General features: G+C 39.3%; 3 protein-coding genes across 6 annotated transcripts in view; 2 read left to right on the top strand and 1 right to left on the bottom strand.

The window, feature by feature from the left end:
• slc6a15 (solute carrier family 6 member 15) overlaps positions 1 to 2708 on the bottom strand; it is an 18095-nt gene extending 15387 nt beyond the window's left edge. Inside the window, exons 1-2 of the mRNA XM_082541697.1 lie at positions 2538 to 2708; positions 602 to 1083 (exon numbers count right to left, since the gene is read on the bottom strand). Coding sequence (XP_082397823.1) covers positions 602 to 902 — 301 coding nt within the window. The 5' untranslated portion in view covers positions 903 to 1083; positions 2538 to 2708. The remainder of the gene's footprint in view (positions 1 to 601; positions 1084 to 2537) is intronic.
• Positions 2709 to 17749: 15041 nt separating this feature from the next.
• lrriq1 (leucine-rich repeats and IQ motif containing 1) lies at positions 17750 to 57139 on the top strand. Of its 4 annotated transcripts, none has more exons than XM_082541334.1 (28): positions 17750 to 17902; positions 18040 to 18131; positions 18944 to 19040; positions 19147 to 19229; positions 19328 to 19442; positions 21061 to 21236; positions 22794 to 22868; positions 23206 to 24858; positions 25013 to 25165; positions 25282 to 25432; positions 26249 to 26442; positions 27183 to 27310; positions 27602 to 27675; positions 28136 to 28229; positions 31303 to 31482; positions 35254 to 35640; positions 36167 to 36350; positions 38118 to 38243; positions 38454 to 38543; positions 39776 to 39867; positions 41237 to 41308; positions 41411 to 41499; positions 42356 to 42457; positions 47909 to 48017; positions 48430 to 48490; positions 49048 to 49168; positions 51764 to 51893; positions 57054 to 57139. In XM_082541334.1, exons 2-28 carry the CDS (start codon positions 18054 to 18056, stop codon positions 57061 to 57063), a joined length of 4824 nt encoding a protein of 1607 aa, XP_082397460.1. In that variant the 5' UTR covers positions 17750 to 17902; positions 18040 to 18053; the 3' UTR covers positions 57064 to 57139. The 4 variants fall into 4 exon arrangements, 3 of the variants coding, with proteins under 3 accessions (XP_082397460.1, XP_082397459.1, XP_082397461.1); XM_082541333.1 differs by having other exon boundaries at positions 35251 to 35640; XM_082541335.1 differs by lacking the exons at positions 17750 to 17902; positions 18040 to 18131; positions 18944 to 19040; positions 19147 to 19229 and having other exon boundaries at positions 19362 to 19442; positions 21036 to 21236; positions 35251 to 35640.
• On the top strand, positions 57089 to 61882 carry alx1 (ALX homeobox 1; the record flags this gene model as incomplete). The annotated part of the gene is made up of 4 exons (XM_082541336.1): positions 57089 to 57278; positions 57629 to 57933; positions 58291 to 58419; positions 60756 to 61882. 4 exons carry the CDS (start codon positions 57089 to 57091, stop codon positions 61089 to 61091), a joined length of 960 nt encoding a protein of 319 aa, XP_082397462.1. The 3' UTR covers positions 61092 to 61882.
• Between the last annotated feature and the right edge of the window lie 10207 nt (positions 61883 to 72089).

Here is a 72089-nt window from a genome sequence, read left to right as displayed (position 1 = left end):
AATCCGAAGCATCACGCTCTTCTTAGAATTATTTCCTGTATGTTGAAAGCAGTGTCAGAGGTTCTGTGTTTGGTTATTTGCTCTTGTATGTTCTATGAAATCACAGACGTAACAAGGCAGTCGCATTAACATTCTGTCTGCGGTGAAGCTCACAGCCGAGTCTAGTTTTGATGGACACATCACGGGACTCTGCACCCACATGGTAAACACAGAGTACAACACGTTCACTGTAAAATGGTAATTTCATGAAGTCATGACGCCATTTAAAGCCCATTCGGAGTGTCTGCAAAGAAACAAAAGTGGAAGGTGATACTTCTGGTTTCTCAGCAAGGATGAACAAAAAAACAACCAAATCAAACACATCTTCTTTAACTATTTTTTATCCTCTGTAAAAACATGCACATGTAGATGCTAGACTTGGCTTCTACCCAAGAATATCACATCCCGGATCTACGAACACTTTTAATTACCACGGAAAACACGGAACTCCTTTTGTCCCCTTGTGTCTTGGCCTTTGTTCCTTTTGTTATCATGCTTAACATGGTGCTACCCATCAGTTATACGCTCTTACTATGTGTGTGTGATGCTAGCTGAGACTCACCCCCCCCATTCTTCTGACACAGGTAGGGGAATCTCCAGACGTTGCCCAGGCCTACAGAGAAGCCAACCTGGGCCAGGATGTACTGGAGCTTGCTGTTCCAGGCCGGTCGTTCCTCCTCCTCGGCATCTGACCCTCCTTCCTCCACATCGCACTCTTTCCCTTCGCCTTCATGGTTGTTGACGATCAGCGAGCTCTTCTTGAAGGAATCATCACAGGCGTCCTCGTTGGAAAGCAGATCTCTGACAGACTCCGTGACATCGTCGTCAAGCTCTCTCTTGACGGCCTTGCTGTTTTTGGGCATTTGATAAAGCAAACAAGGGCGAAAGGGTGGAACGTCTTCTTGGCTGGAGGGCTGGTGGGACAGAGCCGGCGTGTGAAAAGAACTCTGCGCAACGGCACAAGTTTGAAAGTATTCTGGGTTCAACGGCCAGCGGGCTTTGACAAAGTTTGTAGAGGTTTATTTCCTCATTATCACCATATATCTGCGGGGGAGAGATAGGAACACAGCAAAGGGTAAACAGCCAATGAAAGTGAAAACCTGTCTTTATTTTTTACATAGTTTCAGGTACTTATTTCCTTCCTAAAATGCGAAAATAACTTTGACAAGCGATGACCAGAAATGAACTTACTAAACTAACTAAACCCAAAGGTAAACCTTTATTTGGTTTACCTTTGGGTGATTTGATTTCAGTTTGACTCCATTTATATATTTCACATGAAATAAACTACTTTTTTAACCTTACTCCTTATCCCTCAGCATCTTACTCGAATTTACACTGTAGAGAGAATTACTTCTCCATCTGAGGGATGCTGATTTATTCCTCACATGGATATCACATGACTGGAAAGGGCACCGAAATCAGTGAATGGGATTTTATTCTCAGTGCTTGTTCTGGACCAAAAAAATGGGCCTGGAGCATTTAGCTGGTTGAGCACGCTGCCTAGGACAGTGACACACTGGGATACAGAGGCTATCCCGTTTCAAGCCCCCTGAATAATTGAACAGGCAAAGCGATTTGCATACAAACCCAAACATTCCCTCCTTTTACCTGATGGGGAAAGCCCTCAAATATAAAAGCATATGAGCTTCCCAAATTACACTTTTCTCTCCTATAAAAGAGCTTCATCACGGTGCATTAACATTTAATGACGCTTAGTACCGGCAGCACTGGAAGAGAATCAAGGGTGTGCCGACCACCTAAAGGCTGATTAAGGTGCGCAGCATCCTTGACTCCTAAATGTGAGCATCCTTTCAGGGAGGCTTCACATCAAGCTCAAATCCATCCTCGAACATTTTCATTTAAACTGTCAGAGGCGCAAAAAATATCCCCAGCACGACGAGGGGCGTTGCGACCACGAAGCACTGCGTGTCTCCCGCCTTTCACCACACAGAGGATTAAGAGATTAATAGATTTCTTTCAGTGCTTCCAGATTAGCCTGGTTTGAATGAGGCAAAGGCCATCGTTTCATAATGCAGTGAGCACAACGCGGCGTCCAAAAACGAGCAACGATGCTGCGCAAGCCTCGCCTCTGTTCATATTAATCGTTTAATAGCAGAGCACTTATTACAAATATTAAACATATGAGTGCGTCTAGAAGGAGAATGACTCATTCTGTGGTATCTTTTTTTGTATGCACATGGCTCGGCCTGTTGGGTTAACATGACACACCAAAGCGGATGAAGCAATAGATTAAAAAATAGAAGAAAATGTATTATCAACCCAACCGGTGTCACTTGTGCCATGTGGCGTTGTCCTCGTTAATTCATTTCCTCCCTCCCGCTCACAGCCGTCATGTCATCGCTGAGGAGTGTTTCATCATTCATCGGTCATCCACATCAGGGTACCTCAATCCACCCTATACTCTCAATGTATCACGCCTTGCCTTTACCATCAGCCTGTTTATCCCTGCTGGAGATGCCGAGGATGGTACTCACCTTCGCGGAATAGCAATCTTCTGAAATGACTCGTCTCAAGGAATGAAATTGTGAGAGCACATGCACGGGGAAGACATTATCACCAGTTTGTATCTCAGCCGGTGTGTAGAGCGGCGCTTCGGTCTCCTGCGCTTCACTTGTCTGGCTCACACAGTAGAGCGCCGCTCAGAAAGGAAAGGAGGGGGGCGGAATGGGTGGGGGGGTTTCTCCGCCTCCAACTCACTCGTGACCGTCAGTAGGCAACTCTTTATTTACTTAATATTTAACTTTATATAGCTTATATCACATATCTATGTCACACTACACGCCACGCATGCTTACACCGTTCCTATTTAGTTGAAATAAGCATATTTGTACCCTCTTCCTCCCCCCGTTTGCCACTTGGTACACTCCACTACTACTAATCCGGCAGAAAGGGGCTGGCTTAAGGACAAAAAAGCAATGTGCCTCTGTTTATAAACGCGGATTTTCTCTGACTGGATATGTATTTGGATCGTACATGTATTTTTTTATTTTTTGCAATTTATTTAAAAAAAATACAGACTGAATTTAGGGGGCATGGCGTGCAGATAGCAAGGTTTCTGGTTCAAGGTCGTCGTTTTGAGCGACATCCACCATTCGACCTCCCAGAGCGGTGCGATGAAATTTACATACATCCTCGACGAGAGAGAAATCAGACAGAAATATTGTTTTGTCATGCTTTTTATTTAAGATATATTTAGATAATACCATTATGTCAGCAAACTAAATGAATGAAAACAATGAATATTATATTACAGGGAGTAACACCTGCCGTCATGGGTCCAGTTAGGTCTACAGTAAATGTATGCCAAGGTGTAATATGGATCAGAGATTCATTATATATTTAAATTGGAATCTTGAGATCAAACTAAACTGTATGTCGTCCATGAAGTGAATTGAGCTTCATACCTAAAAGCATGACGACTAAAAACAGGTATAAAGGCAGTCATCTGGATACTCACATTTATTTTCCTATTACACGGAGGTGGCATAAAATGTCATTTTCTGAAATGTGGTCTCAAAGATTTTCACTTTGACTGTTTGCAGAATATTTCAGACCAAGTATTAACTTGTCAGAATGTAGGAGAAGTTTGAGCGACTAAGAGGAAATATGTGGTTTAAGGTTGCATAACCTGAAATTCGGGCGTTATCTCGGAGATGATAGGTTTACCGTTGCCTTCGTTTTTTTCCCTTTCTTTTTTCTCTATAAAGTTGTTCTATTCTCTGAGAAGAAAATCATGCACTTGGAAACACCACCCACGTTTATGTCCTGTGTTGCCCTGGTGGCTAGTGTGAAATCCACCCACAGTATTTCAGGTGCATCATCACAGAACTCAGTAGTTGTCACCCCAGTTGATCTGCTGATGTAGGCTACTGCAAATCAGAGGATTATAGAAAGGTGATTAAAGGACTGGGAGATTTTGTTTTTGATTTTTTTTCTAGAGGAAATTGATCTTTTAAAAAGTTTTTCCACTGGTTGATTTTTTCAGAGTGGTTATGTAGATCTACATTTCACAAAAAATACATTAAAAAATACATAAGTACAGAATACAAAGAACTAGCACCTGAGGCTAATTAACAGAGCTGATAAGTCTGGGTTAACCTTCTGGGGATTGGGTGCAGTGGATTTGTGGTGTTATGTGTTATGGTAAATGTCACTGATTCAGCTTTTTCTAGTTAGGTAAGTCATAAAGTGAAAAGAAGCACTTCTTTTCACTTTATGACTTTATGACAGCAACAGCAGAGGATTACACTGGTTCTTGATGACTACTGTATAAACATTATTCAATGGAATAGCAAAGTAGCTTCAGGGGGTGGAAACAGTTGGCTGCTCAGTCTACAGATCCAAAGATAATGATGATGATTTGTGTGCTGAGTAAAAGGAAGACCTCTAAATTGAATTCAGTTCAATTCAATTCAATTTTATTTATACAGCGCCAAATCAGAACAACAATCGCCTCGAGGCGCTTTATATTGTACGGTCGACCCCACAATAATACATACAGAGAAAAACCCAACAATCAAATGATCCCCTATGAGCAAGCACTTTGGCGACAGTGAGAAGTGAGATTCAGGATCACCTGGTCCAGCCCTAACTATATGCTTTAGCAAAAAGGAAAGTTTTAAGTCTAATCTTGAAAGTAGAGATAGTGTCTGTCTCCTGAATCCAAACTGGAAGCTGGTTCCACAGAAGAGGGGCCTGAAAACTGAAGGCTCTGCCTCCCATTCTACTTTTAAATACTCTAGGAACAACAAGTAGGCCTGCAGAGCGAGAGCGAAGTGCTCTAGTAGGGTGATATGGTACTACAAGGTCATTAAGATAAGATGGAGCCTGATTATTTAAGACCTTGTATGTGAGGAGCAGGATTTTAAATTCAATTCTGGATTTAACAGGGAGCCAATGAAGGGAAGCCAAAACAGGAGAAATCTGCTCTCTCTTTCTAGTCCCTGTCAGCACTCTTGCTGCAGCATTTTGGATTAGCTGAAGGCTTTTCAGTGAGTTTTTTGGACATCCTGATAATAATGAATTACAGTAGTCCAGCCTGGAAGTAATAAATGCATGAACTAGTTTTTCAGCGTCACTCTGAGACAGGATATTTCTAATTTTAGAGATACTGTGCAAATGGAAGAAAGCAGTCCCACATATGTGTTTAATATGTGCATTTAAGGACATATCATGGTCAAAAATGACTCCAAGGTTCTTCACAGTGTTACTGGAAGCCAAGGTAATGCCATCCACAGTAAGAATCTGGTTAGATACCATATTTCTAAGATTTTCAGAGCAGAGTAAAATAACCTCAGTTTTATCTGAATTTAGAAGCAGAAGGTTAGCGGCCATCCAGGTCTTTATGTCTTTAAGACATTCCTGAAGTTTAATTAATTGGTGTGTGTTACCTGGCTTCATGGACAGATAGAGCTGGTGTCATCTGCATAGCAGTAAAAATGTATACTATGTCTTCTAATGATATGGGAAGCATGTATAATGTAAACAAAATTGGTCCTAGCACTGAACCCTGTGGAACTCCAAAATTAACCTTAGTGTGTGAAGAAGACTCTCCATTTACATGAACAAATTGGAGTCTATTAGATAGATGTGATACAGCCCACTGCAGTGCAGTACCTGTAATACCTACAGCATGTTCTAATTGCTCTAAAAGGATATTATACTCAACAGTATCGAACGCTGCACTGAGGTCTAGCAGGATAAGCACAGAGATGAGTCCACTGTCAGAGGCCATAAGAAGATCATTTGTAACCTTCACTAAAGCTGTTTCTGTGCTGTGATGAACTCTGAAACCTGACTGAAACTCTTCAAATAAACCATTCCTCTGCAGATGATCTGTTAGCTGTTTGACAACTACTCTTTCAAGGATTTTTGATATGAAAGGAAGGTTAGAGATTGGCCTATAATTAACTAAGACCGCTGGGTCTAGTGATGCATTTTTAAGTAAAGGTTTAACCACAGCCAGCTTGAATGCCTATGGTAAATAAGTGATTGTTAGAAACAGGTTTATCATATTAAGATTGAAGCATTTATTAATGGCAGGACATCTTTGAGCAGACTTGTAAGAATGGGGTCTAAAAGACACGTTGATGGTTTGGAGGAAGTTTTGTGGTCTGGTTACCTATAGGCTGGCCATGATCAGCAGCCATCAACTTTACGACTCATGATAATCACATAGCTGTGTATCTTCTGCAGATCCTTTTCATTTCTCCTTTAATTTCCTTGTATTCAAGATCATTGCGTCTTTAAGAAGTTATGAACATAGGCCAACAACCAGTAACTAGTCACTGTGAGACCACTTATTTTGTCACTGGCCAATCTGGTCATTGGTTCCTCCTCCACAATATGATCTATGGAAGCAAGTGGAAGCAACATGCTACAGATAAAAACCCCCAAACAAAAACAAACAAACAAACAAAAAACTTTAGTTCCAATAATAAACCTTAATGAACATTGCGTTATTATTAATATTTTTTGGTCAAAATTAAAGGACCTCCATAGTGACAATAAAATGTAGTTAAGGTTATGTAAAGGTTTTTAAGAGTTAAAAGCATGCTAATGTTCAATGTTTTGTTGACCCATAAAAAGTGTTTAAACAATTCCAGTCTGGCCCTGCATGCTCCTGCTTGATGAAGAGTGTAACTCAGCGTGGAGTCACACGTCACACTGCGTCTGTGGCTGTGAGTGTGACTCCACATGTTGCAAAATGAGCTGATCCTCATGTGGTAATGCAATAAAGATCTCTTTGTAGTAACAGTAAGGGTGGTTAACAAAAAAACAACAACTATGCAGTGAGGGATATAATATATTTTTAGGGGGAAATACTTTGTCTCTCTTTGCAAAAAAAGCGACTAGCAAAATGATATCAGTAAAGTGTAAACCTTTAATAAAGTGTTTTGGGATATGAAATCAGAAATTGAGGGTGAAATTACATAAAATGGTCCTCACACTTATCTCTTATCGTTTCACTGCAATCAATTAGCTGTGCTGATCAGACCCTGTGCTACAGTAATTTAACCACTGACTGACAGCTGACTGGAGCCAGTAGAAGGAAAATGGAGGCGAGAGAAGACCATAAACAGTGAATGGTGGCAGAAAAACAGCTAATCTGTAAGATGCAAAAACCAAAATCATTAAGAACCACAACACAGGAAACTGATATAACAAGTACAGCAGAGTGGAAAGAAAACGCTTGTGGACAAAATACACAAAGGGCAGGTCTCCCATGGAAAACAGCTGCAGCTGATGACAGACAAATCCTTCAAGCTGTGAAAAAGAACCCCAAAACAAATGTCAGTGACGTCAGTACCAGTCTCGAGAAAGCAGGTGTTATTATGTAGAAGACTCGAACAGCAGAATTACAGAGACGATGCTGCAGGATGCAGACATTATGAGCTGCAGGGATTCAAATGTAGGATTGAAATTTGGGCAAAAATAGAAAAGACAAGCCAAGTCAGAAAGTAATATAAGAGCAAAATGAGCTTTTACCAAAGTGTTGGAAAGCCCACATTCATAAGATACTAAATGTTCAGTTATGATTTGTTGCAATTAATTATTAAACTCGTACTGCACTGGGACTTAGCCATTTTGTCTTTTTTGTCTTTATGTATTGGCCAAATTAAATAAGACTTGAATTAATTCTCTGCATTTATTTGCAGTTCTTTTATGTGTGTCCCAGATATCGGTTGTTTGTTTGTAACAAGGTATAAAACATGTGGTTAAGTACGAGGTGTTCCCCATCCCGTGATGCTGTTTTGTTTTTGTGATGGTAAACACAGAACTGGTCACAGATGGCAGCTTACACTGGTTACCTGCTGAATACTTCATGAACTGCCTCTGACTTTGGTAACATTATGCCATTTGGTTGTCATGAGTTTTCCCCTCCCGGACCTCTGATGGAAAGTTATGGCGGATTGGTTTTCACTGTGTCACAGATACGTAGGTTGTCAGCCAATGGGAATCACACAGAGGTGGCATAAATAAATGAACTGGGGACTTGATGGTGGACATGAATTTCCAGGTTTCTTAGTTTGAGGAAACAAATCTTGCAGACAGGTCACTTTTACAATGTTTAAATGTATTTTATTTTGAATAGTGTTATTTAATTCCCTGATTTTTCTTTAAATGAGTAATTAATTAATAACGAGCAATCAAAGGACTGAACAAGTAAAGCATGATTTCTTAAATGAAAACTGTGAAATAAAGTAAGTTCATAAGTGGACTAGCTTTCAATTTAATATAAAATAAAGAGCATTCTAGACCCATTATCCAGTCCTATGATATATATTTTTATTTTTATTGTTACATAGAATAGTTATTTCTACCTTAAATGTGTGCTGTTGTCTCAAAAAGATCTGATTTTGCCTTGGGAAGGAACAGAACATGTACTTGATGTGCTCTCTGCGAGCTGCTTTGAAAAGCCTGTGTTCTGTGATTGGCAGCTCGATCCTAATTTGATAAAACAAAAGAAAACAGCCAGTGATGAGACTTCACTGTATCAGCCTTGGTAAGCCCCCTCCCCCTCCCCACCACCACTACCACCACCTGAACATTGAGGTCACAAGGTCATGAGAAGTTGTGATGATTGGAGAATAGAAACGAAAAATAAGGTACTGATGATAAATACAATCTGCTTCCACTATGTTGTGTCTTCTTGAGTCAAAGTGTTCCAGGTGGTTACTCGAGGATATTAAAAAATAATAAAAAAAAACCCTCCATGGATTTGTTTTCAAAATGTCCCATTTTTGTTTTTCCAGGGGGAAAAAAAGGACTAAAGAGTTTTGGATACATTGTGGATAAAAAGTTTTTGACCCCTTCCTGATTTCTTACTTTTTTGGATATTTGTCACACTCACATGTTTCTAGATGATCAAACAAATTCTAATCTTAGACAAAGACAACTTGAGTAAATACAAAATGCAGTTTTTAAATTATGATTTCACTGATTTCATTGAGTAACCAGGAAAGCTGAGTTTCATGTCACTAGTCACATCCAGTCCTGATTAATCAAGAAATCAATTTAGTCCTAAGTCCAGTATATGCTTTAGCAAAAGTAAAGTTTTAAGCCTCAACCTAAAAAGTAGAGAGGGCGTCTGTCTCCTGAATCCAAACTGGAAGCTTGGTCCACAGCAGAGGGGCCTGAAAGCTGAAGGGTCTGCCTTCGATTCTGCTTGTAAATACTCTGGGAACCACAAGTGAGCCTGCAGGCTGAGTGAAGTGCTCTAATGGGGTGATATGGTACTATAAGGTTATTAAGATAAGATGGGGCCTGATTATTCATGTGAGGAGCAGGATTTTAAATTTCATTCTGGATTTAATAGGGAGCCAATGAAGAGAAGCCGATATAGGAGAATTATGCTCTCTCTTTCTAGTCCCTGTCAGGACTCTTGCTGCAGTGTTTCAAATCACTTAAATAGATCAGTCTGACAAAGTGAAGCAAGCTAAAAGATCAACACATCATGAAATTATCTAAAGAAACTCAAGAACAGATGAGAAACAAAGTCACTGACATCTGTCATCAGTCTGGGTTTCAAACGCTTGAGGCTTTGGGACCAGAGATGGGCAGTAATGCATTACTTGTAATGTGTTACTGTAATCTGATTACTTTTAAAGTAACAAGTAAAGTAAGGAATTACTATTGCAAAAACAGTAATTAGATTACTGTTACTTTCCTGTAGGAACGCTGCGTTACTGCGTTACTAAAACCATGATTCTTTTTGCGAGAATGTCTCATGACAGTGACGTAAGCGAGTGCGACGTTCATGACAACAGCTGTGTGCAGATCAACAATGGATAATATATCGATTGTGGGAGAGAGTGTGAGCGTGCAGCGTTTAAAGCGTGGAAGTACTGACCTTACTTTGAGTTTGATTCCATAAAAAGTGACAAAAACATTAGCGTCCGCTGTGCGTGGGAAGAAAACTTCTTTTTACAGCGAAAAAAACCCCTAAACTTCCGAGCAAGCACCGAGTGTGCAACGACGTAATGGGAAACTCACAGAGAAACTCGCGGATTCTTCAACTGACCGCTGCGGCACACCTGCACCAGGGTAAACCTCCGCCTACCCTACTCCTGCTTTACAGGTGAAAATAGAGCAACAGGACCGCTGAGTCTTTGACTTTATTTATTTTCTGCTGTGTTTTACTTGCATCTATTTGAAAGAGTGAGTGTAAACACAAAAAATATTTTATTTTATGTGCTGGAATGTGCAGAAAATAGGTTAAAATGTTAAACTAATTTATTCAAGTCAGAGAATGTTGCATATAATTTAATTTTTACTTGATGCATAAAGTTAAAAGATTAAAACTGATAAAACAAGTTAAAAAAGAGACTTTTCCATTTGATTACATTTTGTATGATGGATTATGCAGAAAAAGTAGAATTGGGCTGAAAGATCTATCACTTTATCACCTATTCAGGTTGTAAATCGTGTTTTTAAAAAGTAACTAAGTAATTAATTACTTTTGAAAATAAGTAATCAGTAAAGTAATGGGATTACTTTTTGGGGACGTAATCAGTAATTAGTTACTGATTACTTTTTTCAAGTAACTTGACCAACACTGTTTGGGACTCCAGTGAACAATGCTAGCTGCCATTATGGAGAAAGCTTGGAACAGTGGTGAACATTCCCAAGAATGATCAGCCTACCAATATTACTCCAAGACCACACTGACAACTAATCCAGGAGATCACATAAGATTCCAGGGCAACATCTAAAGACTACAGGCCTCATTTGTTTCAAGGATCATGATTCAATTATGAGAAAGTGACTGGGTAAGAATGGCATCCATCCATCCAATGTGAAAACCCCTGTGGCTTCAGCAGGAGGGCTTGAAGACAAAGCTTTCCAAATGTGCCTGTTTCCAGCCAGAGTTTCATTACTTGGGCCATGCCATTTCTTATCAGGGTGTCTCCACAGGTCCCAGCAATGTTAAGGTAGTAGCTAACTGGCAGCCTCCTAAAACAGTTTCAGGAATATGGTCCTCTCTTGGCTTTGCGAAGTTTGCTGTCTCTCTGCATAGACTGGTGGCACAGTCTTGGGGCAGAGCATGGTGTCATTGGGAACTGGACTGAAGAGTGTCACCAAAGCTTTAAGCCATTAAAAACTAAGCTCACAATAGCACCAGTGCTTTCCTTTTACAGATTTCTGTGTGCCTTTTATTTTAGAGGTGGATGCAAGTAATTTCGGCCTGGGCCTTCCCAGTAGGGAGGAGGTAAAGTGAGACTAACAGGCTATGCTAGCCGAGGTTTGAGGCTAAATTATAGTTCAATGAAGTTGGAGTTTTTGGCACATAAGTGGACCGTGACTGAAAAATTCTTGTTGGGCTACAAGTGTAATTTTTATACTGACAAGAACATCACCAACACCACTATGCCCTCCAGCAGGCCGATTCTGTGATAAAATGAAATCCTGGTGTTTTAGCTTAGGTTTGTTTGTTTAATTGTTTAAGTTCATTGCCCCAAAGGTGCTGAGGTGGTGCTCCAACTTTTGCTGCCTCATGTACTAATTAGGAGGTGCTGACTCAAGTTCATCAGGACCACGACCATAAAGGTCTGGAAAGGACTAGACGTTCATGGTGCTACTGGCCAGGTATGTCTGCTGAGGCAGCTCACTGGTGTCAGGCATGGGAACATTGTCAAGTTGCAAAAAACACACAACCAGTTGCTCAAAGCTATATGGGACAGTTGTTGTCTTTTTGCCCAAATGAAAATTTTGCAGCAGGACGATGATCTGAAAGACACCAGATAATCCACCTATGTTCAGCCAAAATGAGTGTCCTAGTCAAAGATCAGACTTAAATCTAACTGAAATGCTTTGGCACAACCTTAAACAGGCTGTTAATTCAAAACAAACAAACAAACAAAAACCCTCCAGTATAACTGAATTAAAACAAGTGGGCAAAGAAGAGTTGACCAAAATCTCTCCACAGTGATGTGAAATATTCATTGCCAGTTATTGCAGTTCTTGGCACAACCGTTTTTTTTGAGGTTTAGGGGGCACTTAACTTTTTCACACTGGGCCATCCATGTAGGTTTAGATAGCTTTTCCCTTAACAGATGAAAATGCATTTTGGGTTTAGTTGCAGTACCTTTGTCTCATATTCAAATTTGTTTGATGACCTGAAATATTTGAGTGTGACAAAAAATAAAAAAACTAAGGAGCAGGTGGGGAAAGTTTTTCACACCAGGCTACATATAGCAGAGCAACAGTTTGTTGTTCTTTCTTTTTGCACCTCACCTGGATATCAATTGCGATTAGCTGCTTTGTTTATGGGTTTAACACATTTAACACAAAAAATAGAACCTGCTTGTAGAAAAATGGTACCACTAGCGTTACTACTTGTTCATATGCCATTCTTTTTTGCCTTTATGTTTGTTTATTTGTTTATTTATAAGGAACCCCATTAGCTTCCACAGCAGTGGTTGCTAGTCTTCCTGGGGCCCAAACCATCAAATACCACCGAATAAAATATTACACAATGAGTTGGATGCAAAATATCCACATAATTTGGTTCTTACATCCACAATAAGGTTTGACAATTCTGAAAATATAAGCATGTAAATATTAAAAATGATAAAAAACACTCAAACAAAATACACAATTTCCATTACAAGTGACATTACCCTCTTACAATATTTACAAATAAATTAAAAACTGCCCAAATAGGCTTTTAAGTGATTTTTAAAATTATGAATAGAAGCCAATTCTCTAATTGCATAAGGCAACTTATTCCACTGAAAAGATGCTCTAAATATAACAGAGTTTTTCAAAAAGTTACTTTTAACTCGAGGAGTTACTTAATTGTGGTTAGTTGAGAATCGTGTAGCATGATTATGTATTTCATCTGTGAAGGAAACTGTTTCCAGGGCCTAATCCGTGGATCGACTTCCTTCGAGGCGTGGACGTCTATCAGCAGAGAATGTCCCTTAGTCTGTAACACAGTCAAATATATTCTCAAGTAATATTCAAGCATGCCATTCAGCGTGTTAGTACGAGCTCGGGAGCAGCTTGGGAGAACAAGAAAACAGAGACTGCTTCAGGTTGTCTTCCCAAATTGACTCAACTTTATTCACAAGTACAACAGTTTATATAGAGGGTAAAATTCATGAGACAGCAGATTTATCAGTTTAAACCAGTACAGACCAAGATAAGGCAGCGTCTTCCTGCCCTTGGGTGAAGAAGCATCCTTTGTGTAGTGTATCAGTTCAGCTACAATTGTGATTATCTCAGCGACATATTTTCAAGGCACAAAACAAAGAGTTCTTAGATTAGTTCTTACACACACACACACGTAGGAAAATATTTAGTATACACATCCAGAAATGCATACACTATTATATATTGTACATATATTTATTAGTTTCAGGTTGGCCATTCTTGTATTTTGCTCGTTTGTGTTGTTGTGTTTGCACATCTCTGTTGCTTGTGGGGCTCGCACACAAGAATTTCACTCGCATGTGCTGTGCCAGTGTGCCTGCACATGTGATGTGACAATAAAAAGTGATTTGATTTGATTTGATTTGATTTGAAATCTGAAACAAACCATTTGGCCTCAACAGGCGTCTCCTAAAAGATTAAGAAACTAATGTAGCTGAGGGAGTGATCTCTGTGGTATTTCAACCTTGTACCAGCCTGTGATTCTCACACATCAATTCTTGGGTCAAAGAGAAAAATAACTAAAACAAAGGGGCCTTATTGAATGACAGAGTTTTCCTGCATAATGTCACTATAAAACAATATCCAGTAAATGCTCCCATGGTACTAAAATACCTAACAATCTGGATACTGCAACTGAGCATAAAAAAGTGTGGTGTGTTTACCAGTATTGCTTTCTTTAAAAATACAAGAAAGCCATAGTATAATTTAGCTTGTACAGCTAGCTTGTTTGTAGCCTTTCTTCATTTCATTTTTAATAACATAAACATTTGATGATTTTTTCCATTCAACTTTCCAATAAAGCTTATACTGGGAAATAACAAAATAGTTAAAATCATGTCGGTCATGTAGGTTTCTGGATGCAGAATTAATTACATTTTTTTATTATGGAAAACTGGCATTCACTTAAATAAAAACGACAAATTTTTCATGTGATACGCTGCCCAGATAAATCATGCCTTATACCCCACATTCAAGTCTTAGGAATTTAAGGTTTGGCTCTAACTTCCTATAGCAGATGAAACTGCATTTGAAAAAACCCTGCTCATTTAAGAATTACACATGAAACAACTAAACACAGACACACACACACGGATACACGAGGCGTGTTGGCTGGATTTGATGCTCTTTCAAAGTGAGGATTAACAGCTCTTTTCTCTTTCCTTGGAACTGTCCTGTGCTCAAGGCCAAGAACAAGTCATGGGACTTACAGAACATATCAGACCTGAGCCAAGTGCTCTCATCATGTTTTTTTTTCTTTTTTAAAAATCCCTCCAAGGCACATGTGGTTGCCGATTTTGTAATATCAAAGTCAGTGACGTGCTGTAATTTAGTCCATTTGGTAATTCAAATAGGTGCAAAGGATAAAAAATGATTCCAATAGTAGGTAGAGATCTTTTAATCTCAAGACATACAAAACTCAAATTCTCCAAAGTGGATTGAAAAACTATCCAAACAGTAGATGTTTACAACTTATTTAATAAATGAATACCTTGAAGATTAAAATGAAGACTAGTAGTCGATAAAAAGGTAGGCAAGTTACTTTTAGTGTATATAACTGAAAATGAAAGCACTCATGCCTTTGCTTCTATATTTTTGTACATTTCAAAATTGTAACAAGTTTTCTGTTTGGACAAGATGTAAGTGACCAATAATCACAGCTTTTTGTCTCATGCCCTCTTCCTCTATTCTGAATTTCTTGTATGCAGAAAAGTACTATTTTCTGGAAGAACTATAGCAGTTAGTGTCCTTTACAGTTTGCCACTGTTCATTCTGTCTCTACACAGTGGATTTTTGTACACTACATGCTGTAGGCTGATACAGAATAGTTTAGCTCGGGACATTCTCAGTAGATACAGAATTTTCAACTCTTTTGTGGAATTAACAAAAGAGCTATATTTCATTTTGCTCCATGGCTGTCAGCATGACCATTGATACAGGCTGTTCTTCGAAGTGTGAATGTTAAACTTACGCGGGGAACATGTTTGGAGTTTTTTGGAAAGCCTGGAATTTACAGTTCAAACAAGAGAGATGAGTTGTTTAAGTATTAAATGAAAAAAGCACAACTATTACTTTAAGTCACTTGTAATGGACTAAGCTAATCCCAAATTAACCCTCACCAAACCCTCTTAGGTGGACTTATGATTGCATCAATAATCCCACAGTCATTTGAAGCTGATTTAGATGTACTAAAACTCACAATGGCAGCATAATGTTAACTTTGAAAGAGAATCCAAATCTGCCTTGAAGTCTAACTAGTTCACTTGTGTTGTCAGTCTACTGAGAAGAAGAAAAGCTTGGTTAGGAGGATGCTGGGATGACCTGGTTGAACTTCTCAAATCTGAGCCACTCTTGTGTAGAAACAGCTTTGAAAATGTACCGCAGGTAATGATTGCACAAGCAAGACGTGATATGACAGTAGATACTTGCAAGAACGCAACACAAGGCGTTAAGCTTGCAGAGGTATTTGTGCAGGATTAGCTTGCTTAACATTTTCCCCATCACATGCACATAGTATATTACCATCAGGTCGAGTTCCTTTATCATCTCACTGAAGCAGTAACCTGAATGTTCAAGTCTGCAAAATAGATAAAATGTATGTTTTCAGGCATGACGTCTAATTCTTCAGATCAATTGCATTAATCACTAATAAATACACACGGATATTGCAAATTGTACCTTTGTGATGTGCACTAAGTTAAGTTAAAGGTTAGTTGGGATACTGGCAACTTTTTTCCTCCAATCCCTCTTTCGTCAAATCCCTCAGATGGAAATGATAGGCTCGATTTGCTCAATGGCTGCCAAGATAATGGCTACAGACGAGTAACAGAAAACCCTTGACAGTGTAAACACATGGGTGCTATCTAAACCTCTGCTGCGTTTGGGCCGGAGCCGCTATTGACTGGTGTAATCTGCTGCATAAATCTACAGCTTGGCCCTGTCTGGCTGCTGTCTGGGTTCCGTGCACTTGGACAAAAGCGCCGGACACCTTGCCCACTGACAAAGGGCCTAGCCCTAATTGGAGTAGACAAGGCTTGCTGATGGAGCCTTTTTAAGCAATTGAACTTGGTCAATGAATCTTAGGGGACCTAATACAACATAAGGGACAGGCAGTTTGACTCCAACAACGGCAGTAGCACCAAACTGTCCTGTAGCTCCCCGTCAGCCTAAGCACTGAAGTTGGGCTATGACCCATAATGACTTTTTATCAAAGTACAAAACGGTGAAGGTGTTGATCTTGTGCCACAGTAGGGCTGTAGATGGGCCGTGTTTCATTGTTATTGTGTAATTCAGCTTTGCTTTTTAAAGGACCTGGCGCCATTCCACTGTTTTGTTTTCATGTATTAGAATAGAGAACAGGCCTCACTGTGTCTCCTGACCAAACAGTTTTGGATGAAGGACAAGCTGTTCTTCGTTTGAAAGTTATCAGGAAGGAGACTGGGTTCCTTTTAGAAAGCTATCAGGAATGTGTATGGGAAACCTGTGTGGGCCACTGGAATCTCCTCAAAGAGAAGACTATAGGACAAGTGCAAAGCCCTCACCACGGGAGAGAGGAACTGGTCTTTGTGATCAGAAATGCCATGGAAAAAGTGCGCATTGTTAGCAGCCCAACAGATTTTGTCCCTCTGGTCGTGTGATTCACCTACAAGGTCTCGGGCTCACTGACCCCCCCCCCCCCCTGCTGGCTGTTAGAATGCCCACACAAGTCAGTGACACTACATTTTCTTCACACTAAGTAGCCAAATAGCTTTGCTGACCTCAGATTCATAATTTTGCTTCTGTAACTTCTGTGCAACTTTTTTCAATAACTGTGCAACAATATGAATTATTGTTTCAATGTTTTCTAGTTGGACTTCACCAGACAGATCTACAATTGTTATGCTATAAGTGTATTGAAAATTAAAGCATTTTTATTCAGATCATTTTTCTGTAATTTGATAGAATTTGATATTAAAAGATGAAACTTTTGGTATATTGTCTCTCTAGTTATTGTCACGCATTATAAGGGGCTTCTTCTAGAGCTGTGTACCTTTGTGATGTGCACTAAGCCATTGCCTGTGATCGCCATCTTGTGGTAGTTTTTTCCTCTGTTCTGGTCGCCTGTTGATCAACGGGAAATTTAAACTGATGATGTAAAAAATTAAATAAATGCCTGCTTATTTACTCTTTTTTCTTTGTCTCGTGCGTTAGGAAGTTTCCAAGGATCAAAATAATTCAAGAATAGAATTATTAAATTGCAGCCAACGTTTGAGGCATTTTGAAATCATTTCATTTTTATAGCAAGCAACACGTGATTTTCTTTTTTCTTCTTCCTTTTTTAAGGACACAATGTATGTGCCACACATAAAAATGCCTAAATTAGCGCCCTCTTCATTCTTCATGTAAACACCATTAGAAAAGGACTCCTTTTCTAATCGTGTTTACATGAAAAATGAAGATAAAAATACTGACGTCAATACAACAAATGCAGTCTAAAAAAATTAAAAACAAAACGTAAGCCGCCTTTTTCCATTTAAAATATGAATTAGTTTTTCTTTTGCGTTTTGTTCGGTAAGTCCCTTTCGAGACTTCGTAGTTCACAGCGTTGTTTCCATAGAGACAGAACTTCGTCTAGACGCAAGAGGATCTTTCAGCCAAGTTCTTCTAAGCTTCTAAGCGAGTATAGCACTAGTGCTGTATCCAGGTAGGACATTTTAAATAATTACGTATAACTTAACGGTAAATATGAGTACTTTGGATAAACGTGTTACAGTAAATGGTTTCAGCAACTGAAACTTAGCAGACCGTCTAATCATGCCTTCATTTTCACTGCTCTGACAGATAAGTAAATCGTCATGCTGGAGCTGGATGAGCCATTCACCTCTGACGAAACTGAAGAAGAACAGGAAAATGTTTCATGTCATGAAGAAGAGGTAAGGGTGTGGGCCTCGTTCTAAAAATACAGCACATGCATGTATGTTTCCGCTATTCTCCAAAATATTCTCTTCATTTACTATTTTTTGTCCAATTCTGCATACATTCTATCACCCGGAGAGCTGGAAATTAACAGCTATTTGTCAGGGTAGACACCTTAATTTATATCTCTACCACAAAAGCATCAGGATGATTCGTTTGAGAGCCACACATGAGCTTAGAGTGACGCTGAACAGGACAGCGAAGCTAAACGGATAATGGATAGAAGATAAATTATGCACAACATAAGCTGACCCTCCGTAAATCCACTTACTGCCTTATGACTTATACATCCCAACTATTGCTTTTTCATATAGTGGGTATGGATGGGATTTAAGAAATTCTTCCAAATAAAAATAAATGGTACCAAATTGTCCAGTTCATTGGACTAATATCTCTTTAAGTGTAGTAATGCCATTTATGAATGCTGCTTAGAAAACAAAATGATAATTGCAACACAGTGACCCCAAAACCTTTGAGCTTTTGTATGTGTGGGTCACATACAGTGCAGACCCTTTTTTCCTTACTTTGTTTTTCTACTTTTGCATTCTCCCTGAACGTCTGCTGGCCTACTTTAAAATTAATCAGAAATCAATAAGGAAACCGATTGACCCATAAGCAGAATAGACAATGGATTTAGTATCAGTAAGAGTTATTGCTTCACTTTTGTCCCCACAATGCTTGCTAATATTGTTAATATTGCTTGCTTATATTAACATTTTCCTTTTGTGGCGAAAGCAGAAATAATAATTAACCTATTTTCTGACCGCAGGCTTCAGATAATTTCCCACCAGCTCTTCTAAGCTACTTTGAAACATCAAAAACTAGAGCGGCAGTTTGTGAGAAACTTATCCTTGAGGAACTTGAAGGTAAGTAATAACTTACAGCATTTAACTAATGTGTACGGTGATAAAGCTGAGATTATCTCCTCACCATTCTGGATTTTGTCTGCACTGTCTTTGAATTCCATGTCAGACTTCACACCATCAGATTCCACTGATAATATGATGAGGCTATCAAATGAAGTCAGCAAAGATATGGTGAAAGTGAATGAACAGGTAAATTGGTCTTAACGGTCTAATCTTGGTTGTTTTATTACATCTAAAATATGTCACGTGGCCTAATTTTTAAAAATGATTTCTTTTTACTGATACAGGTGGGTGGTGAAACAGAAAATGAGGAAAAAAAGGCTGATGGGTCCCTTCTTCAAACACGAATAGTGACACAAAATCCTTTGACTCACAATATGTCCATGTGGCCTAATAATGAAGGTAGATAACATGTACATGTGTATTGTTTGGGACAAAGACACCATTGTTGTAGTTTTGCTTCTGTACATCACCACAATTGATTGTAGATCAAACAACCAGCATGTGCTTGAAGTACACAGGCCAATAGCTAAACTGGACTCAAACGTTTTTACAGTGTTTTATTATGAAGTCAACAGGTGAATTTGTGGCAAAGTGTTACTAATGATGCGGCCGTGGGTCAGTGGGGGTGAAGGGGGAATTGGCAGGTTGCGACGGGGATGGAGCGGGTGCATCTGGGAAGAAAGGAGAACAAGGTTAAGAAGGCGCCAGACGCAGGGTATTTAGCGGAGGTGGTAATGACTGACAATGCTTACTGATAGTCAGGGTGAGCTTGGCTTTGAGGGAGAGGCGAAGAGAATCCAGGTGAGTACTGAAAAAGGCTGGCTGACCTGAGTGCCGAGGTGGTGAGTGGTGGCTGGAGGGCAGGCAGGTGAGGTTCTTTGTATTTTTCCAGAATGCGAAGATAATCCAAGGAGAGCTGAGGTTGAAGGCAATGGCAAAGAAGGTCCAGGAAAACTGTAGCACAGGAAACCAAAGTAGGCAACAAAACAAGTGGCAAGAGCATGGGGCAAAACCTTAGCACCGATACCAACGTGAGGTCATTGACAAACTGGCAGCAAAGGAGAGTCTGAGTGGAGCTTAAATCCTCAGCCTGATTACCCAGAATCAGCCTCAGGTGTGCAGGACTGCAGGAGAGATGATGGCTCCGCCCAGGGGTGGAGACCAAGGGACTCAGGTGCCTGGTGGAACTTTCCAGTCAAACCTCCAGATCCTGACACAGACTTTCTTTTTTGCTTCAGTCCCCTATTTCCCCCAGGTTCAAATTTAATGGGATAATTGATTGACAAGCAGTGGCCATGTGAGGCCTGATCATTTTTTTTAAATTTTAAATGAAGGAGATATAATATCTCAAGTCAATTCAATTCAAGTCAATTCAATTCAATGTGTTTAATTTTTGTTTTTATAGCTTTATACTGTAATTTCAATTATTTATAATATCAGGCCAAAAGAGATGTTAGTGGAAGTGAGTGAAAAAAGTGAAGAAAAAAAAACTATCAGAGAGACAGCCGAAACTTTAGAAATGGCCAGAAAAGTGAACAACTTTGAGGTTACTGAAGTTCTGATGTTGCATAATACAGCCATAATACACTCGAAATAAAGGTAAAAGGTAACATAGTTTGCCACAAGACGTCACTACTTTCATAGAATTTGCTGTCACTCACGACTTCAGTAACATGAAAAGGTAGATAATCCTGTCTTGTGAATAGACTTTTAAATTTGCAACTGAAAGCATAAAGCTAATGGTGATCAAGCTTCCTGGAGGTATATTTTAGTTAAATCATATATAATGTAGATGGACTCAAAATCACTGCCACGTCACTGATGTAAATTTAGAAAAAAGATTAGATTTGGATCATTCTTTATGCAGGAAATTTGGTTGTTATTTGTTATTAGTGCATAACAATCAATGGAGAGGCAAGGCATGTCTTACTTTGAGCCTGATTTGAACTACATATGCATGGCTTTCCTTTCTTGCTTACTGAACTATTGAAGCCTTACATTTTTGTATTTGTCTTAGATGGAGCTGGAACAGATCGATGTTGGGAGACTGAGAAATATTTGGCCCGGGACTTTAGCAAACATGACATAGCACCAGAGAAACACTGTGATGAGGAGATGCATAAAAACGAGGAAAGGCAAAAAAGAGAAATTAACTTCCAGGAGGAGCTGAGGAAGATAATGGAGGCAGAGAAAGTAAGTTACTTCTGACTTTTTTTTCTCTCCTCGACATAGTACTTTTGGATCCAGGTGGTAGAGCAGCTATCCCATAATTGCTACGAATAAACAATAAGCTGGTCTTAAGGGTAATTACATAACCCAGCCTTACTTGGATATGGAGGAAGTGGAAAAGAGGCCTCTGATAGCCTGGTGCACCACAGAGCCATTGTTTATGTTTATGGCTGATACCTTACTTAGTAAGTACACAGACTTAGTCCACAGACCGATCAAGCTCACCACAGAGGATATGAAAGGTTTGACTGTAATTGTCCACTGGAGCAAAAATTGTGTGTCTTTAGGACACTGACACACTGAGAACACCATCCCCAAAGACACAGTGGGCAGAGAAGCAGAAGATCATCATATCAAGAAGAGCCTGAGTAAATGTGGTTATCCAGCTGGGTATTTGACTACGCTGGGAAGACAACTAAGCAGTGCTAAAGTGTCATCTAAAGTGAAGACCACTGGTGATTCCTTATGTGTCTGGAGTGTCGGAACAACAGTGACACATGTTTTCATAACATTGTGTCTCTGTGGCTTTCAAATTCCAAACAAAACTCTCAAAAGTTTGTCCACCCCGAGGATTGTGTCCTCTGCCTTAAACAGAGTAATATTGTGTACGCAGTTAAGGACCAAGAACATTGAGATGAATTATGTAGGTAAACTAAACAACCTCAAGCTTAAGAAATGGCACAACACATAAGAGATAGCTTGTCTAGCCTGGACTCTACAGTCTATTTACAGCATTAAAGCAGTGGTCACGCTTTCACTGGCACATGGAGGAACACTGATTTGAGCATAGTAACAAAGGAACCCTCCAACCAAACATAGTTTACACAAAGATCACATTGGGAAGACAGGTCAGAAACTGATAAGAAGAACAACGAAAATACACAACATGAGGTGAGAGGAGGAGAAAAACGAACTCCACGCAGAGTGAGCTCCTAATGGGAGAACAGTTTGAGAACAGAAAAAATAATAATTAGGATAGATTGCAGATTATTATTGTGTAAGCTGTAGAGTACTGCAGCATTTTGGTAATTAGTGCAGTGTATTGTGATTGCAGTCCTGTGCTTCTACAGTAACTGTGGCAGGAGCAAGATTGGTGCTTGAGTTATTCTCTCGCTCCTTTAAAATGAACTTAAACTCCTGCATCGTAACCATTTTTGACAATTTCTGTCCCTTCTGTAGATTATTCCAGAAAACCAGGCCAGCATATTTAAAAGCCTTTTCCCCCTCAGTTCTGTTCTGATTCTCAGGACAAACATTTGTATTATGATAATATGATGGGCTGGTATGGTGTGGTACAGGCTGGTATGTACAGCATTCATCACTAAAGTCAAGGGACCTGTTGTTTTACTGTGTTCTTAAGGAGTGGGGAAAATAAATGTATTCATTCAGATGCCTCAGGATTAGATGTTTCATACCCCCAGACAAGGGTACGGAGGGCAAACTGTCACAGAGAAAATACAGAATGCAGCAAAAATGGCTGTATTAATTAACCCTGTTGTGTTTTATTTATTCTGGTTCCAGCTGCATGAAAAGGAACTGGAATTGATGGCGAAAAGAGCCCAGGAAAAACTTGAGCAGGAGATGCTGCTTCAGCAGGTAATTAATTTTTTTATTTTTTTCAAATTTGTGTGCAGTGTGACGTAGAGCACAGGCTCACCATTGTATTTTTAGACATTTGATATACTTTTGGGTATTTGTTATCAGCGCAGCATTTGGTAGAATCAATTTACTGAACATACTGGATTTATAAATCAGTGGTCCTCAAAAACACACCTTAAATTTAGTACTTATAGATGCTTTTTTCCATTTTGATTGAATACTTTTTGTGATGTTTGTAAATTCCATGTAGTTTGCTTAATATATTTCAAAGAATAGATTAAAGAAATGAGGCAACTAGTTTTTTTGTAACTCTATAAATATCATCTCTAATTAGGAACTGATTGGTAACTTACAAAAACAAGTGGAGCAAGAGAGGAGGATGATTGAGGAAGAGCAGAGAAAGAAAAACAAAGAGAAGAAAAGGAAAAATGAAGAAGAGAAAAGGAAAAATGAAGACATGCAAGCGAAAAAGAAGCAGGAAGAGGAAGACAGAAGGAAAATGAAGGAGGAAGAAGAGAAAATTAAGAGTGAAGAAGAACAGAAAAGGAAGAAACTGGAAGAGAGGAAAAGATTGGATGAAGAGGAAAAGAAAAACATGATAAAATTAAGACATAAAGAAGAAAAGAAGCAAAAAGAGCTGTGGGAAAGGGAGGAGGTAAAGAAGAAAATGGAAGAAGAAGAGATTAGAAAGAAAGAGGAAGAGAGAAAAATTGAAGAAATCAAGGATGAGGAGAGGAGAAGAGAGATACAAGAGGTGGAGGAGATAAAGCAAAAGCAGAAGGAGAGAAAGAAAAACAGGAAAAGTGAGGACGAGGAAACAAGAATAATGGATGTCAAAAACAATGTGACAGAGGTTTCTGGAAGGAAGATGACTGAAGATCAAAAGACAAAAAATAAAGAAATAAGAAGTATTAAGGAAGAAAAGAGAATAGATAACGGAGGTGAGGAAGAGACGACAAGAAAGGAAATTGTAAGAAAAACTACAGAGCATAAAATGGAAAGAAATGAGGTAGAGCAAAGAGAAAAGCCCGAGATGAAGAAAAAGCTGTTGAATGAAGACATCAGGGGAAAAGATGAGAATAAAAGAATAGATGACAAAATGCAACTCACGGAAAGTGAGGAAAAGAAAAAGAACGATGAGGAGAGTTTGGAAAATCAAGATATGATGAGGAAGGAGGAAAAGACTAAAACAAACAAAGAAGAGCTGATTACAATGAGAATGGAAGAAATGAAACAGAATGAAGAACAAGAACACAGAAACACAGATGAAGTAATAAAACTCAAGCCAGAGATTTGTGAGAATAAAGACCAGAACACAAAAATGGAACATGAGAGGAAAAAAGATAAAGAAAAGAAGCAAGAAGAGTTGCAGAAACACCAAGAGGGGCTTAGTATAGGAAAAAAGAAGGATGGGACGGGAAACAAGGAAGATGCAAAGGATTATGGAAATGAGGTGAAGGAAAACATACAAGCAGAAGAAAGGAAAGTAGAAGAAGAGTTGAAAGAACGAGTCATAAGTAAGAATGAGCTGCGAGACAAGGAAAGAGAAAATAGCAGCATGCAATCTCAGAATACTGGCAGGATCTCACACCCAGGAGGCAACACCACGCGGACCTCAAGTGCTAATTCACTGCAGAGTGAATCTACAGCTGACCCCGTCAGCTCTGAAACTGCAAAACAACAGAACCTAAACAAGAACATCAGTCAGATCCCTGTGTATAAAACCAGTAACCGGCAAGATCCTGCAAAGCCTGGCACTTCTTCTTGCTTTTTGCCTGCAGGCCTTCCAGAGCACACAGAGCAGAAGAGGCTGTTGTGGATGAAGGAATGCATCCCTTGGTCTAATCTGTCCTGCCAGAACAGGAGGAAGCAGAAAGGATCAGTCCGGAGTAGGACAGGGCCAAGGAGGGTGGCAGAGGGTAGCAGTCTGCCCCCTCTGTGCCCACACACTCTGCTTCAGTCCACAGGATGGAGATCCCTGCAGGAGGTAACATACTGTGTGCTTAGCTGTGATCCAGGAACACTGATGAAAATGTTTTGTACTTAAATGTTTGTTGTGTTCGGAAAGAATATTCACACATAGAACCCATTATTTTCATTTGAGATCCAGAAGCGCTGAAATATGTTTGGCTCTCTTTCAGGTTACCAGTGTGACCTTGGAGGACTTACCTGGCTGTAGCCTTTTTACCCTTGCCCAGTGTACTCAACTTCAGTGGCTCACCCTCAGACGCTGTGGACTGAAATCATTGGAAGGTATCAACCACTTACAAGAGCTCTGGTACATTGACCTACAGGTGATTATATAGTTAAAAAATAACAAAAATAACAAAAAACTAGTCATTACTGTGATTTTTTTTCATGTTGTTTCAGTCATTTCAGTCACAACAGCTTTGCTTTTGTTTTGTTTTAGGAAAATGACATCTCATTTGTGGATTGTGAAAACATGAGCAGCTTACGAGTTCTTCAACTTGCCCACAACAAGCTGACTTCCATCCATGGTTTAAATGGTGCTGAGAATTTGGATATTCTTGATCTCTCGCATAACTCCATCACCCGTATTGGTGAGAACTCATGAAACACTGACAGCTATTGAAAAAAGCCCCAAAAAAGAAAAACGGATTAATTTTTTCGTCAGTATAATGTCTGAAAGTGTTTGTGTTTTAAATACTTATTTGCTAACAATGTGTGTGTAGCAGCTTGAGATAACGCGTGACTGATCCGAACACCTGGTAAGTCTAAAATCCTCAAAAAAGAGCAGCATTCACTTAACCTGAGAACAGGGACGATGCCATCGTGTTCCATGTAAACACAGAAAGTAGTATGAGTGTGAAACTTCAAAATAAAAAGAGTCTATGGAGTATGTCAAATGCATTTGGACTTCTTTATGTTTAACAAAATGAATGAAAGTTATGGCTCTTAACATCAGAATCCTGGTAAAAGACATGCTGCAGTTACAATACATTTCTTACATATATTTCATTTGAAATTCTAAAGGACTACATTCAGAGCTTATCAAACCTGAGAAATAAACGTGAAAATGGAAAAAAACAAACAAACAGTATCTAAAATCTTTCATGCAACATTTTACTTATTACCTCACATGCTAAAGGACTATCATAGATGGACATCAGGAATTCCAAGTTTCCCTCCAGGTTTAACTAAACTTCCTCTTCTGGTCAAAAAAATCAATGTAATGTAATGTAACACAAGAGGGCAGCATCTCTCTTCTTTCCTGCTGAGGACTTCACACCATTCACTCTGCAGTGAAAACTGCAATTTTGACTCCATGTACAGACTGTACTTTTTTTTTAGACTGTATCATGTCAACTTTTAAGACTCATGCTCTGCTTTCTGCATATATTCTGTCTGCTTCCTAGCTGGTCTGGAGTCTGTAAGGAGGCTACAGAGGTTGTCAGTGAACCACAACCAGCTGATCAACACCAAAGGGATGAGAGATGTATATACACTGCTCCACCTGGATTGCTCTCACAACCACCTGGCCAACGTGGAGGGTCTGGAGAACAGTGCTCTGCTTCACACACTGGATCTAAGAGGAAACGGCCTTACTGAGGTAAAAACTCACGGCAGATGACTGGAAGCACTAAATCTAATATCACTGTTCACTGTTGCAATTTTGCGAGAGCTGCAGAGAAAGTGGTGTGGGTGTTTGAGACAGGTGATGGGCTTGAATTAAGCCTAAAATCCTTTTGCTTTTATCTACTACGTGCCCTTTTAATTGAGAAACAGTTCCCCTTATTCCAGAAGTTACGTTTAGTGATAAATGATTGTCAAACCTTCAAAAAATAAAATTAAAACCAGGCAAGTATGACAAATATAAATAAGGTGCTTAATTTCAATTAAAAAAAAAAAGGAAGCTGATCCATCAGATCTAATCCAAGAAGTACCTCAGTCAAACACATGCTGTTGTTTGCTAATTCGCATTTCTCAGCTGTGAAAATAAATTTTACCTGGCCAAATTTTAAATTTTCTCCAGTCCAGCAGATGTGCTGTTAAAAATGTATATTATTGCACACATGTGATAATGGCCCACTCTATCCTCAGTAATCTTTCAGTCACAGATTAACTATGCTTGTGTTTGCCAAGCCTGAAAGTTTTATCACAGTGCTTCACAAGCAGTGACGAGCTTCGCTTGTGGCAGGCACTCATAGCAGTAGGCATAGCAGGGCTAAAACAACTGACATTGATGGATGAGGTCGTTTCGTTGCTACAGCAGGAGCAGCGGTGTGAAGTTAGTCTAACCTCACAGTGTGATGGGTGTTAACTGACGACTTTGTCCTGTTGCTTCATCAGCCCCCGAGTCTGAACAACCAGGTCCTCCTCAGAGAGCTATATCTGGATGACAACAGCGTCTCCTCCCTTCACGGCCTCGCTGCCTGCTGGCTTCCTCTAATGCAGCACCTCTCTGCAGCTCAAAACGGGTATCCAGTATTCATCCAATACTACTTGCCATCTGTCTTCGCCTAAGTTTTGTTATGTGATATATATTCAAAGTAGAAAATAACACACGTGCCACAATTTTTTCTGGCTTTTCTTTCTTTTGAAAATGTAACTTGATATAAAAAATTGCAATCAGTAGGTTCTGTAAAACCACGACGAGTCAAAGCCACACAGTCGCATAAATTCAAAATGCTTCTGTGTTTAACGGTGACATGAGCGATGCATTGAGATGTGGTCTAGCTTCTAATGTAATTTGTCTCTTATTTTCCTAGAATTACTCAGCTGCCCTCCATGTCTAATTTTGTGTCCCTTGAAAATCTGGATCTTAGATACAACTGCCTGTCAGGTAACATGTTTTCTTTATAAAATGGTGAATGGGCTGTGCTTGTTTAGCGCTGTTTTACCTTAGTGGTTCAGCAAATGTCTCTTGTTCACTGTTATGCAAGCGCTACTCCTAATAGAGCATCGCCTGCTCTGTTAGGAGCAGCTTGGCCTTCATTGTTTTGCTCAGGACAGCCTGAGTATAGAGCTGCTAATCCTGTGATTAGTGGTCAACCTGTTTTACCACCTAAGCCAGTTTAAAACCTGTGGTTTTTCTTCTTCTTTCAGCTCACCGTACTTGAACTATTGCTTTTATATTTTGTTGATCTTATTTCGGTGCCTTGTGTAAAATTTTGTAACTTTGTAACTTTGATATAAGTTCACTACACACCTCTGCTTATTTCATGTAGGTTGATATAGTTTGTAAGTTGGAGTTATATTGAAACTGAAGAATATATTGAAAAACGTGTCATGCTCTCTTTCAGACCTGCAGAATGTGTGTGAAAATCTTGAGGGATGTCAGTTCCTGCGTGAAATCCACCTCACAGGGAATCCTCTTCAGCAGGAGAGTGGCTGGAGGTAGGGTAAGCACTGGACAGAGTAAGAAAATGACATGATATACTGTCTTTTTAGAACTAAATATGTTGTTATCTGTATGTATCTGCTTTCACGACCCATCATGCAGTGATAGTGCATTGCGCTAGTTTCAGGAATCTTGAATTTTCTGGCTGCCTCTCGTTGAGACACATTTTCCTCACCTGCTCCACAGTTTCAAATCAAGATATAGTAATTAGAAATTTCTGTTCTTTTTGGAAATTATTTGGATAGAAGTTCCAGTTTCTGCCTCTTTTGCTCTTAAATATAACTTGATATGATGGGTGATCAAAGGAAAATACCACTGAAAAGTCAGTATTTGCCTATCCAAAATTTAGTCTGTGGGCTCAGGTAGTCTAAACATTCCAGCTGAACACTGGTCTCCCTGTCCACTTCCAGGATTACCACTCTGATCTGCATTGCCTATTAGATTACCAACATCTGTATGTGTGTATGCCACACTAAGTGGTCATAATTTCCAAAATATTGATACAGCAGAAAAATCAATTATCTTTTCATTGTCAATTTGCTCATTCACTTACATTGCTTAAATATTTTACCAGTGTTAAGGCAGTTGCAATGAGTTTATATGAAAAATATGCAATGAGCACTTATATTCTTTGAGGTTCTACTGGGATGTCATGAGCGGTGATGTCAGCTGTTACAGGTTTGCAAAGTTATTTGGCTCCTCAGAGTCAGTTACACCCAGCAAAATAACCAAAATATGAAAAACTATACTAGTTTTGGAAACTTTTTGCTTATTTAATAGTCAGATTTTTATCATTGTTCATATGTTGGAGTTACTGCCCAGCAGGTTCAATAAAAACATCAATAAAAAAACAAAACAAAACAAATGTTCTGTTAAATTTTTGCCAGTACCACTGCCAATGTTGGTTTCCATAAATGGTAAATGGCAAAATTTAACGTGTGATTAAAAAAATACAGGAAAAAAAGCCTTTAAAAATTTATATTCATTTTAAAATGGTACATTGTACCATATTTTTTTAATGATTTTTATTGTGCTGACAATATGAACATAAAATCTATTTTTTTTATCTTTAGATTGAGTTTTTAGAGGATTCTTTGCTGGAATAGGTGTAAAACTATGAGTTACTTGTGAACACTTTCTTCCTTAAGCCATAACTGAAACATTACCTTAATTTTTCACTGAACTTTACTTAACCCCCAGTGCCAACAGTAGAATTAACCCTCAGTATTTCCACACTCATGCCCTTGTCCTTTCATCCTCAGCCAGTGATAACACTGGCTAAATAAAAGCACCAAAAGGCAAGCGCTAAGAATTACAATCCCTGTAGGCACCCCCTGATCCAGGAGAAATAGATGAAGAAAATACTGGCCCTGATTAATCAGAGCCGCTTAAAGAGCCTATGTTTTGGAGGAAGTCTTCACTAAATGAAATACGGAGTTATGCTCATAGGAACTGGAGAATCAGGATGAAGGATCCAAAAAAGTGTTTTAAAAGAAAAGGAGGATAAAATTTATAACAGTTTAGTAAGACTCAAGTTGAAGTTTGAGTATCTTCAGTGTACTGTAGATATAGCTGTGAATAATGAAGCCCTTATATTAAAAAGGTAATAAGTTGCTGCTATTTATCCAATTTTGTCTAATTCGGGTTTGGAGCTTCATTTAAAGACAGCGAGTCAGGCATCCTATTTAGGGTTGGAATCCAATTCTAATCTGTGTTTGAGAGACCCAGTGATCCACATCAAATCAATCAATCAATCAATCAATCAATCAATCAATCAATCTATCTATCTATCTATCTATCTATCTATCTATCTATCTATCTATCTATCTATCTATCTATCTATCTATCTATCTATCTATCTATCTATTGTGAATATATAAGTACATGTAAAGTACTTCACATTATAAAGAAAGACATTTTCATATAAACCATTTATGAATGCATCTGAAGCAGTAAATGACCTCAACACATGTTTTGTTCTCTCTGGTGAAGTCGTGGGACAGATTTAAGAGCATACAGTACTCTGGGAATCGGTTTTAGAAAACCCAGTTCTTAATGTTTTAAAAACTGACTTCGCAGCCCAAAGGCTTTTATTTTTGCAAATTTTATTGTTGCTGTTCCCTAGTGCCCTGTAGAGTTTCCAGCTCCACATTTTCCCACTGCACAGAGACCACATTTGGCCAGTGCTCCACTAGTAGATGCTCTTAGTCTGTTTCTCTGGCAGATATTTGAGATTCCTCTGCTTGCACATCCTTAGCCTCGGGCAGTGGTTACCTCTCCCCCTGTATCACAGCCATTCAGGGCGCTCCTCCAGCTGAATGCTCACACTACCTAACATATGCACTTTGGAAAGGATTTCTATCCAAAGTGGCTGTGTAACTACACTTTTAGAAAATGGCACTAGATTGATAGTAATGAGTTCAAACAGGTTCAGATTGTAGACTCAGACAACCATTAATACCAGGGGATGACTAAATCACTGTACATATGGTCCTTTAATTAGTTCAGAGAACAAAATGTACTGTGTACAAAACAACATATACTGTGAGAGGAAAGTTAAACGGTTTCTTCAAAACACTACGGTCTAAACAGAGAATGGTTCTGCCAGCTTTAGAGAAGCTTTCTGTTGGCTGTGAATATTATTTTCTTAGTCAGGCAGTGATTGTAATTTGACAGTTATGAGTCGTATTAGTAAGTAAATAACTGGAAACAAATATAGAACTCAAATTAAACTACGTCTATTTGGCAAAACTATTTTGTGATCTACAAAATCTGTTGAGTAAAATAAGTGTCCTGTTTCATAGCCCTGACACCTCTGTGCAACCTCAACCTGAGTTCCATTCAAGTTGCCCTCATTGTCTTTGTTACCTGTTAATAGTGTTGTTTATTATAAACTTTAAAAAAATCACCAAGCTGTTTGCCTTTAATGCAGAGGTAATGAGTTCATACAAAAATACAGATATACATAATACCAGTTGCAGTTAAAATGGTATAAATGATGCATTTAAAAATATTAGTAAAATCACTTCTGCACAGCTCAGGTTTTGCTGATTTTACTTTCCTTTTCAGATCCACACTACAGAAATCAGTGCCTGGCCTTAGAGTCATTGATAGCCAGGAGACAGATTCCTTTTTCTTGCCTCCAGCTGTTCAGCAGGTCAGCTCGGCCTCAGACTGCTTCCTAACTTTCTGCCAGGCTCAGCTTCAGCAGACTCAGAATTTACAGCAGCATCACAGCAGGGAGCACAGGTAAGAGACAGGCTGCCTGTGTGGATGTGCTTGCAGTGTGCTATGTGTTTAGTGTGGATAGCTGCAGGTTTTGCCAGTGGTTGGATGTGTGTTTGACCCCAGAAGTTACACTTTCTTAAGTTATCCACATTGTGGAAGAGAAAACAATCTGCAGATACAAGTGCTTATTGTGAACTCAGTTTACACAATTTCCATATTGTCAGATTTCATACTCACACTCATCTTATATGATCTGTATTTGTAAACTAAAATATTGCAGGTAAGCTGCAGATTTCTGAAGAAGCTTGAAAGCAGATCATGGGGAAGAGGTGCGAAATGTTCAGCTTCAAATAATAAAAAAAAATTGGTTATGGTAATAGAAAACGAATACTGTACTGCAGAATTCTCGTCTCTTCTACTGTATGCATAAAAATCAAGTTATGTTTGACTGAGAGTACTTAAGATATAAAGAGATAGGATGAAGGCATGAGGTCAAACCGAGAACAGGTTGAAAAGAAAAGAAGAATCAAATAGTAAAAGGGAATAATAAAGAACAGGGCAAAACAACAAAAATAACCCAAAACCAATGCACCAGAGGTTATATTACACTTTTTTTGTCGTGTACTGCTGAACCTGTCAGAGATACCGCCATCAAGCAGTGAGGAATGTTAGCTATCCTCTTGTTATGTCTGATACATAGGGCGTAGTGAGCCTAAAGACAACGTCGATCTATTTTCACAAGTCCTTCAATGTCACTGGCCTCTGCACATATTGACACTCCTATACAAGGAGGACCACCAGCACTTAAAACAGTGGTCAACTTTCTGCTTATCTTCCTGACCTTTTCAAATTACACAGTACAAAAGATGAAACATGGTGGCGGCTTCTTGTATGGGTCACATCGAGGACTCCTATGGCTTGGGGGAGGTTAGCGTGGCCCTCCCCTTGCTTCGCCCCTCACTGAGTGCCCTCTACCCTTCTGGCCTCTGGACAATGAGCCATTTTGGGGGCTTTGCAAGAGCCAACACAGCCATTTAACCCCTGGCCTGACCTTGTGTCAGACTGAGTTTTTAGGGGAGTTGAGAAGAGTGCCACACGCCAGTCAACTGGTGACTGTAAGGTGAGGTACTGTGGCGTATTAGGGCTATTACTCTCTTTTACAAGGTGTAGGGATTCTACCAAAGTGCCTCTGTTTCACCCATAAATGAGCATGCCTTACAATCCAGTCCTGTATGCCATTAAATCAAAACATTTTTTGGATGTGGTGGGAAAAAGACCAATAAACCCATCTACTACCGCAATCTCCCCACTTTTTCCACTGTGTTCTATGGCACTCAGTATTTTTTAGGTTTGAATTGCTCCTTATGTGGTTGTAATGTAAAAGAAGTGAATCAAAAATTATGTTTCTATGTCATGTGGAAAAAGATGGGTTATAGAGTTTTGCTAAAGCTAGTGTGTGAGCAGTCTGAGTTAAACAAATGAAATGAGTACTTTCCACTCATTGTGCCTTCTGTTTGTGGTACCATCACACAGTATGGTAAAGAAAAACTGCTAAGGCAAAAAGCCAAAGCTTTGAAGAATACACCAGTATTAGTCCATTTCAGATTGCTGAAGCCTCATTTTAGCATTAGCTAAATGTGCCCTGAGCATCTTGCAAAGGGTAGTGTGAACAGCAGAAGCAACTACAGCAACCTATATGTTTTTTTGTGTTTGTTTTCATCAACATTTTAGCATTATATCTTTTATCCTTTCTCCCACCACTCACCCCAGCCAGTCATGTGAGATAGTTGGCCCTGCCGGAGGTTTTCATCCCCACTGTTGCCTAGTGCTTGCTCTTAGGGGTCGTCTGATTGTTGGGATTTTCTCTCTGTTTTTATCAATTTTATTGTTATCACCAAACCACATTTTTCACCCACAATGTAGAAAAAGTGAACACAGAAGTGAAACAGTTACACAAGACTTTTGTTGTGTTAAGTATACATATCATTTCTGGAGCTGTGAGGTCTTCTATGTTCTGTTCATAGTTGTCTGACAGATGCGACAGACACAAATTGAATTTTCAAAAGGACAGTAAACGCCTCTATAATATAACTAGTATAGGGTTTGCTGCTGGCTCAGGAATTTCTTGCAGCTCTCGACCTCAGTTTTTTGTTGAGTGGCCTCCTGGGGACACCCATGTGATAAAGCAACACCAAATATCTCTAAATTTCCTGTATTGCAAGTCAGAAGACAAATAACCACTGAGAGCTTTTAGCATCTACATACATGGTTGGATATGTTCACAGGCGAGCATTAATCAGTGAATAACTTTTCATTTTCCTGTCATGAACATTGTATACTGAAGCTTTCTTTTACCCGTGTTATGGTGACCCTGGAGTGAACCAGCAGGTAGAGGGAGGGAGGGTCACTGGTGTCACAATCCTTTAAGACCTTCTGACTCTTCTCTTTCTTATCCCACTGAGAGTGAAGAGCGAGGTCTTTGTAGAGAAGGAGTTGCACTACTTGTGGCTACTGGCCTTCCAGACTGGCCAAGCGTCTCTGGCCCCTCGGGGTTTAAGACAAGGAGCGGAGCATAGCTAATAGATTAATTAAGTTTCCATTGAGGTAGCTTTGTTGTCAGTTTATCCCCTCAATGAAAGAGACATTATATGGTATTAGGGCACTCACAGAGCAGGCAGACAGCTCTTTCTCTCTCGCCCCCTCACCACCCCTACCCTCACATAAATATAAGGACACACACTGACCACACCTATCACAGGCTGGCCAAGAATAAGAGCTAAAAATGGATATATATGTGATATTTAACTCAAAATGGAATGGCTTTGATCCTTTTTGAATGATTTAATTTTCTAACACCACCGATCACTGTGTGTTTTTAAAGAAGTCCAGACGCTTTTCTTTGCAAGCTCCTTTGACCACTTTTAGGGTTGTTTAATGCAAGAATGAGATTCTTTAAATATGTCTTCTCTATGTCCTGTGAGGTGAACTCCGTGGAGAGGATTGCTCTGATACTGTAAAAGCAGATAAGCTATAACTTTGACTTTTATGCAGGTCAGATTTAATTATACTGGTGATAAGAAAAAAATTGTTCTGTTTCCAGAATAGATTCACATACATTCTAATCACAATGAGGATTATACTACTAGTCTATAACCAAAACTCTCAAAGAAAGATTTATTTAAGTTACTTGAAGACGTTTCACCTCTCATCCGAGAAGCTTCTTCAGTTCTGCTTCTGAAGAAGCTTCTCGGATGAGAGGTGAAACGTCTTCAAGTAACTTAAAGAAGTCCAGATGCTTTTCTTTGCAAGCTCCTTTGACTACGATGACCTGGATGACTGAGAACCTTCACAGACAACCCTAAAAGTGGATAACTGCTTCTCCTGAGCTCAGAACAATATGCTACAATTACTGCTTACAGTAAACCTATTAAATAAATTTGATTGGGAACCATGTGGACTAAGATTAACTTTAATGTCATTCACTTTATTGCCATTGCACAGTCATACTTTGTGTTGTACAATGAAACTGGGGTTCCTTCCTTCATCGGTACTAAAAGAAAGGCGAACAGTAATCATGATAAATAAGATATATGCAGAGTAAGGTGTACTTGAAATGCAGAAATGAAATGGGCAGCGATAAAAATATATGTGCAAAAATAAAATCAGTTATGTAGGTCAGGTCAGGTCAGGTATTTGCATTGATTAGGACTATTGCCCTGTTGTCAAAACTGGTCTGTATTGCCAGTTAATAATGTAACGTGAAATATTTTTGTATGTGTTTGTTTACAGCAGACTTGCATTTCCCTTTAATGATGTGCAAAGCTTCTGCCGGCACTTCAGTATGACTCTGAAGCTGGCTGAGGACCAGAGATTTGCCCATGAATATGGTGAGACCACTGTGTCTGATGAACACTGGGCTGCAAGTCAAACAGCGCCTGAGAAAACACTGGATAGTGTCATTGGTGAAGAGCTTATGGATTGCCGAGATATAGAGTCCACTAACAAATTACCACCAGTCTTTCCAAATAGAGACATCATGAGATGCAGCTATTGGAATTTTGATGAGACTCCAGCTACAGAGAGTCACTATGACACATTTGGCCCAAAACAGGGTCCAGCGACCTTCTTCAGTGATGAAAAAGCATCTGTCTCCAGCCATCAAGACTTAAACCTCAAAAAGTAATTCACTCTCTGCTTTTATCTGAGTCACTCGTGTGTATGTTTGTATATTCACTCTAATAAAACCTTTGTATTCGATGAAAGATCAGCTGATAAAAATGCATGCGATGAAAACCTCCAAATTCATTCGTGGTATACAACTGGATGCTGCCGACTTAAAGCAAACACTCTGTTTTTATGTAATTCTTTTAACAGAGCTCAGCCTTTTATTAGTTTCTGCTGCAAAGCATTTGTCATCATTGGAGCCTCCTCTACTTGATTTACACCAGAAGACGTTGAAGATTTTATTCATTTTAACACGCAGCTTTATCATTAACACTGTGCTATCTTCGGGAGGACAATACATCTTTGATTTGAAGGGTGGCTTTAGACAGGCTTAAACTCTCCAGAGTACTGCTCTCCAGATGTCTGCTCACATATAAATTCATGTTTTGAAAGATGAAGGTGCTATGATATCATGTGCAATATATCCCTCACTTTGTGTGTATTTAAATGCCTGTGTGTGTGTGTGTTCTTTTTTGAGCAGCACAGCAGCAGTTGTGATTCAGCAATGTTGGAGGAAATACAAGCAGATATGTGGGAACATTAATGCTCCCCCCATCACAGAGAAAGGAGGAGAAAGAGGAGGAGATGGAGGAAAGCCAGAGTCAAGACTTTTCTATATTAATAGGAGCACTGCTGGCAAACACTGTGCGGCAACTGTCATCCAGGTAAAACATTTGTAGCTTGTAGCATTTGTAGCGTCCTAGAACAATTTCCCTCTGAAGATTTCTGGGTAACAACTTAGAACGGTTATCCAGGCGAGTTCATATGAATTCAGTCAGTCAAACTGTTTACTTGTAATAGACCTCATAGCACCATATCACCCCAACAGAGCACTTTGCTCTGAGACTGCTGGCTTGCTTACCTAGGATGTTTTAAAGTAAAACAGGAGGCAGAGCCTTCAGCGTCCAGGCCCGCCTTCTGTGGAACCAGCTACCATTTGGAAGTAGGAGATAGACACCCTCGCTACTTTGAAAATTAGGCTTAAATCTTTCTTTTTTGAATTGGAAATGTTGTAGTACTAAATCCTCCATTTTTATGCTGCAATAGGCCTAGGCTGCTGGGGGCTTCCCAAGGTGCACTTTCTTTTTCATTCACCTTTTTTCACTCACTATGTGTTTACACACCTCTCTGCATTTAATCATTAGTTATTGTTAAACTCTGTCTCTCTCTGCGTCCTTTGTCCTGTGTTCCTCCCCACACCCACAACTTGTGACAGCAGATGGCTGCCCCTCCATGCGCTTGGTTCTGCTGGAGGTTTCTTCCTGTTAAAGTTTTTTTTCCCACTGTCGCCAAATGCTTGCTCATAGGCGGTTGTCTTATTGTTCGCAATTTTCTCTTTATTATTTTAGGATTTTTAGCTTACAGTATTAAGCACCTTGAGGGTATTGTTGTTGAGATTTATATCCATCTATCCACTGGGCCACTGTGGCTATGACGTCTATTTTCATTTCGCAGTTGCAGAATTCAAAGGCAGAGGATTTTTGGTAGCAAAAGCTTTTAGGTTCCTTCTTGTGGCCTGAGATTTATGTGTGTAGCCCAGATGCATTGCTTGATGCTTTGCATTTGCTTTGAACGTAGCCTGGCTACACTAAAATCCCTGAAAGATCGGCTGTTGCTCCTAGAGGATAGCAGAAACTGCTGAATATCACAGATAGCAAATAGTTGATTTGTTCTATTTTGGGTTCATTAATTAGTGAGTTTATAAAAATTTGATAAAAAAGAGTAGGAAAAAACCCCATCAGAGTTTGTCATAGCTTAAGATTATGCGTTGAGAAGAAACTGCTCACATTAACCTTTTATTGTGTAATTAAGGATCTTACTTCTGCATGTAGAAAGTGTGCCTGAAGTCACTTCCTCTTTGTGGATATCTGAAAATGCCAATTTTCATCCTTAAAAACTGAACTTCAGGCCTCATACGTTCTTGAGGCTTATTCGGCTAATCCTCTGCACAGAGGTGTAAGCTGCTCTTCTGAAAAACATGCTACTCATCACCCCTCTCAAATCCCTTTTCAACACACAAAGTGTTTGATGACTCCTTGAGGGCTAGGTAGAGGCTGGGAGTTGCCGTGTACCGTGCACTACAGCACTGTGTAAGTGTAAGTGTGTGTTTTGTGCATGTCAGGGGGGTATAGAGTGATTAATCAGATTCCAAAGACGTGCGGTAGTAAGAGTTCTAAAATTCCTGTGCGGCTCAACTTGAAGTGAAGTGTGCCCCCCCCCTCTGCCCATTGGGAATTGCAGGATTTAGAGGCGCACTGGAGCTCTATTTGTCTCAGAGCAGCCTGGAGTCACACAGAGTTCAGACAGCAGAACACTCAGCAATTAAAAGAGGGGTTAACATGTTTTATCTTCCTAATGGGATAACATGCAATATTTACGTTTGCTCCATGATTCATTGAGCAACTACCATTTCTTTTTCTGGGTACCTCCAGGCATTCTGGAGGGGCTACTCTCTGAGGAGGAGGCTCACATCTGCTCTTGCTGCTGTGACATGCCCCAGTGTTGGAGAGGATGACACCTTTGAGGAGGTGGACATAGATGAATTTGTCTTTGATGAGGTATCTGCACAAGCCTGTATGTTCTTCACTTTCACGATTCGGCAGTTGTTCCCCATCTCGCACCCCATCAGACCAAAAAACCTGCACAGAGGCTAACACATAAATGTAACACATAAATATAGTACTGTATACTTCACTCCAAAGACACTTTATTTGTGGTTTGTTTGTCATTGCCGTCCAGAAATTCAAGTATTTTTCATTTTCATAAAGGCAGCTTTGGAGGAACACTGCACACTGATGCTTTCTCAGGACTCGTCTCCCAGACACCAACTTGTGTCAGAGCAGCAATTATCTACGAAGGTAAAGTTTGATATTCTTAAAACCTGGTAGTCCTGACATGATATTCTCTAATACTTTGAAACCTGCTATGCAAATTGTGAATTTTGGGATTTACCATCTTGTGTTATGTCAGTGTTGGAGTTATTTTCTTGCTTGTCTACCTCCCCTCCAGGAATTGTCTCACCCTCCCTTATTGATCTCTAAATTTATTCACTTGGAAAAACAGGATTATTTCCTGGAGGGCTGAAAGTTGCACAGCACCAGCAGATGTCATTTTTCATGCTGGCTGGACTGTCGTCCTGTTTTTTTTCTTCATTTACCTCTTGTTGGATCTTTTCTTTGGAGCGTGCTCAGCGCTGTACATCATGGTAGCCAGTTTAAGCAAGCTGATGTGGTGCAGCTGCTAGCGTGGTCAGCCTCAATATGTTGACACTGAGGCACAGATCAAAGGCAGGGGATGAACAATTTAGCACTTTAACCAAGAGAAAATAGAATCTGGAGAGTAATTAAGCTGTTACTTTGACTTAAATATGAGAATTCCATGATTGTGAACCGTTCACTCGGTCAGCCACATACCTACAACAAAAATAGGCCCCTGAGTTAAGTGTCACTGGATATAATAGTGTAGAATGTAATCACTTCCCCCAAGAGTTACAGATAACTGTAGTGTTATTCCATGAAAAATTAATTAGTATGCCACAACAGACTGCTCAGATTTTTGTAACTATAATGAAAGCATGCACAATTTTACCTTTGTTACAGGTCCTTTAAGTACACAGATGTCAGTTGAAGTTTTCCACTAGTAATCTATGTCTATTTTTTTCCTAGGATTTTTGAGTGTGCTCAAGTTCATAAATACAGGAGAAAGCTACATTAGTTTTTCCAGCCTGAAAAACACATTCAATTTTTTAAAAAACTGCAACCAAATCAATTTTGCATAAACTCCAAGTGTCACAGTCTAAAGCTAAAATCCTGCCTTTGTTCAGCGTGGTTTTATCTCCAACCAGCTTTGAGTTTGATGAACAGTATAATAATGAAACATTTAGAAACTGAAAAAGCAAAGCCGCTCCGATTTAATGTCTGTGATGCAGAATAACAGAAATAAAAACACACACTGGTATCCCAGATGTTTTATGTGTATTCTGGTAATTCATTAGGAAAACTACAACAAGTGTGTTTTGGTAACATTTCAAGGTAACAAAAAAAAAAGAAAAGTAACTTAGGCCTGTCATTAATTGATATATGTATTTCAGCCTCCTGGGCCCTGTCTTGATCCCTCCCAGGACATACTCCCCCTACCAAAGCACGCCTGGATGGCTGGGGAACATGTGGACGGTTCTAACAGGTACAACAACCCACAGCCACAGCATTTGAAAAAGCTGTTTATTTTAAGCTTTATATAGATTTTCATAATTATTGTACAAAGTTATATAGGGAAAAAGAAGATAAATAATTTTCATAATAGGACATATAGCAAACAGTGTTGATTTGTGACATTAATATTTTTCGTTAATGCAACTCCAAGTAGAAAAATACAATCTTTGCTAAGCACATTAAAGAGTCGGATGTATCTTAGAAGTTAGAGATTTTAACTGGGTTTACTTTTTCACATATGAAGCTCATGATATGGCGTTTGCTCTTGGAACAAAATACAGACAACCTGAAGTATGTGTTTAAGTGTTTCATGGATAGCAAAATATAAATCTGATATTAAAAATGCAAGGAACAATAATCAAACTGGTCCTAATAATGCAAGATTTTAATGTCATAAGATTTTAGTATAGCATAGAAAAAATGATGATACAGATGTTGAAATTTCACTTTCTGGATATAAAGGAGGATGACACACACACTAAATCACATTTATATTTTTGTTATGGTTGTGATCCACAAAATGTATCCACATATTCAGCTAGCAAAACACTCAAATAAGCAGGTTCACTGAATGACTGTTCAGTTCTCCTCTCTATGATGTTCAGCTGATGTCACTGGTAATCTATAAAGTGGTAATATTTGTTTTCGTTTACTTTTTTACTTGGTGGCATACAAATCATAAAATTCAATGGCTTCCACTGAGGAAAAAAATGAAATGGAAAGGAAAACAAGGCAGCACTGCTCCACTTCCAGCATGCTTGTTATGTTGGTTACAGTTATGTGGATGACAGGTGCATCTTTTGCTACAGACCAGACAACAGTTTTCAGTTTAAGAGTTTGATCAAGCTTCAGTTCAAGAGCTGGAGCAGGAGTGTGCTTTTCCTTTTTTAAATGAACTTTTAGAGGACTGAGACTTTTAAACAATCAAATGTTTAATGCATGTTTTTACTGTAAGATCCCAAGGCATCTGAGAGAACAGTTGCTACTAAAGACCACAGCTGTGGAGCATGCCACCATCAGAGTGCACTGAAAATGTGTTTTTGGCCCCAATAAAGATTGTGTTTGGACACACAAACACAATCTTCAATCACCACTAGCCCTACTCGCCCAGTTTAGCTCCCTTTTTCCTTAAATGAAATGGGTTTCCATTTTGCACATCTTTATTGCACGTCCACTGAGCATAATAATATTAGCAGCCATGCAGGAAAAAATACAGGACAACCTTGACTTAAAGATCAGCCATAATTCAATCCCGAAAGATTTAAATATGTGTAGTCCTGTTGTGAATTTCTGCATCTCAAGTTATGTTTTTAAGGACAATAATTTCTTTATGATTCCAGAAACACATCTCCTACTTCCACCTCAGCGCTTAGTGGTCTCTCTGAAAGATCAGAAAAGATTCTAGAAGAATGGTAAATCATCATCTCCTCCTCACTGCTTGCTGCAACTGTGTGTTGTTAGTAAATGGCAGAACGGCACTTTCTATTTGTCTTTTCTTTCCTTGCCATCTGCAGGGGCTTTACTGACAGCCACACAGCACTTCTGCTGCTGAGGAGAGCTCGGAAGATGAAGTCAAAGAGACAACTGCAAAAGAAGCAAAGGGGTTAGTGTGTTTAAAGTGGGATAGGTGGAAATTTGAGATTTGGACCCTTTGTGTTTGCATGTGTGCTTTTTATGCAGTAGTTCAGGTTTAAAAAAACTATTTTTGTATGTTTTTAGAAAATTCCCCATAGAATTTGAATGCTGTGATTGGAGATTAAACACTGTTGTGGTTTCCTTCTTCAGTCACCTCATATGCAATGCTTCCTTCATTCATTAATCCTTCTACACCTCAGCTGATGTTTCTGTCTTTATATAGTTCACAAAATGGAGATAACTCCTGTTAAGACATAAATCTGTTGTCTAAAAAGGAGAAAGATCTCTCTTCATTCTCATTCTTCAGCCGTGCTTTAGTAGCAGTGAACCTTTCCGCCGCATGTATGTTAATGAGCCATAACAGACAGCAGAAGCCAGGGCTGTCACCTCTCATTGGACTTATTTACGAGCCTGCAAAGGAAATAACTATTGCCAAGAAAGCTCATGACAAGTCGTCTTGTGGCGACTTTCATTCCATTTCATTGTAGTGGTTTAGTGTAACTGCAGTGAAAGGTGACCTCACCTCTGCTCTGTTCCAAGAAACAGTAGTTCTGCCATGGGTATCATGTCATGGTCATGTAATGGGAGGTTGGTCTTTGATCAGACTTTCAAATGCATGATTGCATTAGTGGTGCTCTTGTCATCTTGCTCCATTGACACACAGGTCTTTGTCGGCTTTAACTCCTAATGGCATCTGCCTCAGCTGAACCACAGCGCTGTATTACATATGCACTAATATTTTCTGACTGTTTGATCCTGGTTTTCTGCTTCTGGTTTAAAGCCTGGTGTGTCCTGCTTTGACCTTCTCTTTCTTGCTGTGTTAGATCCCTCCGTCCGACTTGACTTGTTCAGAAATTGTAATTACCAGCTTGGTCCAGCGGAGGCACAAAACACAACAGCACGATACAACAGAAATTATGCAAAAGGTAAGAAAAGAGATCTATGCATATTTTCTAACCCAGTAGTATTTCAAATGCTTGGATTATTTTTAAGAATTTTTAATTTAAATTTAAACTATTTAAGTCTGGTCTGGTCTTAGACTGGACTATTGCAAAGCAGAAGGGGTAGATGGCCTCACATTTGTCTCTAAAATACTGTGATATATAGAGACACTCATGATCAACTCAGTGATTGCAATTTTCAAAGGTCCTGCAACTACAAAACAAGCCCAAATCACCACCCGTCCACCGCCGTGCTTAACAGTTGGTGAGAGGTTTTTGTGCTGATATGTTGTGTTTGGTTTTTGCCTGTTGGGCCACTGCGCTTTATGACCCAACATCTCCGCTTTGGTCTCATCAGTCTAAAGGTGAAAGATGTCTTCTGGATGGCTCAAATGTCCACATTCTTTTAAAAGAGAAGAAGCTTTCTTTTGGCAACCCCTCAAAGCCATATTTTTCCAACCTTTTTCTAATTGTACTGTCATGACGGTCAGGGTGTACTTTTCACAGGACTGTATGGCACAACTTTTTTCCAAAGAGTTTTCAGTGTTATGGAAATACAGTGTCAAAAAAAGGCTATGGATTGATTATATGTGGGATAGTGTGATTGGTTGAGAAAAGTCAAAAGCCTCCCTCCACCTTCATCCATATTCTGCTGTGGCCTGGTGCCCTGCCCTGAGGTGCAGAGAGGATTTGGCATTGTGACACACACAGACAGGCTTAAAAGGAAGGGAAGCGCTGGAGGGAGAGCATAAGGGAGAGTTTGGGGGGGGGGGGGGGGGGGGGAGTCTGTTTTTATCATGAGGGACTGTCTCTGTCTTTCTTTTGGACCCCACCACCACGTACCAGGGTCAAGGCCTCACATCCATGGAGTAATAGTCTCACGGTCATCCAGCAGTCAGAGGGATGCTGGAACAGCAGCATTTGCCAGCAGAAAGTGAAGCGATCAGTTATAAGACTAACATACTAAAGAATTAGCTGTGAAGACGAAGAGCAGATTTGCCTGTCATTTTATGTTGCAGTCTTAAAAAATAGAACAACCATGATCTTTTTAGCGTAAAAATGTGGCGATTTATATGTGAATGAGTTCTCTTATTTTCATTAATTCTGAAGTTCTTCTGTCAGCAGACACTGTTTTGCCAGCATTACAAGGCATTTTCATCAGGACAGTGACGGACTAACAAATGTTCCCTTTTGGAGTAGGTGGCACAACATTCTTTTCCAATAATTATTTTCCATTGACAATTTATAAAATGCATGAAAAATGGAGCTTGACTATGACAGCATCATCCATCCATTTTCTTCCTCTTATCCAGCTCAGGGTCATGGGGGGAGCTGGAGCTATCTCAGCTGCGTGACAGCATCATTATGTTATCTATTGTTTATTTGAATTGCAGGTGTATTATGTCAACTTTCCAACATTGTGATTGCTGACACTGGAATTATGTGTGAGCATAATACTGCTGTGGATAAACTGTCAGCTAACTGGCAATCGAGGAATAGCTGTATCCCGATAACATATTAAATTACAACAATATTTCCAGCTCTGTTTTTTCCCATAGCTTCATCGCTCCTCCCCACCCTCTTATTGACAGTTTATCAAACGGGACTGATGCTTTTGAGCTAATACAACTGATAAAGTAATGGAAGGATCTCTGGTTAGGGCATTCTCTTTCTTTCCGGTTTATATTCTGTATCCTCAGTCAGTTTTCTGATCTGACAGAAATGTGTAACTCTATCCAGCTTCAGTCTAGGGGAAACGATTCCTACTGTCTTTTTACAGCATTGCTATAAGGCTGGCGAGTGAGGTGCTGTGTCAGTTATTAACTTGTGGTGCTGTGAAGCTGGGTCTCTGTAAAAGGGTCCAGGTTTGACTACATCCTCGCCCCCCTGGTCCTGACCTGTGTAAGACACCCCCTCCTCCGGATTCATCACCAGTGCCCGGGGCCTGGCCAGCCCAGCCCCAGACTGGCCCAGCCAGTGCTCCCCGACAGGGGCTAACGTTTCAGGCCTCGAGTCAAGCTCCTTCTGGAGGTGATTAGCCTCAAACCCATGACAGATTCTTTCCAAGATATCTGACGCTGCGTGTTTATTTTATCCGGGCTCTTTGTGTGGATGTGCTGGACATGAGTAACCCACTTGAAATGGGTATCAGTTTACATACCCAGACACGGAGACAGAGAGGGAGAGAATAGTGCAGAGCCACAACAAATTTTCTTCTAAAAGTTTAAAAGAGAATATAAATATACCTTTTCCTTATTACTTGCATCTTTTGCATGTGTCTGGGGTGCTGCAGATGTTGACAGTGTGGTGTGCCTCTAAGGAATTCTCCTAATTTCTACTCTTAATTACCACTCAACCCCTCCAGATGCACGCACAGATACACACACACACACACACACACACACACACACACACACACACACACACACACACACATACATATCCATACATATACACACAGAGTTCTAATCATCCTCTTCCATCCAAACTGAGATCCAACCCCACCAAACATCCGTCCTCGTGTCTCAGGGACACAATGATATATATTTTTGTTTCAGCCTGGTTCCCCTACCTCCTGAGCATTTAACTTGATTTCACACTTGATGTCATCAACAAAGTCAAACTGAAACACAATCATTTTGTTTATCATTGATCAGTCAAAATAGCTTAGGCTGTTCCCCACCATTCATATGCATCCAATTTCAGCCCCGTAATCTCTAAGCTTCTATTTATCTCGTGCAGTGGAGCCTCTCTCCTCATACTACATGACTGAGGCGCATTGGCACACTTCAGAAACGAGCTGAGCCAATGTGCATTGGGCCATCAGTCATTCACAGAGTCAGACATCTAACTAAAACCACCGAGTTGCTAAAATGTCACACATTTCACTTAGCAAATGCCTAAAAAAAAAGGATTATAAAATACTTTTCTATATTTCTTTTTCATTTTTTTCCTACATTTTCCAACATTAGCCATCTGCACAAAACAGAAAACGTATGCACTTTAGCCGTCTTATTAATTTAAATTCATGTTACTTACAGAAGGTCCCTTACAAGTCTCCAGTAATTGAGAAACACATTAATCTGTCAAGTTAGAAGTCCTTTCAGGAGCAGTGCCTGAAAATGTGGGAACTAAACATTTACATTTTTAATTTCTAATGTGTTTGGATAATATGCAATTTGAACTGGTTCTCTTCAAGTATCGTCACAAACATTTTCCTGTCAGTGTTCCAGTGTTTTTACAAAGTTAACAAATGGATCTTAGAATGCTTTTAGATCAAAAGATGATTAGCGTGTATGAATTGCTCCATCCTACTGTGGTCTTTATTTTCATGTTTTAGCAGACCAAAACCAGCCAATATGTTTGCAAGAGACAACTTCATTTTACAGACCTTATTGTGATTCAGATTAACTTCAGTGACATGTTTGTAGAATCATTTAGAGTCAAGTCGCCTAATGCATGAAACCAAGTTTTAGGGGTTAGAAAAGCTTTACATCTCTGGTGGATAGATGTTCTAATCCACAGATGTGCACTGTTATTCCATCTCACACTTTTACATTTAGATTTGTTTTGTGACACAGCATGTGTAGAAAAGATGAAGATTCAGGTTTTCGACCTAAAACGGCTTTAAACATGCATTTTTTTTTCTCATTGCCAAAAGGAGAGGGACTCTTCTGGCTGCTCCAGAATTTATAAAAAATCGATAAAAGATTTCTAAAAAATCTACTACTTACTTGATTCATGACCTCAGTGAAGGGTTTCTTAATGAGTATATGGTCTCAAATGCTAGTTTGAGTCTGACTGAGTACAACTTGATGTCCATTTTTATAAAAGGAATATAATGCAACATATTCTTCAGTGTGGGCCTCCCGCTTGATTGATAAATCACTACAGTGTCTTTAGTTGGCTTCAAAAAACCAAGATTGCCAAGTCATCCACAAACTATGGGCATCTTTTATCTATGGTTTATGCCTGAAGGACAAATCAAGAATCCTCTGACTTTAAAATATGTCTGTTATAAAGTGACTTGGTTGTTAAACTTGCTATATTTGTGCACGTGCACAGTTTTACTCTTGACACAACTGTCCTTTAAGGTCACTATCATTTGTTTAGGAGTTTTTTGTTTTTTTTTCTACTTGTTATTGGTACTGGTACTGACTCTTTGCAGGACTCAGTGTTTTTTGTTCCTTTAGTGAGGTTCGAGGAGAGGAGACTACTTAGTGACAACATCATCTCTCCTTCATCTCTGCTTTGCTGCAGGCCAAAACCTGAATGCTACTCCTCCTCCCCGGCGCTCTGATATTGACGAGATCCCCTAATGTGGTTAAAAGCCCCCCTTAACAGGCATGACTTTTACAGGCCCCCCTCATGATGTCCTGGAGGAGTACTCAAGGGGGATTGAGGAGGTTGAAGGAGGTCAGGAGGAAGCTCTAGTAGGGGGTTCTGAGGGGGAAATGGAGAGAAGAAATCTCTCCATGCTGCTCAAGTACATCAAACTAAATGATTTTTTTTCGTGGTTCTTATCTTGCATCAGTGTGTACAGATTTCTGTGCATGTGTTTACCTACCCTTTGTAATCACTGTATTTACTCTACGCGAGCAGGCTGGTGTTTGAAAACTGATATCTGGACTTCTCATGCACCATCTCTCCCTCTTTCTCTCTCAACTTCGGGAAGTGCAAGTAGCCATATCCTGCCCTTTGCTGGCCCAGGGGAGGCATCTATCACTTGACGTTTTTAGTGTGGCTTCTCAATTAACCCATGAAAACTGTAAAGCTCTTTTCTTCTTTTTACAGCTCAGCAAAAGCAAGTGAATGGCTTAAATAAATGCGTCATTAGTTCCAGCACTGGCCTGTCAAAATAAATTATCAGTTTACACCCATCTAAGGCAGCATTACTGTCAGTACAACCTAAATGTTTATTTTGAATTACGACCTTATTATGGGATTTCAGCATAACCCGTAAATCACCGGCCTCTTGGATTTTTCACTTTCACAAACTTTTGAAACATTGCTTGGATTCAATTTTACAAAAAAAAAAAACAAGTCACTGCCATTGTTGGAACAAAATGAGGCCTTTCCTGTTGCAACTTTCAGCAGTGCTACATGAATTATTACACCACCTTCTGCCCTAACATGACTTTGACCACTAATCTGTCCCGTTGAGGGAAAGCTGGCACGCTGTAATGGCAGTAAAACGTGTCAAACTTTGCCACAGAACAGGCCCTGCAGTTGTTTATTTGTTCAGCTTGAACATTTGTAAGCATCTGTTAACACAAGCCTTGTCCTTTCATTTAGACTCATGCTATCTTCTCCACAGCACACGGTGATGAGGCAGTTATTTCTTTATTGCCACTGTTGTCAAAAATGTTACCTAACCAACAAACTGAAAAAAGAACAGCCTGTGACCCTTTATTTCATTTCTTCTGTTGAGTGCAGCTGGTGGGGCTAAGACGGGCCATCAGCAGGCAGAGAGGACAGAGCAAGTTAAACAAGATCAAACTCAGCAGTGGCTCCATACCCAGGCCACTCATGGGCATTCAGACAGGTGAGCTATTTAATGTAGATCATAAGGTGATGAAGGTGGTGTTTATGCATCTATCTGTATCGATTCACCTTAAGACCTGCGCTGTATCATTCTAAAATAAAATATTCCAGTGCACTGAGAATGACATATTAACTTAATTGATTAACTTATTAAATAATTTCCCCCAGGGATCAATAAAGTATTCTGATTCTGCTGAATCAGGGAGATGACAGAAACAAGTCAGTGTGTAGGCCTGTGCTATCCCTGCCCTATTTAAAAAAAACAGACATAATCCATATAATTTGTTTCTTTTTTTAAAATTTAATATGAGTTTTTTGCTTGGAAATGGAGCCTGCAATAGAGAGTTAATCACTGAATTGGTGTGAAGCATGCAGAACACTAATCATCTAAGCATTTTGTGTTTTGTCCTCAGTGATCATTTCTTACCGGACATAAACTCATCCATTCTGAACGGAGGCAGAGTGCAGCTCGTAGTGAGTATTGGTCCCCCCAGCCATGCTGTTTCCCCCCCTTGATTTGAATCTTTTTTGTGGCGCAGTTGCATGCATGTAAAGCTATGTAGTATTTACATTTACCAGTCAGAGTCACATCCCACACCGTAGGTCCTCTTCCTTGGAGTCTGTCTCATCAACTTTGATTTAAAGGAGGAAGGGGCGGGGGGAGTCTGAGGTTTAGCTCTGTAGTGACACTTTCAATTGGATCAAGTGGGCGCGATTTCTTAATTTCACTTGTTGAAATCCCAGTGTCACATTGGAGCAGTTTGTTTAGACCTGAGAACGATGCTGATGGTTGTGAAGTCTTTGAAGTCACAAACCACAGGTCTCCTCGTGCCATTATGGAGCAGTGTGACTTATGTTTACTGGCAAGAGGGGCCGCCCCTTTCCTCCAGTTTCTTAGATATATCCTCTGACTGCAGAGCTGCTGGGTTGTTGATTTTCAGAATGTTCGACTACTTGCGTGAGATGTTTCATTTTGGGCCTCATTTGTGTGTGTGTGTGTGTGTGTCTGTTTCTGTGTGTGGTGCATGCAGGCTAACCCAGCATATGCAGATTGTCTAAATCACACCAGTGGACTGTGGACGAACAGCAATTTGGTTGGCCAGGGTTGCAAAGTGAACAGTTATACCCGTAGAACCTCCTCCAGTCATGCAAGTGAGTCTTGTAAACTTGTAAACTGCTTTTCTCCACAACATCACAGTGATACTGGGAATAATGAACTGGTCTTTCAGCAGAGTGTAAAAGATATCTGTATGTATGTGAAGTAAAAAACCCAACTCTCCTTACAGAAGTGTTTCCCTTAGTTTTTTTTTATTTTTTTAACACATATAATTTTTAACACATATAATTTATGGCAAATTTAGAGATGTATATATATTTAAAACTCATTATGTATGCAAAATGTATTTTTATGCAAATGTGTTAATTATTACAATTCTAGAAAGTTGCCCTTAACTTGAAACCAAGTTCTGACTTAAAAATAACAATTAAGAAAAGGACCAATAAACATATGAGCTCACTGTCACATATATCTCTATATTCTCCTGTTAGCAGTCACAGAGAGAAAAGCACAGGCTCAAATTCAAACTCTTCAAAATCTTTTGGCAGGGGTGCACATAACTGTGTGTTTATTACATGTGATCTCTTTAGGTTTGCATAGTTGCACCTATGACTACTGGGCCACACAGATCTGAGTGCGCAGAGCCAGGGATAAAGACCGCTGCTTATTCAGCCTAGACCGAGTCCGCTGGTCGTCTGCTGCGGGAGGGGAGGGGAGCCACAAGGTCGGGCTGGGGACAGAGTGTCGTGAAATTTTCCTCTGACAGGAAACAGGCAGCGAGGGAGAGAAAAAAAATCAGTCCTTTCAGTGAAGAATGACTGGCCCTTCTGTCAGGAGTAGTGGGGCTCAGGAGTTTGAGTGACAAAGATGCTACTGACAGGCTGACAAGCAGATGACCACATTAAACAAGCCCAGGAATCTGAGTGAAGGAGAGCCCTGTCCATGTTAACGAAGCCAAATTGGATTCCGATGATGATTTCAAAATGATATCCACGAGGTGCAGCAGCAGGAACGAGCATTTCCCTGTTAGGCAGGCAGACTCTACGGGGAGTGTGGCCGGGAGAAAGAAAGCCTCTTTGTCCGCACTGATCAAAACATCCATTATCAAAATTGTGAAGGACAAATTGAAATATGGATGTATGTGTAAGGAAAGAATATTTCTTGAAAAGCCAATTAGATATTTTATAAACTTGGAAAGACTATCTAATGGTCCCAGTGGTCATCAAAAAGTCATGGCTTGGAAATTCCTTAGGGAGTAAAATCAGGGAACGCAGCTTCTTTGATGTAAATCTTCATACTGAGCCTACGTGATCCTGCAAAAAAGTGTGACTAACAATCGCCTTCGCCTGTAAAGGGGCATACATCATCAAGGTGGGGGTTTAAAGTTAGAGGGTTCACTTAGTTTGGTATAGCAGTAAAGACTACATAAATAGTCTATAACCTGTTGCAATGCGATACTCACCTCTTGCCGGGACAGTACCATAAAATGCATTTCTCGGCTCACACAATATTTTCATTACGTGTGCAGAGGAAACTACTTAAGTTAAGCTCCTCTTGCAACCCTAATAGGAGTAAGATGACTGAAAACAATTTGTTTGGTCACAGTGGTTTGTTAAAATGAGCAGTTTAAACAAAAATAAAACTCTGTACTGTTAATAACAGAATGCACAACTAGCAGTGCTATTAGGAAAACATGCAGCAAAAGTTCAGTGTTTATTACACTGAACTTTTAGTGCAGTAATGCTTCTGATTTCAAACGCATTACTGCACAAAGTTCCTTAATATACTGAGCCACCAAAGCTGACCTGGAAATAAACACCAAAACACTGTGTATTAAGAGAGACCACGAGGAAAGGAAAATCGCAGTGTTAGCCCAACAGACTTGAACAAAATCAAAACTTAGAGATGTGTGATTATGTGTGACTTGTGAGCGGATGGTTATTCTATACAGTTTGCCAGCTGTGCGGATATTTGGGGCTAGCATAGAACGTGCGATGCATCCCAGCCCTCCCACCTAAAGAGCGCTTCATGCTGTTGGACTCCCTGTGTGAGGCAGCCGTGCTGACTGTGGGTTTGCGCTCTACACGTGGAATGCATCATACCCTGTAGAAGCGCTGCCTTTGTTCTGTATGTTTGAAAAGCTTTGTACTGATCCCCAGGTGAAAGTGGAACGGCCTGTGATACAGCACACACACTGCTCCCGAGAGGCACCGAACAACCCGCCTGCTCACACTTAAGTCTTTAGTGTGAGATTTAATGCAGCACCATCTCGAGTATTTTGAGTCACACAAAATTGACGCTCAATTTTCAAAACATGTATATTAAGTACATATTACAAATCCTCATATTTTAACCTACTTAACACTGCATCATTAGTTAAAGCTTTTATATTTACTTTTATGCCATGCATTTTTAAGTACTTAACAATTTCTATAATGTGACCCTGGCAAACTAACATGACGTTGTGTGTTGCAAAGATAGCCTTCCCTCTAGAAAACTATGTTATGAAATTAATAATAACCCATGTTAATAAATTCTATAAAATATGTGAGCAGACACAGAAGTACAAAATGAGTTCTCGGTGTCAACTGTTGTTTAAAAACACATATAGTATGAGTCAGCAAAGTAAATTCTCTCTGCTTGTTTTGAATGTTAAATACTGATGCCGTCTTCTTCCATTTTGTCTCCAGGAAAAGAAGTCCCATCTCCCGCGCGAGTCACGTCTGCCCCGTCAAAAAAGGAGCGTATCTCCTTCCGTGACAACCCGGTTCAGCTGAGCGGTGGCTGGGGAGGAGGCAAGAAAAGGGACAGAGTGCGCAAGTAAAAACACAAAGCCTCCTTCCAGAGGTCACCACTTTTCCTGCCCTTGCTCTGCAGCCTCTAATAGATGCAGTTGCAGCTTTCTTATATGTACTTCGATGCATTTCGCGTCAAAAGATTATTAAAATATGCGTTGGAAGAGCTCACGTGGATACTTTAGAAAATTTTTAGCTATTAAAATTCGATGTGATTTTCCTTTGCCGGTCAGCTTGATTTTTAATGCTGTTTTATTGCCTGCACTAAGATGGAAAAGCAGCTGAAAACTCAAGACTCCCTTTTCTGTAAATTAATTAAGGCCATCAGGACTCAGACCAGCCCAAATATCTGCAGGCGGTTCTATTATGTTCATTCAAGTATCAAATGCTGTGTTCTCAAGTATCATTGCCCAAACCTCACTGCATCCAACTAGCACCAAAACACATGGAACAAAGTCACAAATGTTGAGTGGATGACATGCTTCATATGCAAATGATGGCAGGAAATAAGAACCAGGACTTTTAATGCCTGTTTCTTAGGATGCTGTCATTTTGCCTCCATGCAGATTTTAAATACAGATTGTAGCTATGAGATCAGTCTTACCCTTTTCCAATTTTCTGTTGCTTTCTCAGAGCAGACTTTATGAAAGTGCAGAATTTTAGTTTGACTGCCCTGTATTTGCGTTTAACACTTGCTAACCAAAAGTGCACGTGAAATGACTGCATTTATGTTCTCAGCATAAACGTTGGTGTTAGATTTGCAACACTGTTTTCTTTATCTTCTGCTGTGGATCGTAATGGCCTTTTCTGTGTATTTGAATTTGGAGAGCCAAGGCGTCCGTCCACAAACACAAGCCCTACTGAAGGCAGTGAACATCAGGCTTGAAGGTTCCTTGCTGAAAATGATAAGTTAATGAATGTCAAAACAAATAGTCAGAGTTGCAGAGTGGCTCCCTGGAAGGAAATGCATGTCGGCCTGTTTATTTTCCTTCTGTCTTTCACTTAAGCATGGCTTGAGGCTGTGTTTTGACTGTACACGATCTGATGGGGATTTTTGTCTTGGAGAGTGGCGCATGCCAGAGATGTGGTGGTCCTGCCCACTTGGGGGCTGTTGTGAAACTGGAGAGCACTGTTCTCCTGCAGCGGGGAGACTGATTCTTCTAGTTGCTTTTTTGTAGACTGTGATCATACCAGTACTGCATAAGTCAAATCTGATGCTTTGCTTTACAGACAGGTGTGCGTGGCCTATCTGTGCCTATGTCTTGCCACTAGTATTACTTGACACAAGTTCAGATTTGCCATTAGAGCTGTTTTCTGCAGCTTCCTATTCTGAAGGGATGTTGTTAAGCTGTAATCTACCACTTTTCATTTCATTTGTTTACGTTTGGATTATGTAACCTAAGAGATCCAAAACCCATTGCCTTGTAAAATGAGAGCTCCACTGCACATTTAGATAAGACCAAGAATGTCCCTCTCAGCCTCGTCTGCCATGTCAATGGGACTCTGCATCCAGATCTCTCCAAGTGCTCTCTTTAAATGCATTGAAGTCCATAAAACCACATTTCCATGTTTTCACTACAATTTGCAAATTTTGCACATTTTTGCTGAACATTTTTGAAGTACGCTGTGGAGTTATAACCAATTCCTGGCAGCTTTTAGGTTCCTATGCATTTCTGAATATTTGAAAATGAATTAACAGACACGTGAAATGTTAACTTTGGCCAGTGGTTTCAATTTAAAGAAAGCAGTGGCTATCTGGAAAGATTTCTCAAGAACACTGGTGTACTTGCAGAATAATTCACTGTGATGTTAAAATAGTTAAAACATGAGAAACACACAGGCCTTTAAATGTGTAGGAGGTTTTTGGTGGTCCAACTAATGCAAATAAAGAAAGCTGTGGTGAGGTAATGCAGGATAAGGGTGTGGCGTGACCTTGACATCAAATTTGTGTGTTGCAAGAAAATAATATATATTCTGAAGTGATTACATTTTTTTTAGTCAATATTAAATCTTAAAGAGTTTGAAATGTATGTACATTCTTTAAAAGGGACCTTAATTTTGCAGAGATATATTGCGCTACTTAAAAATGCTTTAGAATGTAAAACCCTTATTGATAAAAATGACAGAGGAGTTGGATTCTATTTATTTCTACTTTATTAGTAACTCTGTCAGAGTAAGAACATATTGTGCAAGCTGCCCTCTAAAAAGGAAAATGGAAATGTTTTCATTATCAAATGTATCATTAAATGAACGTTTAGACACACTTTTTATGTCTGTTTTTTTATGATGACTCGAAATATAAGATGTGTTTTATGAAGAAGTAAATAAGAAACACAATTTTTGTATTGTAATAATAATTGATGTGATATGATTTTGTTTGTTAAATTTGGTTTGATAATGCCTAAACTGCCTTTTCCTTTGCTGCTGGTTTCAGCAGTTTACTACAATAATAATGGTTTATGTGGTGTTTTGTGCTTTTATAAGTACTTGATGTCTTTTAGCATCTCCCATGACACAGAGGTCATAGAGACTGTTTTGCTGTTCACTGATTATTTTTTTTGTTAAGCCTAAACCTTTTAGATATGTTTCAAGTATTAGGAAAAATATATTAATTTATTAATGTATTAATTGATTAATCATATGCGAAATTTATAGTCTACAAAAAAAAACCTTCACAATGACAAGACGAAGAAGAATGAATTTCCCATTTATAATTTCCCTGATATATAAAAAAGCATACACTATTATAAACAATGTATTTAACATTTCCTTTACCCTTGTACTGTACCATAGCATTCGATTACTTAACTGGACGGTTTGCAGTGGTTTCAGTCGTATAGGGGGCCTGTGCAACATGTTAACATGAACTCAGAAGACTTAGTGAAATCACTGAGACTTGAAGCTTGTTAGTGCTCAGGAATGCCTGACTATGGAAAAGCAAATGGCAAACAAAATGAAAACAAACTTTCGTGACGCTGATGCACTGCTTTCACTTTCTGAAATTCAGCCAAATGTTCTGCAGACTCGAGTGGCATCAATAAGCTCACAGTTTGTGCTTTTGGGGAAAATAAACTTTGGTCTTTTTCTGTGTGTGTTTCATGCAGCCAAAGTTTGAAGACATTTCGTTAAATTGAATTATACCCAAGGGTAGCTTTGGGCATCATGATGTCATGTTTATGCCTTCTGAAGTGGCAGATTTTGGCCTGTTCAGTTTCAGCTTTTTTGTGTGTTTGATCATGTTCAGTCACATTAAGGCTCAAAAGGTTGAGAATTAGTTCAATTCAATCATATATTTTAGAATTGTCTTTTTTTAAAGTCAAGTTGTAGGTCTTTCAAGGTTGCTCACATGACATTGGCAGCAGTACTTATAGAATTAGCCTGACTGATCAACTCATGACCAGCTTCTCCACTTTTGCAGAACCATGCAGGAGCTATTGTGGCTGGAATTTCCAGCAGAAAGCCCACCAAACCACAGTGAACTTTTAACATTTTCTCCACAGCATGAGCCAGTGTGCAAGGTCATCGTAGGAAGGCTAAGACACCCCCTGCTACTTAGGAGCACACCTATTTATTTTTATTTTTTCTCCTGTGGCACCATGCAGCCCCAGGTAACTGCCACTGACCCTCGAGCGAACCAAAGCTATGCATGGTGTGCATCGCAGGTGGTGTAGCTCAGGGTGGAGATGTGGAGGTGGAAGATGGGCTTTGGTTAGCGGTAATATAATTCTTACAATAAGAAAATACAGAAGAACAACTCTTCCTGTTCTTTTTTTTTTTGGTGAAAAACTCGCAGCTGGGTTCTGTGTGTGTGTGTGTGTGTGTGTGTGTGTGTGTGTGTGTGTGTGTGTGTGTGTGTGTGTGAGAGCTTAATGAAACTAAACTTTCCCGGATGTTTCAATTAAGAAAAACAGGAATGATCAATATTCCAGTAATGGAACTTTTTAAGTTTATTGCTAAAGTTCATAAAATCCTCTTTTCACCCAGCAGACAACAGTGGCATCCTACTCTAATTAGAGAGCATAGTTTTAGGCTTTTAGTCCAACTGAAAAGAATTTCTCGTCTTATGCTTTTAAAAAGTTTTCAGTTAATTTTGCAAGCATCAAGCAGCAGCTTCATGCAGGTTTGCAGCCGTAATATTAGATTCTTATTACAAAGCAATGAAGTGCACAAGATCCTCCGCGCAGCTCGAAATGTAATTTAAAGTTTAGCTAAAAATAAAACTTACTCTAAAGCCACCAGATATGACATTTACATTATTATCGTGTTAGAATAATAATAATAATAAAACCACTTCTTAAAATCCATATTTTGATCACGTAAAAGAGAAAGTCTGGAATGTGCCACGGTGTTAATAAAGATCTGTTTTTGGGTGCAAATAAATGAAAAAAAGAAGAGAAATCTTGCATTGGGTTTTCAGAAGGATTTGAAATAAGCAGATTAAATAATAATAATAATAATAATAATAACAATTTACCCGACAAGGACGAACGCATTTTCCACCTTCCTGTTTTAATAATTAAATATGATTGATTATTTTACTTCGTCACATGACAGATTCGCAAATGTCAAATCTGCTTTATATCGTTTTTACTAGTTTGAAGTTTCAGAAATGATCTTTTCTTTAAAATGGTAATAAATCAATCCTCCGAACTTAAATGACTTACTGCAAAATATAACAAACTTATTTATATGTTCACGCCAATGAAATCTCCTCATTTTGAGAACATCTGACTGTTGACTTCCTTCTGCTGCCTACAGGTTAAAATATCCCTCCAAATAAATAAATCACGAGCAGAGTTCTTACAACATTTCCAAAGACACGAATTAAATCCCATTTTCAGCTGAAAGGTTTAGCTGTAGAAAAATTATTGCCTCATTTTGGACGTCTAAACATGCTGTAAATTAAAGTCACTTTTGATTGTTTCCTCGAATTCGTTGTGGGTCTCCAATCACTTTAAACTGCTGTTTGGTTTGGATTCAGGGCGTAGGAGGAGTGGGAGGAGGGCGCTTTTTCATATTCAGAGAGGGGGTGCTCTTTAAGGATCTCGTTCTCTTTGGGGCTATAAAGACGTTGTGCCTTCAAGACAGAGCAAATTATCTTCATCGGCGAATTATTGCTTTACAAGTCGTCTCTACTCGTCGGTGCGCGAAGCGATTAGTTTCTCTTTTCTCTTTTTTTTTTTAGTGACATTTGATTAGAGCGAGCGGTTTTCGGTGAAGATGATGGAATACATGGAGGATAAGTTTGCCTTGAAAAGCCAAGCGATGAAGGCCAGCGATTACTACATGGATCAAGTCATGGAGAGCCTGGACAGCGCGCAGTACTTCACCAAGTCTCCCCCAAAATGTGTGCAGGCCTTCGGGCTGCAGAGCGGCGAGCACCGCTCCTCTCCCTGCGGGGATCAAACCCGTGAGTACGCTCATTTTTGCAAAGTCAAAGTTATCCCGCAAATGTGTGCGCGAGTTAAACGAGTTAAGCGAGAGAGAGAGAGAGGGGGGGGGGGGGGGGGGGGGGAAGCTTACATTCCCCGAAGTCGATCTTTTCAATGACGTTTAGTTTTATTCTCCTACTTATTAATTACAATTTCTTTTGGATTTTTATTTTAATTTTTTAAATCGAATCTATTTTTTTTTAACATTATCTGATATGTAAAATAATTTAATTTAATCTCCAATACAGGCTAGTAGGTTACATATTTTGGTGCAGTGACTAGCAAATTGAGACTGTTGTTGTTAACTTATCACTTATTTGTATTGTAGCCAGTTACAGTGTGCCAAAAACAGATGAAGACACCTTGCACTCTGACCTCGGGAGGCCCATGGACGGTTGTTGCACTCTGCGGGCGTCTCCGGTGACCACCGGCTCGGAGAAAACCGATTTGGATGACATGGGAGACAAGTGCGACAGTAACGTGTCCAGCAGCAAGAAGAGGAGACACCGGACGACCTTCACCAGCGCGCAGCTCGAGGAGTTGGAGAAAGTGTTTCAGAAGACACACTATCCAGATGTTTATGTGAGGGAACAGCTGGCAATGAGGACAGAATTAACAGAGGCTAGAGTGCAGGTAGAGTTTACGGACCGACTCGTTTTTGCTTAAACATAATGAGAACAGGAGCCTTTAAGCGCTGAAAGGCGTAGCCTAGTACGGCAGCGGGCGTTAATATCCAAACCCATACAGCCTATGTATACGTGAATATATAAGCATAAAGGTTTTGATAGTTGAAATACATTTTCATGTTTCTTTTAATTTTTTGTTTGAATGTTGCAACTTTGTTATTTTCTGTTGTCCCGTTTTTTGTTTTTTTTTTGTTTTTTTTTAAATAGATTGGCTACTTTTCTGTCTTTCTGAGCCTTTGGGAAAAATAATATTAATAAATGTAAACATATTTTATATTTCTGTCTTTTTTCTTTTACTTAAAAGGTGTGGTTTCAAAACAGAAGGGCAAAGTGGAGGAAAAGAGAGCGCTACGGGCAAATCCAGCAAGCCAAAAGTCACTTTGCAGCCGCCTACGATTTATCCGTGCTACCGAGGACAGACAGCTACACACAGGCAAGTATTGAGAATTTTATTTTATTTTATTAATTTTAAGCATTCATGGACTTTATTCTCAGCGTCAAAAGAAAATGAGTTTCTTTGTCAGCTGCATGGGCTGGAGGCAGTACTGTGCTTTATAAAGAATATGAACTCTTTACTCTCACTCCTTTCTAAGCATCTCAGTTATGCAGGTCACTTCAAACTTAAATTAGTGCTTCGGCCACGATTGCTCGATAAATCACTAATTATGAAACCCATCTTCAGATAGGAGCCTGAACACTGATTAGAGTCGCTGTGAGGCGTCATGTCTGAATGAATGAGCTTATATCAGATTGCATGTTGGCTGAGCATTTGTCTTGCTGTTTGGACAAAGGTCAGTTACAAGATGAGAGGAGGTGAGAAGAGAAGAGATGCAGAATGTCAGTGTTTTTTGTGTCTTTTTCTCCTTTTGTTAGGTGTTACATTAAAAACGGACATCTGGCCTTCAAGTGTTGTGGAGACTTTTAGGTTTTCAGAGATGTAAATATGCACACAGCAGCTCTGTAGAGAGATTCGCATTTACACTCTGAGTTTGAGAAAAACAAAAACAAAACAGCTGACGTGTTTGATTCCAAGAGGCAAAAATAATAAAATGTAGTAAAAGGCAGAGTCACAGCTCTGCTATACCCTGGCCGAACACCAGGTTAGAATTCTGTTGGACTGTCTCACATTTTTTCCTCACATATGTTTCTGATAGATTCTCCTGGATATGAGCCATGCCTGTTCATACAGCTGATCCCCATTACTATCAATAAACGGACAAACCTACTTGTAACCCTGTTGGCACTGGCTGTTTCGGTCTGCTGAAACACACTGGACATGAGTTGCATTGCTGTGGCTTTTAGAGAACTTTCTTTTTTTTTTTTCTGTCAGCGAGGTTTTCGGTTGTCGTTGATTTCTGTGCAAAAGTTGAAGTCATGCTTAACAATGATGCATGTGGTCAAAAGGGCACCAGTCGATTCTTATGCTAGTTTAACTTAAGGATGTTCATCTGACTCCCAAAACAACCTTAGTCAGTCAAAACGTATTTGGCATTTTGTCATTTGATTTTCAGAAAGCCATGCTTCAGCAAAATGAGCTCTACCAGTTTGGTTACTGTTGATGTGCAATTTGCAGAGTCTTTTGAAGAGGCAGACATATTTCAGTCACTGTTTTTTGACCGAGGAAATTTGCATGCTCCTTAGTTACATTGGCCTGTCCTCTCAGTTTATTGGAAATTTCGCACTGTGTCAGGATCAAATTGTTTGGATGTGATCAAGCAGTCAGTAGACTCTGAGCTTATAAGTTAGACAGTCATCCTTCTGTAAGGTGAAGTTTATTAAAAATCGGTCATGTAGTGTTTGCTGTAGCTTATCACATGAGTGTATCTCTTGTGTTATCCTACTACTCCCTGACTAAATTTTGGCCACATGACCTTTTAGAGTGAATTTAGGACATTTTAAACTACTCCGGAGTCACTACGACTGATAATCATACACATCACCATCAAACGTAATCATATCAGCAGTTCACTGAAAAATGTTCACTTAAAATTTCATGGAAAGATGCATTACAAACACAACCCTTTAAACAATAATTTTAAGTTTTCACGCTTTGTATAAAAATATTTTTGTCCACATTTACATTTATTGTATTATTAATATGCAACCATTTAAGATTCCTGTAAGTAGTTTTTACACGCTTTGGATAATCAGGTCCGGATATTTTCTGAAGTTGACCTTTCAAGCATACAACATGTGGGATGCCCAAGCACTCACTGTGAATTTTTATTCTTACCTGGGCTCAGTTGGGCATCACTCAAACTTTGTATTATAGCGCTGTCAGTGTCAAAACTATGTAATATTCATTGCTATTCTCCTCTCTTTTTTTAGGTAATTGTTAGAAAACTTTAGTGCTACAGTAAAAGTTTAAAATCACTTGCAACTTTCCAGTTGCATGAGATAACATATATATAAATAACAGAGGACATTTTAAAAACAACAACAACAACATTTTTTAGTGAAAAATACTTCTGTAAACTAGATGCTTGTTAACTACATACACTGTATTCTCTGTATTTTATGTTCCATATAGACAGTTCGAAAGGCAATAATTGTACCCAGGATACATCATAGTTTACTTTACAAGATCATGTCTGTAACCCTGTATTTACAATTCTCTTAAATTTTTTCAAATGGTAAGTTACAGATAACAGGTCAGCGTACAGTGTCTTTACGAGCCCAGTTATTAATCCATATAAACTAATTTGTACTGTATGCTGGGATGAATTGAAGCCATTCCCTGTAGTATCTAACAGCCTCTTCACCCAACAGATCACCAACAATCTGTGGCCGAGCCCAGCTCCTGGCAGCTCTGTGGTCTCCTCTTGCATGCTGCCCCGAGGTTCCCCTCCTTGTGTCACTTCTTACTCCCACTCCCCTCGTTCGGCCGCCACTGCTGCTGACCATGGCTACATGGGCTTCCCAAATCAGCAGAACCAATTTGGCCACGTGTCTCTCAATAACTTCTTCAGCGCAGACTCGCTTCTCACGCCGGCAAGTAACCCAGCTTTTGACACCAAACCTGAGTTTGAGAGGCGGTCATCCAGCATCGCCGTGCTGCGCATGAAGGCCAAGGAGCACACAGCCAACATCTCGTGGGCCATGTGATCAGGGTTCCCAGAAAGCCCGGATACTGTGTGGGAATTTATTATCTTTTTCAATTATCACTTTTTACACAAAAAAGTGAACTGTTCTGAAAAAAAAGCTCTATGTCACTCACAGTGAAGCTCTAACAAGCCTTTCTTTGCTCGGTGGACTCGAGTTCACTCTCCTACTACTTATGGTTCTGTGCTTATTCAAAAAATAATACACTCAAGCTCGGACCATAAAATTGAACTAGGAATGAAAGTGTATGACAATCAGCTGTGTTTCTGGCTGAAGCCTGTTTGAACTAATTGAAAGTTGTCATCAAACGGAACCAATACATTCATATCAAGGTAATGGTCCCAGCAAATATTGTCACTCTGGTGAGAAGAGACATTTAATGAACCTTTGTGATCGGTGGAGATGAAAGCTGTGATGTGTATAAGCTTTGTCGTTGTTGTTTTTCTTTTCCTATCACCATTTCCTCTCGACAGAGACAATAACAAAAACCAAAGGCTACCGTGGGATTTAGTACCACTTTGTGCACACTTGGATCCAGAGAGAGGGGTCCAAAACCACTTCAGTATTTCCAAGCACTGTGAATAGCTTTCTTTTACCTTTCATATTTCTCCCTGTCTCAGGACTGAAGATGAGCAGAGCAGAGGAAAAACCTACTTGGCGTATTAACGTGTCTGTGTGCTTTGCAGCAAAGCTGTAATCTCTGTTTTCTGCCTTTGTTCTGTATCAAAAGAGGCAGGTGTTGTTGTTTTTTAATCATGTTTGTGCTATAAATTTATTTGATGGAATCATAATAAATGGATTTTACTTGATTCTGGTATGGCTGCATTTTTAAAAAAAAGATTACACTGAGATGTACGGCAGGTGTCGACAAACCATGGAAGAACCTTTACATCCAAGATCTTTTATTATTTCTTCTTTTGTGCAGCAGAGTTTTAATATAAGTTAAGAAATATTAAAAACATGAGAGTGTCAAACAGTTTTACTGGGTGATGGTTTCCATCATTATTAATATTAGTGCTGCAAATGTTTCTTTAGTCTGTATCTCACAGAACACCCACATCTATATTAATCTGCAGCTGACTATTTCTAGCAAATTCACTCTTTACTCCACTTTGAGAGATTGCTTAAGAAATGATTTAGACATTTTAAATAATTACATTTGGAAATTAAGTTGTTTTTAATTATGCTGTTCCATAGTTGCACAACTGGTTTATTATGGGAAAAATAGATTAGACAATTAAAGTCATGCATACCTCAGTTCATCAAAGTCAAGTATTTGTTTGGAATACATGATTTTTAAAATGATTTGTTTAACTAAATACCTCTATTTGGATAAAAATCAACGTCTTCATTCATTTTTTGGCCGTAGGATATGACTATGTTCTTTTACAAGGAATTTCTTTGTTTCACACGGAATCATGTTTATGCCAAAGAGCTGCAACAAATACCTATTTTCTCCGTTGAATATTTTTTGATGACTTGGTTATTTTGTCTGTGAAATTTTGTGAAATATTGAATTATATTAATAAGTTCAGCATTTCATTTAACAAAGATTTAAAAAAACCTACTGTGGTTGGTAGAAAGTAAAAAAAAAATGCTGGATAAATGGCACAACAAATTGTCAGCATTCTTTCACTTTACAAATTGATTGTAAAGTGAATCATTTTGGCATTAGCCGCTGCAGTTTAAGCAAGTTTTAAATATTATCTGAGAGATATAAAGATAATGAAAAATACCAAACAAGCTGTATGTAACAAACTGTATCCACTGTCTTTGAATACTTTTTATCTTACTTCTCTGGCCTGTTTGTGGCTCAGTTTCTACTGAACATGTAATTTTAAAAAAATGGTCACAAATGTTAGCGATTTGTCAAACAGATGGACACTAGAAAAGTCACTCAAAGAGAAGTTAACAGCGCTTGAGAAGGGACCTATTTTCAGCTGTGGAGTGGAGTGACACAATGCTTTAGTATTCACGCAGTAGGACAAAGGGATTTGGTTCAAGATAAACTACAGTTTCTATGGTTATAGTAATGGAACAAGATATGAATAAGGGATATACGAATTAGATATATGACTCTTATGTAAGAGTACTAGCATACATTAATTGTTGGATTTAAAATGTGGTACTTACATGGGATTTGTTTACAACAAGAAAATATATCTGGAACCTTATCCAAAATCAGACCTTTCCTGTGGAGTCCAAGTCGGCTCATTAAATGCAGTTAATCTATTTATTCACCAACACCACAGTATGTAAAAAAAATAAAGTCTTGTAGTCTATCATGCTGCCATGTAATTAGGAGCATGTCATGTTCTTTCTCTGCTGTTTTTTTTACTGACATCATCGCTTTGTTTTGCTCTGAAATCCCAGCCAGCGGTGAATTGTGTTTTCAGGGAAACCCTGTCTATAGGAACAGCGGGCTTGATTCAATTAGGACCGTAACTTGTGTCAGATGCCTCGGTTTGGAAATAGGTTTGTTTTTTTGAGGTACTTCCTGCTTGCTGCCATTCTGAGAACACCAAGTGCCTTATCGGCGCACGTTATAACACACAAGCTTTGATGCTGAAGTGTTCATGGAACGAGCGCTGCATACACTCCCAAAAGTTGCAGTGAGACTCTTCTTATAGTGAACAAATAATTTACGTATGTCTTCACTTTTTCACAACTGCGTGTATTGTGATAAGATATTTGTAATAAAACTGCAGTTTAATGTTGCACATACACTTTCAATTTTTGAGTGGATCATGGCTGTTGTCACCAAATCATATCTTCTATTAAGTACTTAATGTTTGATTGTTGTAATTCTTAATGATAATATTGTGTCAAATGTTCAAAAGTTAGTCATCCATCCATCCATCCATCCATCCATCCATCCATCCATCCATCCATCCATCCATCCATCCATCCATTCATCCATCCATCCAGTGGGGGAAATTATTTGAACCTCTGCTTTATTTGTTAGTTTGCTCAGAGAATATGAATCAAAAATCAAGAAAAAGGACATTACATGAACGTTATAAATTGATTTGCAAGTCACTAAAATTACAAGGAGTCAGTAATAAGTCAGTCAATCAATTACAGATACTTGTGATCTCAACTCGTTATGCGTATAAAGCACATCTGTCACACAGTCTGTTTCTTTGATCCCATCCTCTCTACCTCCGAGGACAACAGATGTCAGGAACAAGTGTAGACCTGCACAATATGGCTACAAGACCATCACCAAGAAGCTTGGTGAGAAAGTGACAGTTGTTGATATGATTATATGGAAATGGAAGGTCTAGAACTCCAAAAATCACACTCATGAGGTGAGGATGAGCATGAGATAGGTGGTGGATCCCCCAAAACTAGTTGAGAAAATCTTGCTAATGATCTAAAGGCTGGTGGAACCACAGTAACCAAGAACACCATTGGTAACACACTATGCCATATTGGATTGAAATCCTGCAGCGCTTGCAAGGTCTCCCTGCTTAAGAAGGCACAGATACAGGCCCATCTTAAGTTTGCCAGTGAACATTTAAAGAAGGCTTGAGAGAAAGTGCTGTGGTCTGATGAAACTGAAACCAAGCTTAATGGCATTAATTCGATCTGCTGTATTTGGAAAAAGTGAAACACTGAGTATAACCCAAAGAACACCGCCCCCATAGTCAAGCTCGGAAAATGTTAAATGGACTGATTCTTATATAGCGCTTCTCTACTCTACCCGAGCACTCAGAGCAGCTTCTGATACACGCCTCATGCACCCATTCAAGGTCTGTGACTCATGATGACTGGTGTAATTATGTAGTAACGACCTCGTACTTGTGAATCAAAACATCCCCGTGTTGATTACATTGCCACTTGTGTGATCCCATCACCGACAATCTGTCTTTGCTTTGTGGTGCTTATCTGTAGACTATAACCATGAACTATGTATTTACAGATACATCTACTTTTTCTAGTAGTGTTTCTAGTGACGTTTCTTACTAAACTTTCTTCACTACAAATCATTGATTCTATTAGAAATTGCCCAAGGCAAAAGCTTTGTTCCAGTGGTGTTGTTAAGTGGTGAGATCTTGTAGCAAAGAGAATAGAAACTGCTGTCTATGAAAAGTAAAGTGAGCAGTGTGACATTCTCACCGTACAAATGGTTTAATGAGATTCCACTTGCCATAACCCTCGGTGATATACTGTACTCAAGGAGTAATTAAAAATTGAAAATCTATCTCGTTCCAGTTTTTTTAAATTATTATTATTTTAAACCCTAATTTAAAAACTCATAATTTCTTTCTAGTCTGCCTCTGATAAAAATGCCTGTAACCAGCACTCTGATCTGCTCTTTTATATATATTCATCTTCTTTTTCCCCCTCCAACCATCACTATGTCCATGCTGTCCTGGCCTCCACGCCATCTTTTATCTCTCTCCATGGTCATCACAATGTGCCTGGAGACTGATCATGCAGTCAGGTCCACACTGTGTTTGTGTTTTTGTGCGTAGGCGAGAGAGAGAGAGAGAAAGAGAGCTCCTGCAGTCTAGATCCATCAACAGCTCCAATGGGTTTGACCCTTCCAGGTTAACCGCAGCCATTAATATAAAAGCTTCCCTCCTCTGCCTCCCTTCTTCCCGCACAACCTTACGTGGGGGAGTACAAGCCCCAGTGTGTGCGCATGTGTGTGTGCATACATACGCACATGGCCATTGGTACGAAGAAAAAGAGGCAGATCAAACGCTGTGGTGGCAGGCGGCTGAAAAATGGCACTGGCGGTCACACATGTTCCTCTGCTGTGGAACATGTGTCTTGCCCACTGTTGTTTTTCTAATCACTCAGCAGTGATGTTTTACTTCTTCCTCTGCTCTGGAAGGATGGACCAGTTCACCTTTGCCGTCTTCCTTGCTACATGTAATATAAGACTACATTTCTTTAGAGGTCATTTAATAAAAGATTTTCATGTCAGACTGACAAAGACACATTTCATAAATTATGAACTTATGTTAGCTGGTAGACATTTAGCTTTCTTTGATTTGCACAATAAAACATATAACAGTTTAAAACAAATGATACACTGAAACAGCACCAGGCCTTCCTTGCACATTCAGTGCAGTTTGAATTTTAATATTTAGCCATGTGACTCATGATTTGGCTACTTAGCACAGCAGTAAGTGCAACAAAAGAAAGAGAGCATTTGGAGAACATTACGATTTGTTCCACTGCAGCCTGTAGCATTCAAATGCGGTTTCCTGCTTTTAGTTACTTATGAACATATGTTGTGTGTAATTTGCAGTATTAATTCAAAGTTTTGTATTTCTGCAAAATATCTATCAAAACCAGTCAAATATCCAATGCCATTAAGACTTCCGGCACATGCAAACAAACTATGTACACTTCGTGAAGTACTGCTCGCTTTTAAAGCCATCTAGTGGTCATGTTTAATGCAAGCAGAGTGTATTACTCAAACAATGCAACTAAAATGACTTGAATTTACCTTGGTAAAATCTTTTTGTGTAAATCACTAAAATCCATTTAACCCCAGTACGTACACTGGGTGATGTTCACCCATATGAAAGTGAGGGTGATTGTGTTTCAAACGCCATGTTGGTGTCTAGGCTTAACAGTCAGGTAATACTCATTTTCATATTATGTTTATTCGGGGCAAGCTGTTTTAACACCTGAGGCTCTTTTTACGTGTTTTTTTGTGTCAATAATAGGGAACAAGGTGGGCCTTTTTCTTTTTTGTGTTCCTTTGCAACACCTTCCTTTATAAAACCTCTTGTGAGTTTAAAAGCAGGCATACTTCTTTTGCCTAAGCTGAGCTCAGAATGCTTCATTCTTCAGTTCATGGAGCTGAGAAAATATGATCAATTCAATACAATTCCAAAAATTCAAAAACATCATCATTTAGCGGTGTTGCTGTGTTACAAATGCTCTTACTTTATCTCTTTTTTTGACACATGTCCTGTTGTTGTCAAAGCCCCTCCAACTCTGCAAGAGCTTAATGACCCAGAGGAATCCGGGTGCATGGCCAAAAAATGCCTTTCAGGAGGTCCCTTATTCTCAGCGCAGGGAGGAAGTGGTCCACAGCAGGCCTGAGGTGGCTTACAAGAGGCTATTAGGAGGCCTGCGGCAGGATGCCTCACAAATCCATTTAGGAAGAGTTGGGACTGGATCTGGACTTTCTACTGCTGGCTGTCAGTCAGAGCAGGAGAAAGCAGGTGTCCAGTTACCAAAGATGTCAAAGTGGAACGTGTATGTATTTGTGTGTGAGAGAGAGTTTGTAAGTGTTTGTTCCTATGGAAGCCATTTGAATGTATTTATATGAAGTGTAAATATTCACGTTTTAGCTGTACCCTTATAAATAAAGGACATGTGCCAGTGGTGGTGCTGTGGGAAAGCTGCAGGCCGGGTCCCTTGGTAAATGGAGTCCACCATAACCAATGAAAAATCCAAATGCCAGTTACCTAATCTCTGATGTAATCTCCCTGCAGCACACGAGGTTTGACTCACATGAGTGGATTCTGTCACTCATTATTTCTTCCTCACGTTAGCCTAAGTTTTGCTGGAGTATTATTAAGCTGTCATCAGTGTAACATCATTTTAGTAAAGGTAGTAATAAGAAGTAATGAGTCTTTTCATGGTTCCAGGCTCGATAATGATAATGATTAAATATTGGGAATGCTAAAAGACATAACCCCACTGCTCCCTGAGGAAACTCAGCTCACCCGAGATATACAAAGCTGGGAGGTCAAATGCAGCCCAGAAGAATAGGTGTTGTCATTTTATAATTCACTCAACTCTCAAGTCTGTGTTATTTTCGTTCCTTAATTCACATTTCCAACAGATTTGTTTGAATCCTGAGCCTCTAGCGTGGCACAGTTTTTCAAAGGGGAGGAAATGATGTGATAGTTCTTCAATAATTACTTATCAGAAAGAAACTCAGCAAATCAATAAAGTTAAATATTTGGGAGTAATATTGGGTGATGAAGTAAAATGTGAAATACAGATTAAGAAAATTTCCAAAACCCATCAAGATTAATTTGAACTGTTTTTTAACCGTTCTAATACAATCTTGTCTACCTGTTAAAGCTTCCAGTTATATTTACATGCTGTGATTTTGTCACATCTTTCATAATGTGATTTTTTATGCCAGGCAACCAAATCAGATATAAAACCTGCAATGTCAACATACAAAAAAGCTTGAAAAAGGCAATACAATAGAATTATTGCAAAATGAAGCTAATAATATTTTTTAAATAAATGCTCTTATACAATTTGCCCTTTTAACATTAATTTTAAAGGTGTGATTGGCCCTGAAATTTTTTAATGAAAAAGCAAAATTATGGCTAAAATAAATCTGTGATCACTGAAATAGGTCTTCTAGTGTTCTTAATAATTTTACTTAAATGTTTCTCTAAATAAATTATTATATTATTATTATCATTTGATCTCCTCTTTATATTGACATATTGTGTCTTAAAAGTCAAAACAGGGACGAAGTCTTTCAATTAGCTGTGGCTAGAAGGCCTACATACATTACATCAGTTATATTTTTAAAAAATATATACAATTTTTACATAAATTGTAACTTTGCACTGGTGTTCAACGCTCCTCATCAGATGGGACCTTGAAGCATTGTATTTGCATGTTCCCCCTGTGCCTGTTTGGGTACTCTCCAAATGCTGCAGCTTTCTTGCACCACCTACTGACATGCATCTTAGGTGACTGGTGATTTTAAATTTGCTGTAGGAGTGGGTGTCAAGTGTGTGTCCTTGTATCAAGCCTTTTAAAGGGCTGGTGACTTGTGCAAAGTGTACCACTGCGCCAGAGAGTCAGCAGCAATAAGCTTTAACCGCCTTTATTCTGTGTACTTGTGGATAGTTGACCTGGCCAGTGTTTGCTGACACACATGGCACAAAGAATGTCACAAAAATTGGCTGAATCGTTTCCCTGACTGCTCCTCTCCTTTCACTAGTGGACAAAGAAATCCCTCTTAAGGTTTAGCTCTTCTGCTGTCCTCATTTAGCTTCCTAGAGATGTAGCCCGGTCCTACCATTGCAGTGGAAGTAGATTTATAGTCAGTGTGTACTCAGCTGAGTCTGCACTCCTGAAGTGGGATTTTGTCATCAATCCTAATTGACAGAGCAGTTTATCTCAGTGCGACACTTTCTTTCCTAATAACTCTCTGTCTTCTTCTTTCTCCTCAAAAACGGAAACTGAAAGTTTTAGTGTTAGAATTACCTTGGTATGAATAGTTTTACAGTTAAAGGCAGAACTGATGAACCTTTTTTGATTAACAAAGTTTGAAAACTCACTTTCTTTTGTGTCATGGACAGAAACTGCTGGTAGACTGATACATAGAAATATGACTTTTAACCTAAAAGTAAGTAGAGAAAAATTATCATCCTTAAGGTAAGAACTTAGGTTTGCACCCTCACATTTAAAAGTTATCTTAATGAGTCTATGTGTGCAGGTAGCCTGAACTGTAGTGCAGATTCTTCACTTTGAATCATTGTCTTGCTATCGCCAAATAAACCCTCTTCCCCCATGTACAGGATAATCTCTATCACACTTGTTTTCATTCATTTAAGCCCCAGAGTTGCACAATGTGGATGAAGATTCACATAGGAAAAATTATTCAAAATCTGCTGGATCTCAAGCGTTGTTAATATCGTTCCTTGGGTGTCTTGAAGACTAATCTGTCAAATAAAGATAGAGACAAAACTAACAAAAGGTCCTCTGGGCCCCTCTAGGCAAAGCAGCAGCTTTCTTTAATAAGTAGAATGTAAGCCCTGTGGTAACTCAGCACTGCCTGGGAGACATTTTTGCGATCTATTATTAACTGCTGATTTTTCATTGTTCTGTTTTTTCATGTCAGTGTATGATATCTAATGCCAGAATGTCTGCTGGACAAATGAGGCAAATCTGCTTTAAGGAAACGGGTACCAAACTGCCATCCAGGAGCTAAGTCCCTTTCCTTCATTTATAGTATTCAAAGGACTAAAAGACTCACAATATTCAGATGTTATAAACTGTTGGCGTGCTTGGGCCCTTCATCCAAATTAAAGATGGCTGTAAGCATCATGACATCACCTCTTGGTAGATTTTAATGCAGTTAATTTCAATTCGGCAATTTGGCGCTTAGTGCCAAATCAAAACAACAGTCACCCCAAGGTGCTTTACATTGTAAGGTAAAGACCCTACAATAATATAGAGAAAACTCCAACAATCAAATAATCCCCTATGAGCAAGCACTTGGTGACTATTGGAATATAAAACTCCCTTTTAACAGGAAGAAATCTCTGGCAGAACCAGGATCAGGAAGGGCCGGCCATCTGCTGTGACTGGTCGGGGTGAGAGGGGGCTGACAGAACAGAGACATGCTGTGGAAGAGAGCAAGAGCTTAATAATAACTGATGATTAAATGCAGAGAGGTGCAGAAACTCACAGAGAAAAAATGTGAAAGAAGAAGAAGTCGCACTCAGTGCATCAGGAGAAACCACCAGCAACCAGACCTATTGCAGCAGAACTAAGGGGGGCTCCAGGGTCACCTGATCTAGTCTTTATCAAAAAGGAAAGTTTTAAGCCTATTCTTAAAAGCATAGAGGGTTTTTGTCTCCTGAATCCAAACTGGCAGCTGTTCCACAGAAGAGGGGCCTCCCATTCTCTTTTACAGATTCTAGGAAGTACAAGTCAGTAAAGATGAGGCCTGTTTGTTCAAGATCATGTATGTGAGGAGGAGGATTTTACATTTGATTCTGGATTCAACAGAGAGCCAATGAAGAGAAGCATTCTGGTTCTGGATTTCTGCAACTGGCCAAGGCTAGTAGGTCTGGTTAGCAAACTGCATTCTTAAACTATATGAGTGCAATACATAAACATTTCTGCTAGTGAGTGCTGACAGACTAAAATAACACAAACAAACCTACTGGATTGTCTGTATTACACAGCAGGCCACATTATTTGCCAGAAAATCCCATTAGAAGTACTCTAAAAGGGCCCAACACGACAAAAACAGCTGAGAGGTCCAGTTAAGAGACTGGAGATAGTGGAGGTGATGCCTCGCAAACAGTAAACGCCTACAGTTACCAGTCACCCAGCGTCAAATGCTACAAAGGGAGAAACCATCCAAGAGGTCAAAAACATTTTTTGTACCAGGCTGAAACATGTGTCCAATACTGTTAAGCTGGGCATTTTAAAATGAATCCATGGAAATTGATTGGCTTTTTGAGCCATTGGGATAATAGGTAGATATACTTTGTGTCCAAAGTTTGGAAAATCTAGTGTTATTGGAGCCAAAACATTAGACACAACCAACCATTAGCACAACTGCAGTTTTTGACCCCTAAGCATGGGCTTTAGTGGCGCTGTCATACTCAGACTCCCAGCAAGAAGGAGGAGGTATGTTGGTATATTGAGTTTGCCTACTGCTGATGACTTACTCTTCATCCTTCCCATTAACATCATAGATTTTTTTTGCACATTTACAGAAACCTTTAAAATTTCTAATCCACTAGCTCATAACTCAGTGACAAGAGCTTTACTGTGTGCAGTCTTTCAAGGGTGTCACATCCACTTAGTTAGAAATACGTAGAAGAACAATGTAATCAAAAGCTATTCACGATATGAAAACCTCAGTTTTTGCAGCCATGGAAATTGGGCCATCGAGATAGTATTCATGAGGCTGCCTCCACAGAGATGGATGCCCTCACCACATGAAAGCTGACGGGGGGAAGACGACTCCTGCTGTGTAGTGGCCAAACCAAACTGCAGCCTTGCATCTCAGGAGTGTTAAAGTGGCTCATATATCTGACATAAGTGTGTTTGGTTTACACTTCGAGGTAGTTCATATGTGTCATAAATATACATGAGAGCTCAGGCACACAAGCTGAGGGAGGGAAGAAATACTTGAATGAAGCTAGAATCTAATTTATGAGTCATACATAAGAAAGTTATCTCAGGTTTGCTCAGATAATGAGGATATATAAGATAATGATCACATATAAGCTTGTACTAAAAATGTGA

This window comes from Aulonocara stuartgranti (assembly GCF_965226115.1).
Source record: "Aulonocara stuartgranti genome assembly, chromosome: 7".
Classification (NCBI taxonomy): Eukaryota; Metazoa; Chordata; class Actinopteri; order Cichliformes; family Cichlidae; genus Aulonocara; species Aulonocara stuartgranti.
Note: the sequence above shows the minus strand (reverse complement) of the source record. Positions and strands in the feature narration are given on the sequence as shown.

What these genes read in the sequence shown, in the direction of transcription:
- lrriq1 (XM_082541333.1), top strand. Translation starts at nt 18,054, where the DNA reads ATGCTGGAGCTGGATGAGCCATTCACCTCTGACGAAACTGAAGAAGAA. An exon ending in GTGCGGCAACTGTCATCCAG is followed by an intron (nt 36,351 to 38,117) that starts GTAAAACATTTG and finishes GGGTACCTCCAG; the next exon opens with GCATTCTGGAGGGGCTACTC. An exon ending in GAAAAGATTCTAGAAGAATG is followed by an intron (nt 41,309 to 41,410) that starts GTAAATCATCAT and finishes TGCCATCTGCAG; the next exon opens with GGGCTTTACTGACAGCCACA.